The following is a 71,437-nucleotide window of genomic DNA, read 5'->3' on the forward strand; positions in this document are numbered from 1 at the left end:
TTTGAAAGCATCAGTCAAATGCTCTTTCAACAGTCTCTCAGGGTGTAACAACTGTTTTTCCACTTACTGCTCTTATGGATCATTATATTTACCTCCTCATTGCTGTCACTGTATTATCTGGTAGCCTGGGATCTGGTAATTGCACTTGGTTATTAAGCTTGGATCTGACAGGGTTTTTTTGCCACTGCAGTCTTCTGTCTGCTCTGTATTCTGTGAAATGTGGCATGCAGGCATTAAGTTCATAATTTTTGATTGTGTGGGTTTGTGAACAGACAGAGCAATTAGAAGCTGGTGCCTTCCTGCCTGCTCACAGCTCAGAGTGCAGCATGGTGCAGGATGCTGTCCTCAGCCCCTCAACCCTGTCCCAAGCAGGAGTTTCCTGGAGTGGGAGGTGTGTTCCAGAGCCCAGGATAACATGGTTATCCTCCTCTGGTCATCCCATCACTGTGTGCTGTCAGCTTCCACAAGAGTCCTGGAAACCCACTGGCAGCAAGGACAGAGGTGAAGCCAAGGCACAGCTTAGAGTAAGACAGAAATAAACAAGAGGGTTTCTTCTCCACGCAAAAGTCACACAAATTCCTGCAAAAAGTGAAAATATAAGTAGCTGTCTGTGAAAGGCCCCGGCAGCAGCATGGGAAGGAGCCAGTGCTGTTCTGTGGGCACCTTCAGAAGGGAAGTTTCTGGCCCTGGTAGTTTCTTGTAAAAGAAACTCAGAAGAAAGGCTTGGATGCCTTTGGATGCCTTTGGATGCCGTTACTCCCCACGCCACGTGACTCCCTGGCACTGAGTTTGTTACTCATCTGCTGAGGGCAGGGGCCACTGGTTTCTGTTGAGCTGCTGTAATTGAGGTGGGCACAGAATCGCTGGAGTCCGGAAGATTGCAGCGAATACCTCATTATGCCTCACGGTGTAATCGTGTGTGTCCTTGAGTCACAGCTCTGAAACTTGGACCAAGGTGGGGAAATTAAATCTCAGGAGGCATTCAAGGCAAACCTTGTCCTCCTTGAGCTCCTTGTCCCCAGGACAAGGGCTGACAGGGCTTCAGTGGCATAAATGCTCACTTCCCTGCATCTAAAACAGCACAACCCCTCCTCCCCAATAGTATGGCCGTGATTTAGGTCTGAGTCTTGGTGACACTGGAGTAAATCTGGAGTGGCTCTTCAGAAGGCCTCCCACACTTAGATGCTTCTGCAGAGACTGGCTCTATAACTCATGTCCAACAAGGTCACACAGTGGGTTCTCATATAGCCAAGAGTCAAAGGTTCCTGTGACACTGGAGTGCTCAGGGGGACCAAGAGCAGGTGCCAGGGGAGGTGTCGATGCCCCTGCGGGGCAGTTGTGGACAGTCCTGGCTGGGTGTGTTCCCTCCCACAGGGTGACCCTGGCACTGTTGTCTCAGCATCCTGTGGAGCCCTCAGCCTCCCTAAGGTTACCCTGCACACCTGGCGCTGCATTGGCATGGCCTCTGAATGGTTTGTGAGCTGCAGGAGGCTTGTCCAGCTCTAGACCCCAGTCCAGCTTTAGGGCCCCTCCTGGCCTCTGCGACAAGCTCAAGGTCTGTCAGGAGGGGGCCTTCTCTCTTTAGAGGCCAAATGAGGTTCTGCCTACATGATACTGTGATGTGCCATCATCCCAAAGGATGTAGCCTCACGTGGCCCCGTTAGCACTGCCTGCAGATCTGTTACCGAGTCGTTTCCCATTTTCCTCCACTCTCCTACTGCTCCTCTGCTCCCAGGGCAGCCTTGCTGGAAACCCCAGTGAGGGCTTGACACCACTTTTCCTCTTTCCTCCACAGGCTATGGACATGCTGCCCCGGGCACGGATGCCGGCAAGGTTTTCTGCATGTTCTACGCCATCCTGGGCATCCCCCTGACGCTGGTCATGTTCCAGAGCCTGGGGGAGCGCATGAACACCGTGGTGCGGCTGCTGCTCAAGAAGATCAAGAAGTGTCTGGGCATGAGGACAACCCATGTCTCCATGGAGAACATGGTCCTTGTGGGCTTCCTGTCCTGCATGGGCACCCTGTGCATCGGCGCCGCAGCCTTCTCCTACTTCGAGGGCTGGACTTTCTTTCATGCCTATTACTACTGCTTCATCACCCTGACCACTATTGGCTTTGGAGACTTTGTGGCTCTGCAGAAGAACGAGGCTCTGCAGAAGAAGCCCCCGTACGTGGCTTTCAGCTTCATGTACATCCTGGTGGGCCTGACCGTCATCGGCGCCTTCCTCAACCTGGTGGTGCTGCGGTTCCTGACGATGAACTCGGAGGACGAGCGGCGGGACGCCGAGGAGCGAGCCTCGCTGAGGAGAGCCCGGAACAACATCCACCTCAAGCCAAAAGAGGACAGCCGGAGCAGCAACGCCATTTTTCTCCCCGTGGAGGACAGGACGAGCCAGATGAACCTGATCCCGCTGGTCCAGGAGGACGCGGAGAGGCAGCGGCGCCAGTCGGCCAACTCTGCGGCCGCGGTGCCCTCCTTCTGCACGTGCCTGTGCTACAGACCCCAGGTGTGCGGCAGCCCCGTGCCCTCCCACCCCGAGACCCTGAGCTGCCACACCAACCCCGTGTACTACAACTCCATCTCCTACAAAATCGACGAGGTGTCCCTGAGCACGCGGGGTCAGACCGGCTCTTCCCCGGGGAGCACTTTATCATCCAGCAGCCCTCGCTGCCGGCAGCACCCCCGGCTGCGCAGGAAATCCATCTAGGAGCGTGTGCCGAGCTGCACTCAGTGCTCGAGTCTTACCATGATGATAAATTAAGAACAGAGATGCCAGGTTCTTCTTACTCTCTCATTTCTTCTGTTCCTCTCCCCCTTCAGCTGGCAGCCAGCCCCACGAGGGTCCAGCAGGAGCCTTTAAACCCTGTTGAGAAATAAGTACTCCTTTTTTGCAGGCACTGAATGACATTGTCGGTTTTTATTTGCTTTTTCCTCCCAAGTAGGTTCAGGCATTTGGGTCTGGCAAGAGCCCCCCTGGTGTGAAGCCCGGCAAGCTGTAGGTTTGCTTTCCCACCTCCCTGCTCCCCCAAGGGTGCATTGCTGCTTTCCCACCCTGCCAAACCTTGGCTGTGGCTGCTGCTCCATGGGGTGGGTTGCACTTGCTGAGAGTACCACATCCAGGGCCCATGTGAGTGAGCCCTGCAGGGCTGGGGACCTTTAAGTTGTCCCCTGACACTGGATGCAGGTAAGTCAGTGCCATGCAGTAGGTTTGCAGCTGGTGATGGGCAGGGGGGAAGGGGCTCAGCACATGGGGATGGCTTCATGGAGCTGCATCTCCCAGTCCTTTAGGCTGGCTCAGTGCTTCTGGAAGCTGGAGGCCCATGCACTCACCCACTTGCCCACCAGCACACCGTACCTCTTACACCTCACTGCCACTGGGAGGTCCTGAGCTGGCTGGTGGGATCTGTGTCCCACTCACAGGGGAAGCTGAACTCCTGCAGTCCAGTCCAGTCCAGTCTAGCCCAGCCCAGCCCTCCTCTGCTGAGCCCACACTGTGCCAAGGGCAGCCCCAGGGAGAGCCTTCCTCAGCCACACACAGTCACTTGAAAAGGGCTTGGCCTTGAGGAGACTTTTTTTTTAGCTAAAATCACCCCTCCCTTCTCCACCTTTCCTCCAGCTGGAAGCCCAGAAGGAGTGCCAGTTCCTCACCTACTCACAGTCCCTACGAGCCCCTGGGTCTTACCTGAGGGGGCTGATCCCATCCCCACGTGCCCCCTACACCTGGGAGGCTCTTTCCAGCTGGTGGCCTTTGTCCATCCTGTCTCATCCGCAGGAAAGCAGGACTAGGCTCTGACAGCCCTGTTTCACTTTTTTTTTCCCCAGTAAAGGGACATTTTCTCTAATGGCTCTACCTAAAATACCCTCTAAGGGGGTTTTCCTGAAGGAAAATCCACCTTTCTTGATGTGAAGGCATGGAGAGTGCCAGTGTTGGAAAGGTCTCAGGGCAGGCTTTGCTCTCTCCCTTTTGTTCTGAGTGGCAGCTTAATAAAAGATGAATCCAGCTGGTGGTGGTTGGTTATTTGTCAGGAGGAGGAGCAGAGGGATGTGTCCAAGCCCCAAACCCCAGAGACTGCAGTTCCCCCCAGGGGCTCAGCAGCTGCCTCACTTTGCACCAGTGGCCCCAGATCTGGACCAGCTGGGTGAGCCTTGGTTTTAAAGAGAAGGGGGGTGGGGAGGCAGAAAGCAAGCTCTGAGCGTGTAAAACAGGCTTAAAAATGAGAGTTTCATTGGCTTCTGAGCTCCTCAGTGGTGTCACTTCATGCTGATCCCACCAGCTCAGCCCCTTTGTTGCCATCTCCCATCTCCCCCACCCTCCCCAAGGCTGTCAGCCCAAGGATTGGCTGTAATGTGATGCCTTTGCCATCAGAGCTGGGCAGCAGATGGAAATCTCTCCCTCTTTTCCTGTTAAACCTGGGACACCTTCCCAGTGGCTAAGATGGAGATGGCACCTCTCACCCTCATCCACCCTCGTGGAAAGAGGCAGGTCTTGAGTTCCGGCCCAAAGCAGAGCCTGCACAGCATTGCCCTGGTGAAACCCACCTCTTACAGAGCTGGAAGCAGGAGAACATCTCCAATGCAGAGGCTGAGCCAGCTTGGAACTCTCCCTCTGGATTCAGGCTGGCATTGCCCATGCTCGGGTCACAGAGCCCACCATGCACAGGCAAAGCCCAGCAGAGGCAGCTGGGCTGTGCTGTGACATCTGCCCCGGGGAGGACAGTGCTGCTGAGGAGGTGATGGTGCAGAAAGTGGGGCACACACTCGGGTTATTGCTGCTTCCATGTGGCCTGAGCTTCCAGGCAGCACTGCTGGGGAGCTTGGCTGCTCAGGGACTGCCTGAGCCCTGCTTTGGAAGCTGGTGATGGTCTGAGGGTGGGAGATGCTGTTCACCCCCAGGTGCCCCCAGACACACTCACTGCTAAAGAAACTCTCCCCCTCCTCCCTCCACCACTGCTCCCCAGGGGCTGTAGCTGGGGCAGTGAGAAGCTGCCCCTTGGTCCTGCCCCAATGACCAGCAGAGGGATGTGGAGGCATGAGAAAAACCTTTAAGAAAATTCTCCATGAACTATGACTTGTGATCCCTCATTGCTCCCATATGGGAAAAGGACTTGTGGTGGCTCCCCAGGGAATGCTGCCTGTTCTCACCACCCCCTCCCACAGACCCCTACAGCAGAAGCCTCCTTACACTTCCCACCCCAGGGCTGACAAAGGTCACCCAGGAGCAGGCAGCAGCTGCACACCCAGTGACATCCGAGGGTCTCCTTCCCCAGGGATCCCCAGGCTCCCCTGCACCCACACTCACTCAGTATTCCCAACGGCCTGGGGCAGGGGTACTTTTTTCTGCCAGCAGTCTTCACCTCCAGGGTTTCAAAATCACCCTTGCATGGCCAGGGCTGGGCACGAAGGATCTTTGGGAAGAAAACAGCAGGAGCAAGGCTTTGGACTGGGGTGGTGAGCAGAGTACAGCTGGGAGCAAGCTGAGCTCTGTGCCTGGGGAGGCCCATGGCCCAGTTTCATCTGGAAGTGTCACAGGAGAATGCAGGTTTGAACCTGGGGCTGATTGAGGGAGCTGGAGTGAGAGCCCTTCCACAAAGAGCACTGGCAAGGAGCCTGGGACAGAACTGGGACACACCAGGATGAGTTGCTCTCATTCCCCACAGACACAAGAAGAAGGGAGGGCCCAGTTGAAATCAGGCTGAAGATCAGGGTGGTGGCAACAGAGAGGGCAGAGACACTCCGCAGAAAAACCTCCAACACACCATAGGAAAAAGAAAGGTTTTATTATCACCATTATCAACGTTTTCATTAGCTTAACACTGAATTGTAAATCACTCAATCATTACATATTGTCTGAATAAAACCTACAGACAGGAAAAAAGTATAGCAGAATCCTCTCCTGACTACAGACGAGTGGCCGGTGTCCCACCTTCCACCCAAGGCAGCCCACGCACCTCGCAAGCCACTCACCCCCGGGGCAAAGGCTGCCCAGCTCCATTGCCTGTGTTCCCTCCAGCTCCACGGAGATTACATCTCACCACATGATGTTAAAAACCTCCAAAAAGTTTTGGAGAGGGTTACCAGAGGCCAAAAAGAGGCAGATCAGCTGCCCCCACTCCTGCGGAAAGGCAAGAGGAGTGCAGTGCCCCTGCAAAGCTGTTGGGGTTTGTGAAGCGATTAATGAAGTAAAAAGGGTTAAACCATGAAAGCAGATTTCCCTACACTGGCCAGGCCCTGGCACGAGAGGAACAAGGCAGAGCACCTGCACGCTGGAGTGGGGAGGTGAGGGTGTGGATGGGCTGGGGGTGGCCCCATCCCCGAGCAGAGGCCAGCTCTGCTGCACCGCCCCAGGGCTCCCGGCAGGCAGCCTGGGAGGGACTTGTCAGTGAAAGAGATGCCCTGGGCAGCCTCAGCCCCCTCGGGCTGGAATAAGGCCTTGTATGGAGAGGGAAGGAGGAACTCCTGAAGGGAGCAGAGAACGCTGGGGAAAGCAAAGGGAACCTGGAGGAAAGCTAGCTGGGAGCTCCCCTTCTCCCCGGGCAGTACGGGGCAGATCCCGGTCTGTCCTCTCCTGGCTGTCAGTGTGGCACATCCCACCTGCCTGCTGTGCAGCCCCTGCAGAAGACCCCTTGCTCCTTCCAAGGATGGGAAAGGAAGGACCCCCTGTGGTTTGAATCTGGGACTGCCACAAAACGTGGGCAGGACACAGGCATCCCTGGTGGGTGGCAGGCCATGGCAGTGCTGCATGAGGGGGTCTTGGGGGAGGCACTGCATCCCCGGGATGCCCTTTGCTGTTTCCTGGTGCAGGGAACAGCCTGCAGGGAGCAGGAGAAAGGCAAGTCCAGCATGGTGAGGCTGTGGGATCATGCCTTGGACTCGCTCTCCAAACCTCACTTTCCTTTGCTCCAAAGCCAAAAGCAGCTCCAGGTCAAGGAGACGGAATCACCAAAGCAGAGACCAGTGTGCAGCACTGGGTAAGGAGCAGCAGCCACAAAGAAAACACTGCTGGAGGATTTCAAGCTCCAGGCTGGCTGTTAGTGGGACCTGGAGCACCTATCCCAATGTGTGGTGCCCAAACAACTACAAAAACCAACTCCTGGAAAGCCTGTGGGATGGCTTCAGCATCCTGGATCCTCCCCTCGGGTTGCTTCTGCCCCCATCCCGCTCAGGGAGCAGAGCTCACAGCTGTGCCCTCACGGCCTCTCTGCCAGACACAGCCCTTCCCTGCCCAGCACAGGGGTCTCGAGCCCACCTGAGGTGCCCAGCATAAATGCCAAGGCTGTCTGCTGACCTGGCTGAGCAGGGCTGAACAACACAGCTTTGGGTGCTGTTTTAGCTACTGGGAAGTCACAAAGGGAAAGTCGATGGGTTGTCGCCTCTGTTTGCTGGTGCTCTGGAAAGGGCTGGTGCAGGGCCCTTCTGTTACAGCCTCTTGAGTGCAAAGAACCAAATGCTACAAGAAAGTCTCCCTGGTTCCTCCCCTCTGCAAGAGTAAGAGCAGCTACCATGGGAGAGGGAGGGCAGAGGGTGTCTACACTTTGAGAAGAGCCTGAGGTTCCTCAAGAATGACTGTGATGCTGCTGTCGTGGGTGAGCAGCTGGGGCTGGACGTGTGGCTGCTTGGTCACAGGGATGGGGCCACTGAGCAGAGGAGCCTGGTAGTGTGAGTGAAAAACTCGTCAGCCACGTTTTGAGAACACCTAATCACTTGCAAACTCCCTGGGGAATCAATGTGTTCTCAGACACACACCTTGGCTGGTGTGCACTGGGGTAAACACGAAAAGGCTCTCACTGATCACCCCCTTTTCTAAATGTTTGGCTCAAATTTGGTAGCTGCAATTTCATTTTAGATGCTCCCTCCAGGTTTCAATATGCCCTGGGCTCCTCTACTGACGAGGCTTTGCATTTACACCTCTCTCTCTCCTCAAAGCGTTTCACAAAACCCAGGAATTCTTCCCTCACTCCTCCAGGCTCCCAGCACCACTGGGACTTGCTGCCTGCACAGCCAGCAGTCTGGCAGTCTTGAGAACAACATAGAGACCTGTCCTATGGGAAATGCTGCAAGGAATCCACAGGCAATGAACTGGGACACTGTTCTGAGGCTGTTTTATTCTGTGCACTGCACCAATGATGGAGCTGACTTAAAGTCCAATATCTCGATCCTGCTACTTTGGAAAAATCTTCAGGTGAGCCCAGCACTAGCAAACTTGTGGAGAATGGCACAGAACTGTGCCTGTTTTACCCCTCAGTCCCCCGTGATCCTCTGCGAAGGTGCAATCTCTCTCCCTTGGGTGGAATTTTCTAACAAAATGGACAAATACCACCTACGAAATGGACAAAATAACCCACAAAGCCTTTAAAGAAGAGCAGCCCAACCTGCTGCTCTGAAAAAAACCTCCCTTTAGCTTGCCCCTGGTATCTTGAGGAAAATAGGCAGCTGTCAGGCAGAACTGATGTGGCCCCAGAGTGCAAAGGCTTTTTTGCTTTATCAGGGCTACGGTGGCAGTGGGAACCATTCTCGTCGAGTTACAAATACTAGATAGCCTAAGAAAAAACAGGAGATTGAAACAGTCATGAAGTTTATACTGAAACTATTTTTTACCTCTGTAGTATGAAGTCACCTACAGCTCTTTCATTCCTCACCTAAGAGAGATCTCATGTCGATGGGCACAGACACTCACAGAGAAGTCTATAGGATGAATATATCTCACAAGGCAACAGCCCAGTCTTTGTTTTTTACAGTCAAAGTTAATATGGATCTTTTTCGAAAGTGATGTCGTTGAGATTGAAGACAATTATAAACTGTATCAACAATATGTACTACAGCCTGCAAGTCACAATCTGTGCACACCAAATGGAATATATTATTGCTTGGTAGCCTATTAGACTTTCTTTATAAAAAGATTTTTATACAGAGTACAGGATTATGACAAAACTAGCTAAGTAGTTCTCATCTTGAAAATACAACATCAATTCTTTCAACAAAGTAGCTGAGAGTTAATGAATGATAACAAATACTTACTAATAATTTTATGGCCAGTTTGAACAGAATTTCTTATAGGACTCTTTTCTGGTGTTTATTTACATATGCCTCTTTTCTTTTGGAAAAAAGTTGATAAAATATAACAAGGAACATAGAAATCAAAAGAATGAGTAAACTTCATACCAAGAACATCAAACATTTTTGAAAACACTAAATTATGTTACCTGTTAAAAAACATACATATCATTTTGTCTTTAAAGAAAAATATTCTTCCTGTTTTAAAATATTACCAACAGCATGTAATAAACTAACTTAAAATGAGTTTCATAAAAAAGTTGTCTTGCTGTCTAAACATTACTAAACATGCTTAGGTTGAGATTCTGTTAACTGCCTCAACATCTTAAAAACAGCTCCTTTACAGGAACTTGTGATATTCATACTCCAGAAGACCTGCAAATTTAGAACAGTACATTGATAAAGGATCTGGTAGCTAGGAACAATAAATATATATTTTCATTCAAAGCAAATAATGCTGCAATGTCCTTTGAAACAATCCATGCCCAAGGAGTGGGGATGCACTCGACTGAACAATAAAGTCACCTGGCCCTTACCCTGCCCAAGGACACAAGTGCCCTCATGGCTCTGACTGCAGGATGAGGACCCATGGACTGAACTGCAGACTGAGGACCTTGTGCTGGCTCTGTGCCACCCCAGCTGTGTTGGGGCAAAGGGAAAAAAACACCAAGAGACTGGGAAAATACCTTCTTTTTTTTTTTTTTGGCCTGAACAAACCAGGACCAGCCACAGTCACGGCTGCAAATTTTTGCTCAGAGCACAAAGAGGACAAAGCCAGATGTGAGGCTGCTCTCCCTGTGTGCTGGGGATTCCCACTGGGGAGAGATTATTCTGCTCTCAGCATCAAGATTTGTTTTCTATGGGAATAGTAATTCAGGTAACATTTAGGGATTGGTTCTCCATGGTTTTTTTGGCCAGCAATCCTCCCATTACCATTACAACATAGTAGTTCATGCACAACCCTGAGCTGGGCAGGCATTTATCTCTCCTCAGTCTCATCCCTCATCACGCTCACAGACCAAAAAATACTATAAAGCCTTTTTTTCTTTTATTTAAGTCTCCTGCTCTTCCTCTCTCCCCTGTCTCTGACTAGAACTAACAGCAAGACTCAGGCACAGGAAAAGGCTCAGTCAGCCAGGACTTGCAAAGGGAACCAAAGTTGAGTTTCCAGTTGCTCATCACTCTGGCAAATGTCTGCTTTGTACACAGCCACACTGGTAATCCCAACTGTCACAGCACATCACCTCAGACAGAACTGGCCAGGTAAATTTTTGGGAAAAAAAGGATTAGGCTTTATAAAAATAAGCTATTCCAAGTCTGAGACTTGTCTTGGATGCTATGGTGGGAGTATTTAAATTGATGAATAACTAGAAGAGTTCTTTTTTTGACTACAATACGCCATGGTCAGTGCAGGAATCACGGGTATGAGTGAAGCAAGAATTTAGACTTTGGGGTACTATGCAACTCTCCTGGTCTCACTCTGTATCCCGTGAGCACACTCAGGAGGGCTCCTGTGAGTCTGCTTTAAGAGGGAAGGTCACCTGCACTTGCCAGTTCCCGTGGCTGTGCTGTGTGTGGCAGCCAGGGATGGCAACACTCACTCACTGGGGAGAAACAGGACTGGGAAGTGAGTAAAACAAAAGCAAGAGCCACTGGACCACAGTCAACCACGTAAAAAATGCAGAAGAAAACAGGACAGAGCAGACTGTTAAACTGCCTCCAAATCACAGAACTGGAGACCTTAACAAAAATAACACAAGCAGAACTGTAACTTCTGTGTTTTCCCCTGACAGTGACCTTTTCCTGTGATTAAAACCAGACGGAAGATAGTCCTCAGTGCTATGGAGTCCTATGGTAATTAACTGATCATCACTGAGCCTGCAGAGCTTTTGGAGGGGTAGGATACAGAGACATGTGTCTGCCAGGGAAACAGGAACTGAGCTTTTTGACAGACAGTCATTAAACAAAGTTTTCTGGGGGAATGTTTTTGGCATGTATAGTCTCCTACTCCCTATTAAAGATTGCAAAAATGCTGCATTCATCTTCCTGGACACAGGAAACCCAGGATTAACTTAGCTCTTACTGGTAGATAATGTCCAAACTAAGTAGCCATACAAAGGTTTCAGCATAACTTAAGACAGAAGCCCTGTTACTCAGCTGCCAGGTCTGGCATGTACCTGGAGCTCCCCACAGTCCTTTTAAAGTCATAGTTATTAAAAGATCCGGTGCTACAAACCACTAAATCTACCTTATCTATTCTAGTTCATACACATATTGTACAATATTGCCTAGTACTCACTACATACCAAGAGGAAAAGATGCTGACTTGAATTACAAGTAAATGTGCTTTTTTTTAAAAAAATAAAAATAAGAGAGAGCGCCACAACATAGTTTGACCAGCATGCAACAAACTTTCTTCAGCTAATATATAGAAATTGTCTAATACAATTAGAAAAAATAATTAGTGAGAGGCCCAAGACATATTTGATCAAGGAAATAAGGAGATTTATCTGAAATGTTGAGGCTTTTACCACTGAAGACTCAAAAAACTAGACATTCTATGTCCCTTGTCCTCCTTCCCTCTCCTTTATATTATATAATTTTTTATAGATTATTGTAAGGCCTATAGTTTTTGCATCTATCATGTAATTTACCTCAAAATAATTTAAAATGCCATAGACAAGCTAGGACCAAAAGCAACTGCTTTTACCATCCACTCAACACTCATGCTTTTATTCTAACAAAGCTGAGGTCCACATGCAGAAATAAATGCTCAGTATTTCTCTATGACAGCTCAAGAATCTGCTCATTCCTACACGTGACATGGGACCTTCACTTTTAAATCACAAAGCAAAACATCTCCAAAAGCTTATTTATTCTGGGACAGCAGTCATCAAATCCTCATTAGGAACTAAGACAAAACCTAGCCAAAACAGAGCTATCAACAGAAAACCTTCGGAGATTCTCTGTGATTTTGGATAATTTCATTGTTGGGAGGATCTAGTGCACTTCCAGCACGTGGCTCTGCTGGCAACAGCTGCCACAGCTCAGCAGCTCTGAGAATGTGCTTGACTGGATCTACAAGACTTGTTTACAGTTAGTGTTGCACTTTAATGAACAGAATATACACGCTGTGACCACCGTGTGTCACATTCCTCACTCACTACCTCTCTGTACTTTGGGGGTCACATCTCCTCTTGCAGGACACTTGACAATGTCTGTGTACTACTGACACTGCCTAAAGCTCCCCTCTCTCCACAGGGAAGGTTATGTGCTCTCCAGCATCTTCTCGTCAGATGACAAACTGAGGTTTCCTTAGTCTGCACCCCCAGAAACCCCAATCTCCTCTCCCATGGCTGAACAAAACAGTCCTGTTTCAGGTCAGTCCACAGCACAACAGGAAGGGCAGCATCTCCAGCAGATATGTACCAGTACAAGGGAGATGGAGGCAAAGCAGGAGATAGAAGACATCATGACTGAAGGATGCACAGCAACAGGGTAAGGGGGTCAGTAAACTGCAGAACGTTGTATCTGACAATACAAAACATGTCAAGCTGCAACTCTGGTGTTCAGCTCCCACTTCCAGTGGGTTTTTTTCTGAGCAAAACTGCAGTTAATTATCCTGCTAAACTCGAACTCTGTTTAAACTGTCTGGTCTAAGTAGGTGCTACTTGTTCTCCCACCAAGTTTGCTTCATCAGCAGTGTTAGACACGTAATGCAGTAAAGACACTTGCTGGTAATTTGGCACAGTTTGAAACCACAGCTACGACAGTGTTACAGCTAACATGACTCAGTGACAGGGAACTGATTCTAAGGAAAGAGTTGCAGGTTTCTTTCTTTTTCTTCTTTTCGAAAAGAAAGACCTTATAAAAACCCTAATGGTTCCTCTCAAACTTTCAGCTCCTGCTCTTTTCAGGCCAGATGTTGACCTATGAATTTTTCGGGTACTTTCTCGTGAAAGAATCCGTATTAGAAACTTCTAATATGCACAGTTAAGAAAAATTCCTTCCTTACTCCCCCTCAAATTCTTTCAAACGCTGCAACTTTTCAGGGTTAATATTGATCTGAAACAAGGGTCCAAGAATGACAGTGAGAGAAGTGAAACAAGAGGTGTATGTCTAATTTGACAACTAGGACTCATGCCCCACGGCACCTCCTCCTCGGATGGAGAGGACACAGTGCCCTCCCCCTCGTCTTCTGTCTAAGGTCACTGGTTTATCCTCCTCTTCCAGCTCCACAAGAACTGATTGAACATGCATTGCGCTTGAGGTCAGAGTTCCAGCAAACAAAACCTTTGACAGCATGTTTAAAAAACAAAAGCAGTTCCCCCTTCCTTACTCACTAAGACCTGTCACAGCAGGGTCCCACTGTGCTCTCCAGGGAAAGCTGTGAGGACTGACGCAGGAGCGGGCCTGTAGTGGGATCTACCATGGAGGAAGTTGGGAAGAGCTTGTACCAGCCGATTGCTAAAGTTGACAAATCCAGTTCTTCCAGGAGGACCCTGGCGACTCCCATGAAGTGCTTGCGCTCCATGCGCCCATAGTTTCCCCAGACTATCACCTTAGGAACAAGAAGGGGGAGCACAGTTAATCCTTCAACTTGCACACTTGCTTGGGAAGCACAAGTCTGACCAATCCTTTCTACTCATCCAACTTCCTGGAGTTTTAGTACAGCCCAAGAAGACCAGAAAAATTTACTATACCAACAGGTAACGTGAACCTCTGGTTGATGATATTACTGATTTTTTTAAGCACGTGTTTACAAATTCTAATGTTATCAGATATGTATTCCCCCATGGAAAAGAGGTAAATGTGCACGTGGATAAGACACCATTCTGCCATTTGATCTGCTGGGCAGGGACAGCACCTGCACGAAGTATCCCTGGAGCTGCAGTTCAATACCCACAGGTAAAACCTGTTCCTGGCACATGACAGGCCTTGCACACACCAAAGGGTGGCCTGGGGGAAAGGCCAGGAGAGCTCCTTATGTGGGAAAATAAACCAACAAAAAAAGGTGGGCAACAGCTTTGGTCAAAAGAGGAAAAGAGTATGTTTTAACTTCTGCACTTGGAGCGTGTGGCACAGGGCAGATGGAGACGAGGCACAGCCACTCACCTGGAGGAAGGGCAGGAGCCCAGTGACACAGGGGACACGTGGGGTGGCACGAGGGGAAGCAGAACAGACGGCCGAGATCGGCTGGCAGACGCAGAGGAAGGGCTAATGACAGAGCTGCCAGGCGAGCAGGGAAGGCTGAATCACACGACATGATGGAGACCAGTGGGTGGAACAACAGATGCAGTGAGGGTCATGGAATTAGGCATGCTGGAGGTCTGCACGTGGGCAAGGGGCCCTACGTGGCTCCAGACAAAGGAGACGACTGACTCCAGAGCGAGTCCGTGTTCTGAAGAGGAGAGGATGAGTAGGGTGGGTTATGACAATGACTAGTGATCTCTGGCTAATCCTCACAATTCCTTCCCACCACACTACAAATGAGAGACAACAACTGTCAATTAAAAGACAAAAATTCACACTCTAGGTCAGCAGGAGATGGAGCAAGCCACTGCACAAAGTTGGTTTGGTGACACGGCAATCAGCAGAGAGCCAAGCTCCTCATTTTATTCTCTTGTGTTCTCATTTTACTGCCTTTCCTGGTAGCAGGTAAGGAAACCCACACAAGGCAAGAGCAGACCAAGCCAGGTTCCACCCCAGTTCAGTCAAAAATGTGCAGTCTCGCTGCATCAGGGGAAAATGCTTCTAATCAAGGTAGATGAGGAAGAGGTCACTAATGAGAAGGGTCCAGAAGGTTATGTGGCAATTCATATGCCAGTTGAGGTAAACAACAGAAACTCATGGATGAATTACATTAAGTATTACAAATGGATTTTAGTCAGGCTTTATTAGATGGAAATGATTTTTATATGAATCAACAATGCAAATCATTCTTTGCTCTGGAAACAGAGGTGAAAATATGAGTATGATAGAAAATGTATGCCAGTAACAGAAAAGAGGTAGAAAAGGGCAGGACATGTGACTGGGTGATGGCCAAAGCAGAGCATTCTGAATGTGTATAAACACAGAAGATAACCCATGCTGCAGATTGTTTAGCAGCTATAGGTACCGCCTATCTCCTAACTGGGTGGGGAAAAAAAAGAATTAAAAAAATAAAAATCAACCTCTTCTTGGTAGGTATTCATGGTAACTGGCAGAGGATGAAATAATCATCAGTTTGAGTGTGAAAAAAAAAAGGGTTTCCTTTCCATTTGCTACGTTCAGATGGAGTGCATTTGGTTCAACGAAAACATTGGCTTTTTCTCATCCCTGTTAATTATCCAGGTCCCTTGCCAGACTTATTATCTTCCCTAAGAGGTGGAAGAGAGAGATGGGCAGCCTTGAGATTTGCTCATCTTACCTGTAATACTTTGCCCTGGGGGCTCTCAGCAAACAGTAACACCTGATTGTACAAAGGGTCTAATGATTTGCGAGCCACTTTTGTCTTCTTTTTCGCGATGCACACGCCATTCTCCAGCAGGTAAGCTTTGATGTAAGCAGCTGGAAAAAACAAACATGGTCAAATGTGAAAACAAATCTTCATGCTCACTTTAGAAAAGACAGAGTGCCACGTCTCAGGTATTTCTGAAGAAGGCATTTACAGCAGGGAAAAGATTTGCCCAAGCAGCCTTTTTTTTCAATGCTGCACACAGATTGCTTAGTCCTGCTGAAGGCCAGTGAAATTAAAATTTCTCCTATTCACAAGCATCACAGGAGGTTGGGGCTCAGGGAATTACTTTAGGAGATCAAAGCATACTCTACCTGGCAGTGTTTTGGAGCCGGGTTTTGGTGTCAGTCCTCGAGCCTGAATGATATCCACTTCTAGCTGCCCATTTCGCTCTTGCAAGCCAATTTCCACATCCCCTAAACCAAAAAGTCAAAATAAACAGAAGGCTTTTAAAACAATGTATCCCTGGGCTATTAAAATGTTTAAAAACAACTCTCACGTCCTGCCTGCTACAAGCTGCAACAAACTGTATGTGCATGATCTCCTCCTGTGTTACTCTGGAGCAGCTCTACAGTGATTCCAGCCCACATTTCCAAAAGCAAACTCAACTGCCAGCCCTCTAATATGGCTTTGGGGGCTCAGTCTCCTACTCTTTGTGGCAACAAACTCTCACCTCTCCCAAACAAAAGCACCTAGGATTGCAGGCTGCTTTGGAAAATGCAATTATGGTGGACCATAACAAAATCCTTACAGAGCATGGTGGGCCTTAGAGAGAAAGAAAAACCCCAAGATGCACAGGATGCATTTTCAGGACTTTAGCTGTGTTTTACTCAGTCTATGCCTTTCAGAGCTGAGGGAGCAAAGCACAAAGCTGCTGCTCTCCTGCTAATGCCACATTTGCTCCAGTCAGCAAAACCTTTCAGCCAAGCACACTTGATTTAACAGAGAAATGGAGCAGGACAGTGGTAGATCAGCAGATGCTGGACACATTATTAGTGGCCTGTAGGAGCAGTTCAAAACTAAATTAAAGCCACCCAACACCTTTGAGTTCCTTACCCATCGAGGTGGTGGCCAAGGTCTGACGCCCAACAAACTGTGCAGGGCCCATGCTCCCCAGGAAGTCACTGAACTGCCCAGCAGATGCCAGATGGACTCCACTGAAGTTCAAGCTGCAAAAGAAAATTATTTTGGCAAGTGGTTAATTTGCTCAACACCAGAAGCATCCACCCCATCCTCTCTGTGGTGTTCATACCTGCTTCCACAACTAATCACAAAAAGGACCTGAACACTGTCCAGGGCTAAAGGGGCAATGTCCTCAAACCCCAGCAATGCCTCTGCCGCAGTCACTGCAGTGAAACAAAAGCTGTTGGGAGGACAGAGCCTCCAAATCAGGTACTGAGGCTGGTCCATGGCGTGGCTACAGGTGCTGGTCACTGCAATGGACACGTGTGAAGCAACACAAAAGCGTCAGACGCTGAGGCACCCTGATACCAACCAAGATTTACTCAGTTGCACTCTGATTTACGCAGCTGTTTTCGAGGTTGTAGAAAAACTTGCTGCAAATGGTAAGGAGGAGGCTCGAGGCCAGCATTTGACACCTACATTTGTCCTGCAGGCATCTGCCAGCCCATGACACAGCTGCTGAGACACCCGTCAGGAGCTCTGTGCCGGGGTACCCACGCTGCCGCGCCGGGTGTTGCACTCTGCCTCCGGGGAAGCTGCTGCGTGCCAAAGCCAGGCACAATTACAAACCTCCTCCACTTTTCCAAACGCCCTTGGAGGGGGGCAATTACCCACGTAATGATGCAGCTCCCTGCTTCCCCAAATTCGTTTCTCAGGATGCTGAGAGGAGGCTGCACACTGGGTACAAGTGATGGCAGATCGGAGCCCTGCCTGCGGGGCGGGCCGGGGACCACAGGCTCTCACACAGCTGACTCAGCCACAAAGACTCACTGATGCCCCCCCTGCAAGCCAGTTACATTTTAAAAGACATTAAAAAGAAAAAAAAGAAATTCTTTTTAAACCCCATTCAGCCAGCAGAACATTAATTTCAGGTTAGGATTTCAGCTCTCATTAGCTATTTTCAGACCCGGTCTCAGCCCCGCGGGAATATTTATTTATTCTGACAAGGAATTAGAAAGGCAGCACACACACCTCAGCATCTTGCCATGCATGGGCTGAAGAGAATGTGTCCCCAGCTCGTGTCCTCATGACAGGTTCACTGGGTGGCTCAGCCCCCCGTGACAGGGACACTGCATTAAATGGCCCAACTCTTCCACGGAGCACTGCACCTCCCTCTGTGCTGACCTGGCTCTTTGAGAAACCTGGTTCCTGCTGCTACACAGGGAGCTGCTGAGCCATCAGCATGGGAAACCCTGCCCTTGAGCTCTTTACAAATGTCACCTCTGTGAAAAGGGAGGAAGGTGTCTTGGCATCCTGGGAGACAGGCTTGGAAGGGAGGGGCTCTCCAAGGGTGGATTTTCCCCCGTTCAGTACTTTTTTACCCCACCTTCACTGTTTTTGTTGCATAAACACTCGGGGTGATATTTTGAGATACAACAGGAACAGCAGGATTTATTGTTGGCATTAATTGCAGAGAAGGCTTAACATTTTTCTTGTCTTTCAGTGTCACCGACTCCTCAGTGGCACGAGGTGCATCCCCAGTGCCAAGATCTGTCCCGGGAGCAGGGGTGGCACAGGGCCACACTCTGCTCCCTCTGGGTAGGGGACTCCTGCCCCACCACCCAGCTGGCATCTGCTGGCCCTGCTGAGGGAGCCCTCTCTGGGGAGCAGCACCCCAGGCACAGGAGCTGGATTTGTGGCCAGGCTCTGAGGATGAACTGTGCACAGAGAGAGAGACATCCCCAGGGCTGGTAAATCTGCGGGGACATGGGATGGGGGAGGCAGGGGAAGAGGGAGCCTGGAGCCAGACAGGCTTTAGCAGGCTCATGATTTGCCCATACAAGGAGGGAAGAAGAGAGTCCTGGTGCACATGAGGACCAGCAACACTCAGTAAGCCTGCTGGCTGAGGGCGTTTGGAGCTACACACAGAGAGTCAAAAAAGGATGAAAACTAGTGCTTAGAGAACTCAAAATAGTTCAAGAGAAAGGAGACCTGACAGAGAAAGACATAAGATTCAGCAGGAGACGAATGGACCATCAGCCAGAAGGTAAATGTTTTCTTTATTTTCCTCAGCTCATGGAAGATAAATGGGCCAGGGTCTCGCTCCTGCCCTGGGGAGTGTGTGACCTGAACAAGCACGTAAATAACAGGCTGGCAAGACAACTCCCAACTGTTCAGGGAAATGTTCACTGCTGTGCTCAGAACAGATGCTCGGGCTAATTAACAAGATGCTGAGGACCAGGAGAGAGGAGGGGAGGCCTAAGATTGAGTGAAGCTGAGGGCTATGAGAGTGCACAGCACACCCAGAACCAGATCTCAGAGACATTTTTCTCTGGGATGAACTCCAGCCACGCTACTGCAGTGGGGACACAAAGCTGGGAGAAGACCACCCACAGAGACTTGGCATGCTGCAGGACAACAAAGAAGAAAAACCCTTCTGGCCCCTGGATCCTCAAAATAATTCATTCAATCAGTCACAGAAAACCACTTCTTCTTACCTGCTGGAGGGGAGAATCATGTCAAAGGCCAATGCCAAGTATTTGTCTGCACTTTATACATGTGTGGAGAGAAGCCACCCGTGCTCTCCCACACCAGCTCACCCCTCCTCTGGTCTGGTGGAAGGTGTCCCTGCTAAAAAACACAGGAACAAGAGCTGTTGGGCTAAAGGTGAACCAACAGCAACTGGAAGTGTTTCCAGCAAAGCAAAGATTTGTTACCTCCACACAGATTCAGGAGTCAGAGGGCTGTGGATGACCTCAGAATGATGACCACTCCTCAGAGCACACTACAGCCAGGGCAGAACCCTGCTGCAGGGACAGCAGGGCTGGCCCACAAGCACAGACCCTCACAAGGAGCTGAGCCCTTGTGCTTGAATGAAGCTGCTGCTGGTTTGTAACTCTAAGGCTGATCCCAAGAGGAATGGCAAAGCCCATTTAGAAACACAGGCCAAGGTCAAGACTCCATCAGTCTGGATAACAGCCCTAGTTAATAGGTTTACTAGCACTATTTGAAACTCAGTATTAGGTTAGACAGTTAATGTTCCCTGCTGTTGTTATATTTGACTGGGAAAACGTATTGAATTAATTCTTTAATAGATTATGCCATTAGCTAGTGGGACTGGCTGCTTCATTGCACAGAGGCTGACCTTTTGGAGTGCTGCTTTATGAGACATTAGAAGCAGCAGCTCTAAATCAGGCTCCTTGGCTTTGACCAATTCCTGGACATATATTTGGGTATTGCCAGTAACCCTGGAGTGGAAACAATTTCTGTCTGGAAAACTCATAAGCTGCCTCCAAGAAAGCCATTGCTTCTCCCCTGAGAGGAGAGGGAAGAGGAAAATAAAATTGCAGAAATTTAGTACGAATGTGAATTAAAATCAGCAGGAACCATTTCGCTGCATCAACTAAATTTAGGATGCTCAAATCCAGCTCGGTGAGCTCTGTCTGTCAAGTGCTCAGAGAGAAGCTGGGATGCTGAGGTGAGGGGGATGTGTATGGTGAGATTGGTGGGAGAGACCTTCCCCATTCACTCGCTTGCTTTTCCTGAAGTTAGAGCAGGGAGAAAAAGAGCTCCAGGGACCACTGTGACTTCTTTCAGCTCTTTAAACACAGCCCTGGTGCTTCTAACAGCCCTCCCCTACCACGCTGCCACACACCCAGCAGACTTTTCTTGCCTGACCTCTGATGAAACTGAGCTGTTCTGACCTGCCCTTGATTCAGCAACCAGCTCTCCAGCTGCATCACCACACGCTGGATGTGCTGGCAAAGAGACATGCTCCTGAAGGGATCTGCCACAGGTGACAGTGCTGGCTCCACCGTGGGTGACAGCCAGCAGATGTGTTTCACACACACTGGAGCAATCCTGGAAAGCCCTTCCCCTCCCATTGCCAAACATGCCTCTCCCTTAAGGGCAGAAATCACTATGACCTGGTTATCACCAATACAAGATGTCTTTGCAATCTAAAGAGAAATGCTAAAAATAGCCAGAGGAATAAAGAGGGAGCATTTTTCAGCTGACTTGCAAATAGCAGCTGTCACAGCCAGCAGGGTCCTGGGGACAGGGGCTGCAGCAGGACCACCTCATGCTGCAAAGGGCTGCACACAGAGAAGATTAACAGGTGACACTCCTCAGCCTTTTGTCTAAAGGGCACAGATCTCCCCTGAGCCAGGGCAGCACAGCCTTTGAGCAGCAAAGAGAAATTAATTATCTCTTCTCTGGTCCTTTGCTCTCACTAATTGTGATTCACGGGCTCTGCTTCGCCACAGCAGAACGAGAATGGTTTTAACAAAGTTAAAGATCATGGGTTTGCTGTGGAATTGGTCGTAAGTTGAATGTGACTCGTTATTGACTGGAAGGCGGAGAGAGAGCACAGGGAGGTCAGTGATGCCTCCAGGGTGTCAAGGACAAATGAAGGACATTTGGCTGGAGGATGCTCAGGCCCTGTCCCTCAGCTGTAGGTAAGGAGGCAGAGCAGGGACAGCAGAAAGACAACACTCTGGACACTATCAACCCTGGGATCTCCGAGCCCACCAATGCAGCAGAAACCTGCATGAACATTAACAGTGTTTGCACAGGTGGCAGCTCCCCCTAAGGCTCAGCACAGGTTGCAAACCCCATTTCAGCCACTTGGATAGAACAGCCATTTCTAAGCCTGAGTTGTCCTTGGCACAGCAGGCAGTGAGCACAGCCCCCCGCACACCACGCTGCAGGCACGGCAGCAGGGACACACCTTGGGACAGCAGGGACAGCAGCTCCCGCTGCAGCCGTGCAGACACCCACGAGAGGGAGACAAGACCCCGCAGGCAGCGCAGGCAGCAGCGCCCGGGCTGGCAGCTCCTGCCCCATCCCAAGGCCCGCACATGGCCCCCAGACAGAGCAGGTACCAACCATCATCCCGGCTTATGGCACGGATGGCCCAACACATAAAACATTTTTGTCTTTTGTGACACGTTTATATGCAGAACAAAACCGCACCTTCACTCGATCTCAGGAGCCGTGTGCTCCGACTGGGGCTGAGATCGCCTAGACCTTCTTCTAAACACAACATTCCCAATCCTGATCATTTAGGAAATCTGTGCAGCAGTCTCTGAGGACTCTGCTCCTGCACTGCATGCTGTAGGTCAGGGCGTATGGAATCTGTCCTCTGTAGTGTAATTTAAGAGTGGTTTAAAGGCTCTTTGCCAGCTGCTTGCTTCTCTGCTCTTTCAAGGTAACAGCATTTCCTGACCTACTCCCTGCAAAAAGATCCATGTCCTTCCTCTCCTCATGCAAAGCATCATGTGGTCGCTTCCTTAACGGCACAGCAGCTGCTCTTTATCTATGACTGCATGGAGGACCAGCTTTTCAGAGTTTGCCTGTAAACTGATCAGGATTTGAATGCCTAGATGGACAACACTGATTTCAATGCAAAATGCTATAAAGCAAATGCAGAGCAGCTGTGCTGATCCCTCTCACAGGGTGGATGTGGCTCTGCACCATTAGCATGCGGAGTGTGTAACAGCAGACACATTTAGGGAAAATGTATCATGAATTTCTTTTCCTGTCCGTGCGGAGTTTCTCTGACCTCTTTTCTAAATCTATTTTTAAATTGCCCCTGGGACTCTATATGCCAGGTATCCACTATGCTGTTGCAAGCATCTGCAGAATCAACTTGTCAAAATCTCGTAAAACTCTCGGGAAACATGGTAAGAATGCATCTCCACAGGTCAGTCAGTCCACATCCAGGTCCCAAGGCCAGAGCAGCCTTATTTACACCATCCATGACAGCTGCTTGCCTAACCTGTTCTTAAAATCCTTCCCTGAGAGTTTATTCCTGTGCTTTGCTTTTTCTTTCTGAATCTTCCTCCAGCCCTTCCTCTTTACACATCAGTCCTGAACACCATCTGTGAGTTACCAGTTCACAAGATAGATCAACATATTCCATTTCTTTTCCTCCTGATACTATACTTCTTAATTCTATCTTACAAGACTTTGAGACTGATCTTGATTGTACCAACTTGTAATGGCCACACACTGGCTGATGTGTCTGTGCAGAAGAAATGCAGAATGGATTCACTACTCCCTTCACAGGCTGGCTGTAACACCTTTTTTTTCAGGAGCTCTGTCAAGAGGAGAAGATAATTTCATGCCCTCCCCCTTGGACAAAATCCCCATTCCTGCCTCTCTACTACACAAGTTGCACACCTTGACTCCTGCAGAGCTGCACTGCTCCACTGCTGTGGGTTCAGCCAGCTGGGGTGGTGGTGAAGCCAGACAGCTTCAACACAGCCACCCCCTGGCACACCTAAAGACAGCCATGCACCTGAGTGGTTTGACTTGCACAGCTGAACTAAGATTGACTACACATCTACATCTAGCACAGAGCTGAAGTTCTCCGGGTCTGTCTTTAAAAACCAGGGACAGCAACACACTCCTTCAGCCAGAAGCAATGGGGAGGGGGAAGTCTCCTCTGAGACTGATAACATACTTGACAGTTATTTTATTTGAGCATTAAAAAAAACCCATCAAAACTCCAATTTCAGGGAGCTGTAATGTTCCGTGTAACAATCACACTCATCCATATTGCATGTTAACGTCTTTTAAATCACATCTTACACCCAGAAGCCAAGTAGAGATCTATCAGCTAAGGAGGAAGGCAGAACTTGTTCATGTCTGTTGCCCCGATCTTTAAAATATTTATGATGCACATGAGGAATTATTAATGGAATATGCATCTGACTACAGCCCCTCACCCTGTCAAAGTCGATGGGAATGCTGCAGGAGCCTTCACTTTGGCTCGGGAGGTTTTCCATGAGCATCTATCCCTGCAGGACCCAACCCCACCCCAACTCCACTGACTGCACACCTCTCCTCTGCCAGGCAGTATCTCTGTCTCTGCCTCTCAACAAGCTCTGCTCCTCTCCTGGCCACTCCACTTTTCTGTAACATTTTTAGCACTGTGACGTGCTGTCTTATGTGCTATAACACATTGTACTCTGCTCCCGTATCCGATTCCTTCTGCTGTATGAATTCTGCCACCGAAACAGTGCTATAAAAACTATGCAGTGAATTCTGTACAAAGACCTCCCCCATTCCCTTCCCCACCTTGCCAGGCGAGCTCCATTTTTAGCAATCACTAGTCATCTCAGACTCACTGAATAAAAGATAGCTACCTGTCTTCAGAGAGCAATTCTGTCTGTTCCCAAAAGGTTGCTGAAGGTGGGATTCACAGCCATTTATTGCTGTAACTACAGCTCTCAAGGTCACACCCTTTCCAAGCTGTGCTACTCAAGCTTTACCAGCACAAAAGGTTATGTTGTTGCTCAACAGGCTGATGAATTTCTTGATGTATTACAGAAACAATCCCTACTCCTTTCCTGGTTACCATCTCGAAAGGCATTGATTTCTTATAGCCTGAACTGTATTAACACCACCTTTCATTACATTTTTTAAAAGGACTTGGATAAAAGAAGAGTGCCAAAGATAATCTGCTGTAAAAGAGTCTAGAAGTCCCCTGGCTTTGGATGTCAAGGAAGAAACATTCAGTGAATAGCTGCAGTGAGAATTTGTTGAATGATGTGTTTAGGAATCAGGTCTTTTGATCATTCTTGAATGGCAACGGATGACTTTTGGTGAAGGAAAGTGAAGTTAGAAGCCAGGTCACTATTTCCTCCAGCTTCCTTGTATTTATTGCTCCACAGTGAAGCAGAGGGCAGGCAGTTCTCCCAGCCCAAGTCCCAGCTTTGCTTCACACCAGCCCCATATGCCCAGTGAGAGAACTGGTACAAGCCTGCAGGAACAGCACAAGACAGAAGAAAGCTGAGGGGCTCAAGATTCCCATGCTGGCAGCACACATGCCAGGCTGTCCTCTCCCTCCTGTCTTTGTCACAACAGGGCCTTCAGACAGGGCTCGGGCTGGAGAGAGATGATATGGCTGACAAGATGCCTCCTTGCTGGACAGGCACATTCGTCTCAGATAGTACAAGAACAATCCTCTAAGGCCTTGCCAGTCACCCCCTGCTGTGCTTTTCTAAGGTAAAAATCACCTGAGCTCTCCATAACTTAATCATCTCAGCAGTAGCCAGCAAGAACAAAAACGCTATGAGTACAACTCACTAGGCACTATGGCAGCTAGCAGGCTTTTGTTCCAGGTCCATTTTTGTCTTTCTGCTCCATTTTCAGAAAGAAAAGTGGTTGGCAGGGATGAGTTACACGCAAGTCCAGAATCTATTGCTTTCTGAATGCTGTACATGGTGTCGTGCAGCTGCAGCAAAACCCAGCCAAAACAAGATGTAGATCGTGCAAGAGCCAGGATGGAGCTGAGATCTCTGCTGAATCTCAGGGGGTTGTTTGTGAGTTATTCCTATATTCGGAATTGTATCCTTGCAGTAATCTTGGTGTCCTGAAACCACCCGATAGGCACTTGCTACAGTGCATAACTGTTCTCTCAAGCAAATTTTTAGATATATAGTCACTGAAGAAAATACTCACTGCTGTAGAGATTTGTAACCAGTGCTAAGATTGGTCTGGATGAACTACGAATGGAAACAGCTGTGTGTGTGTGAAAGCACAACCAACCTGTCAGCAGCAGATCTGTCCTTCAATGACAGGAGAAGGACAACCAGGTTAGAGAGCACATCACTTCCACAGCCTGTCTGAGGGCAGACTGTAGCCATAAAGATCCCCCAAACAAGGGAACAAAAAGGTGTCAGTGCTGCTTGAGATCAAAGAGAGCAAGACCCCGAGGTGGAAGATCACTCCAAAATAGCAGGTAAGTCCTAGAAAGTGTAAGAAAAAAAAATAGTCCAAGAGCCAGTCTGTTGTGAAGAACAACTCAGCAGACACAGCAAGGGCTTGACAGATGGTGTTCCTGGTCCTCCCTGCAGCACACAATCCATCCTGGCTACAGCCCTGGATGCACGAGGCTTGGTGCCTGCATGGGGTGGTGAGAGCGTGAGTGAGTGAAACCCAGACAAGGTAATGACTGAAAACAGTTGTGTTTAGAATAAATACCTACTTTCCCTTCCACAAAAACCTGCCTTGAGTTTTATTATATTAATTTCCTATACTAGTGCAGAACCACTATGCAATGTAAAACCTGGGTAATAAGGTTGGCAAAAAATTACATGAAGCAGCGTGTTCACACTGTGAGCACTTACTGGCATGTTGTATGAGCTTAAATTCCAAGAGATGCATCTTCCATACCAGTTAATCTTCTATATACTTCATCTTCAGGTAAAGGGATTATTTTGTTGAAGGAGGGCCTAGCATACCTGAGAGGTATACCCCTGCATATTATGCTCTCCATAAAAAAAAGCAAACAAACAAAACCACCTGGATTTTGTGTGCTCTGGTGTTCACATGAAATCAGCATTGCTCAAAATTATGCATTTCAGAAAATTCTTAGGTGTGATACCTTGCACAGGTACAGAGCAGCTGGAGCAGCTGCAACAAACATGAAAGCAGTCAGTCAGCATCGCTTACTAAAAGCATTTTGTGTGGCTGAGGGCAGGTATTTGGGCCTCCTGCAGCACAGATACACCAGATCTTTGCTCATTTCAGTGTGCCACCTTTGGAAGTTGTTCTTTTAGTCTTTAAATTGAAAGGGATTATAAAAACATAGAGAAGTTGAGAAACAAGTCCTCTTGGAAGATGAGGTACTGAATTCATCTTCTTCCAGGTGCAAACACACGGAAGGGATGTTCAGGTGGGAAGAACTAGGGCAGGCTTGTCTTGCTGAAAACCAGGCTTTCGACACTCACTGGTGAAAACTGTCTCTGACCTGGGAGTATCTGCATCAGTCAGAAACCCAGCTTTTATTAGAAAGAAAGTAAACTTGCCACAGCTAACCAAGATATATGAACCTTCATTTTGCCTCCCCGGGAAGACAGCTACAGCAAATGAGAGAGGTCAAGAGAAATCTGATTTAGGAGAACACATTTCTGTTCCTCAAAGCTATTCCCCAAACAATCCCATTCTTTGCTGCAGGAAAAGAAAGCAGAGAAACTCCCCTCCCACCATGTTTCAAGAGAATTGAGCCCTCTTAGTTCTTTGTATTCTCAGCCCTGTTTGCTTATCACTCGTGGCTCAGACAGATAGCTGCAATTCCCACCGGCTTCCCAGAAGAGATTAATTATCCCACCTAGGAACAAAGCATCCAGGAACCACTTAATCACACTTTTCAGAGAAGTAAGAGAAGAAACTATCCCATCCCTGGCAGAGGCGCTGGCAAGGATGTTCTGGCAGCGCTGGAGGCTGGAATACCAAATGTTGGGCTTGTTCTAATAAAGACATTTGGACTGCAAGGCAGGGTTTCCCTTTCTCTGCCGAGCTGACAGCGACATGTCACCTGCCTTCAGGGTGAGGCAGCATTTGTACGGGTGCAATAGTTTGTTGGCAGAGATAATCTCCCCCCAGGAAAGCCTAATGAAAGCAGCCAGCATATGCAATGACAGGACACAGACCATGCAAGGAATTAAACCCTTTCCCAGGAGGGTAAGCTGTGTAAATAGAAAAAGGAAAGAATTCTGCTCTGCATGAAGGCAGATTCTTGCCCTGCATTGCCAAGGGACTGAACTTAATCACTAATCCCCTGCAACAAGTAGCAGAGGCAGAACTCCAAGCCACAGGACTGTGCTGGTGTAGCAGAATATTTCCCTGGAGACAGCAGCTCACAGAAGAGATAAGGTACATCACAGCTTTGGAGTGACAAGATTGCTATCGCAGCTTGTGCCTCATTACTATTTTGAACCTTCAGCACAGATCTATGATGCCTTTCCAGGATTAGCCTACTTCCAAAGCTAAAGAAAGTCTCTCTTAATTTACAGGCTGTTACTTATTTAACACCAGAATCACATTAATTGAGAGTGCCTTTGGACTATCCCAGCATTTTAGCTGTACAGTGTACTTGGAGTACCACACAGGACTAGAGTGAGTGTACAGAGCAATGTCAAGTGTGAAACTTGGCCTAAACAGAGCACATTTTAGGTATACAAACATTCTGGCCTCACATCTAGAAGCACAGACTCTGGTGGTATATTTCGCCTTCTTTTTTAAATACTGTGGGTTTTTTTGCTTCCAAACGTTCCCATGAATGGTCATCTTAATAAAATTAATAAAATCTCCATATATGGCTTCAAATAATGCAAATACAAAAACCAGAATTGGAGACAAGTCAGTTCCCAAAGTTCTGGTCTAAAGACTCCTGCTTTGCATTCTGGTATAAAGCCTAAATGCAACAAAGTGTGTCTTAACTTTTTACGGGGTCAAAAACATTTTCTGCAACACGTTCTTTTAGGACACGAACTCAAATGAAATAAAATAAAGCTTGTTACCAAAGTATACACAGGCTTCTAAATATGTATTTTGATATGATTTTGCTATGTGCCATAATGCATTGTTACTCTGACCCTTTTCAGCACCTTGACACCTCCCCCTGCCCCAAACCAAAGGGCTATTTTGAAACAGAGGAAATGCATAACTATTGTGTAATATTAGAAACTACTGGCTTATAATTTAATACCAGTAATGAGCCTCGGCTATTCACCCTGAATCATCCTTCTAAAGGCAAAGTGGTTAAAAGTAATGGGTATCTGCTTCAGCTCAGAATAATGAGGACACTAAAAAAAGTATATAAACAGCTAAAGGACATGCCAGCTCTGCAGAGAGATCTGCTCTAATTGAATGGGCAGTACACCTGCAGCATAAGCAAGTCAGAAGAACACACCATCCATCATGCTGCAGGGAAATTAATAGGTATAAGGACAGTGCATCCCACGAGTGATTACCCAGCTCTCTTTTGATGACTTACTTTCCCTCTGATCCATAGCTGTTCATGCTGTCCTCGATGGACTCGTGGCTGGCCTGACGGACGGTCCTGCTGGGCATTTCCACAGCCAGCCCGGTCTCTGTGCTCCTCTGGATGGCTCCCTTCAGCCTCCGACCATCGCCGTCTAGGAGCACAAGGGGAGAAAAGGCAGTCAGCCTCTGTTCCTAGAGCCTTTTGCGATGACAGAGCCAAGGAGAAGCAGAGAAGGTCTTTCAAAAGACCAGCCTGGTATCTGGCAGTACTTTGCTGTCAGACAGTGTTTCCTTACTCGGTCCTTCAGCAGCTCCCAGTCACATCTGGAACAGACTCGGTGCTCCACCAAGCCAGGGCCCAGAAGATACTCAAAGCATACACTCCACCTTACCTGCTCCAACCATTTGTACCAAACAACTATCCATGGAGCTGGCATGCACTCCAGTTGGCTACACCCAGAGCTGCCCGGGCAGGGAACGCAGCAGTGGTAACCACGGGCACAGCTGAGGTGCACAGCTGGACCCTGCCTCAAAGCCCTTCCCAAATCCCCTGTTGCTGCCACCAAAGAGTGGCAGGTCCTGGAGCAGAGGGGAGGAAAAGGCCAGGCAGCACCAGAGGGGCTGTGAAGGTAGCAGCCCTTCCAGACGGGCTACAGGGGAATAGTTGGGCACAGGCAAAATGTTCCCTGGTGGCACCAGAAAGCCACCAGCAGTGGAAAACCCTGGAGAGGACTATTCCCCTTGGTAGACGCCCTCGGCTACAGCATAAAGGGAATTAAGTAGGTTCTGGTTCCTCCTGGGTGCAGTCTTCAGAGGCTCAGCCCTCTGAAATTAACAGCTGCTATTTTCATCCTCCATCTCTAGCAGTCTGTTTCCCAGAACAAACCAAGTTATGTAATGAATATGTAATGAATACCATTACTATTAATTGCTGTAGCTGGTGTTAGGAAGCTCCAGATTTCATCCTACGTAGAGCACTCATCCTGAAACACATCTGCTACAAGTTTTCTGAACAAAGCAGAATTATCTAAATCCTCTAAAGATGCCTGGCCATTAATGTGGATTCAGGCAACAAACCTCTGATCCACACCGCTCTCCCAAACCCACCAGCTGTTTGAGGACCACCCCTGGAGAAGAAACTGAGTCTAGAGAACTCAGGGTCCCCAAATATTAAAGAAAACAATTCTTTCACAGAATCACAGGATGGATAAGGTTAGATGGGACCACAGTGGGTCATCTGGTCCAACCTCCCTGGTCAAGCAGGATTGTCTTAGACCACAGGATGGTGTCCAGATGGTTCTTCAATATCTCCAGTGACCAAGACTCCACAACTGCTCTAGGCAACCTGATCCAATGCTGAGTCACCCACACAGTAAAGTTCTTCCTCATATTCAGGTATAACTTCTTGTGTATCACTTTCCAAACTACTTTGGAAATACAAGGGTATCTGTAAGAACCTGTCTAAAATCTGCAGATCTCTGTTATTTGTGTAGCAGTCTGCTTGACCTAAAATACTTTTCTTTAGATCTTGGTGTGAACAGGCACTTTCAGTAAGACACCAGAAATCCTTCCTATCCTACTTCTCAAATTATATCTACACTGAAATGCAAAGACAAAAATTCTCCTATAAATACAGCTATAAAGTACCTTTTCTTCTAGTATCATTAAGTTTCCAACTGGGTAAATGTGTTGGCCCCAGGGCTCTGCACCAGCTGCTGTCCCCACATATGGTGCAGCACGTGTATGCATGTCCCTATAGGCTAAGGGGATGGAATGTGCATGTTCTGGGTTAACATTAACTACAGTTTGTATTGTTTGTGTGCCTTGAGCAATTACAAAGCACATTGTATAAATCAGGAAGTCACACAAACGTAAAACATATTTTTCATGTGCTTTCAAAACCCAAACCTTCAGGCAAGAGTAACAATGTGGGCATCAACAAAAGCAAAGCCCTGCGAAATGGTCGTGCCTATTCCCCCAACCACTGCAGAGCAGCTCCCTCTGATGCACCTTCTAAAGCCTTGTACAGCTCACTGGAGCCTCTGATGGGGTCTGCAGGTTCCTTTCTGGGAGCATCCCACAGCCTTGCGGGCACACGCGATGGTCCATTGAATTTGTCTCTCACATTCACCTCCACAAACAATCTTTTAGTCATCTGCACGCACCAATGCCCCCCCCTTCACGTGTGCACTCAGAACACTCATCCTCCTGCCCCTCCAGGTCAGTCCTGCTGGCAGCCAGCGTCAGACAGCAAATGACACAAATGCAGGAAACAAATTAAAGATGCCCCGTTGCCCAGCTATGCAACATCTGCTTAAAAAACCCTCTTATTTCCCCAATCTACCGAGACGTGCCTGGAGGCATTCCAGCTTAAAGGACTATTCATCCACAGCTGGCAACAAATGAGAGACCTGGGACAGAGCAAGGCTTTGGAACAACCCAAGGTGCTTGCTGCTTTCTACCAGACATCTCCAGATTCAAAGCCAGGGGCTTAAAGCAGAAGGGTCCAAACCCAAGGAAGGGCAGCACCAGGGAACTGTGCCAGAGATGATCCAGTTGGCATGGGGCAAGTTCAGCTTTCACTGCTGGCTGTCTATGAGTGGGTGGTTTTCTAGCACACCTGATTGCTTTTACAGCTATGGCACATGGATATTCTTATTAAAAAAAGTATAATGGAGAAACTCTGGAAAACTAAACAACAGGAACAGATGACAAGAATCCTTTGTTCCTCCCTCTTTTTCCAGAAATGCACAGCAACTCCTGCATCCCTTATTCTGGAGAAAGGTTTCTTCAACCTTTCATCCCCTTGTAGTCTCTTTTTGCCAGAAGTTTTCCTTTAGCAGAAGGGGAGAAATTTGTTTTGCCAAAAAGGCAAGACCCCAAACCATTGCAGCCAGAGGCAAGACTGAAACATGGTAAGGGATCAGCATAAGCCCCAGAGATGCCATAAGATGTAAATTCCCAAACTACCCACATAAACTCTTTTGTCAAACTTTATCTCAGTCAGCATTTTTTTTTGCACCCCTGAGCTGGGAGAGAAGGGCACATTGGGAGTAGCACACCTGGAAAGGGTCCATGCAGAAGGGAAAGAAATATGGACCAAGCAGCACCTGCAGGCCAAAAATATTCCACAAGCAACAGTCACCTACCAGTAACCTTCTCTGGTCAGTGTGGAGCATCACATCGGGGCTGTGCCCCCTCCCTTACCTGAAATCTTTGTGCTCTGACACCTTTGCAAATCAGGGGGTAAATGAGATGCATCTACGTGGGTGTTGCCTGGCAAAATCATTTGTCTTAATTAGCTGGCAGTATCTGAACAAGTAAGAGTGGTATCGACGTTTTCTGCAGCGTCACCAGATTTATTCCCTGCTCCTTTCCCAGTTCAGCAGTAAACAACAAAGGTTAAGCAGTCAATCAGGCCTGCAGTGCAACACATCACTGAAGAGCAGATTTTCCTTTAGGATGACCTTGGGAAGGAGAAATTTTTTGGTCAAAGATCCAGGATGAAGAGACACAGCACCTCTCTAATGCCAAGAGCCAGAAGGGCCCAGCAGTCACTTTGCCAAGTTCTCAGTGTTGACAGGAGCTTAGGTTTTGCTCCGTTCAGCCAAACAATTTATGTTTGGCTGGAGAATATCTTCTACAGCACTATCCACTCTGGATCTGAAGATATAGAGAGATGAAGAATCTGCCATTTGCCTGCACAGTTTATTTTACTACCTGACATTTAGAGATGTGACTTAAGTTTGCCTGATTTCAGCTTTCACCCATCAGTTTTTTTAGTGCCCTTCTCCTCTGTGCTTTGTGTTCTCACCATAGAGACTTTTCTGCAGTGCAGTTGAGTTATCTCTCAATCTTATTCTGACAAGTTAAACAGACTGAGATCTTTATGTCTCTTATGCTCTGTCTTTTTTTTTTTCTCCTGGTCTTGAGCCTTTTTTATGGCCTCCCCAGGTTTTAAACATCCTTTTGAGAACCCGCACAGCAGAACTGGAGTCTGCATTTCAGTGCAGAAACACGTACACAAGGTAAAAATCAGCTTGTACTCTCGTCTTCACTGCTTCTGCTGGCATGACCCAAGGCCACAGTAAGCTCTTGGTCACATCACACCTCACCTGGAGGCTGTGCAGTCTCTGCCTGTCCTGCTGGTACGACCTTGGAGAACATTATATTAAGAAATATGTAAGTAAATGAATTTTATTTGAAGAGAAAGCAAGCAAAACTCCACACAGCTCTATACAGCTCTCCCACCCCCAATACTATTCACCTCTAATGTGCATATTGCCTGTGAATTTAGTGAGGTTTAAGCTTATGCTTGCTCCAAATCAAATGAAAACACTGAACAGCACCAGGCCTTCAAAAGAGCCTCCTGCCTTTGAGGCTTTTCCTTGACAACTGCTTTTTGAAATGTGAAATATGTTTTTAATCTGTTTATCATGATCACATTTTTTAGGGTCACGTTGTTCTAGGACAAAACCCCTACATACTTATCACATTTACCCAGTTACCTGCTTCTTCAAGAACTTGGGAGAAAAAAGTTTTTCACAAGACCCATTTTCCCTAAATTCTTTTTGACTGATATTAATTATATTCTATCCTCTTGTTCATTATTAATTAGATCTCATTATCATCTTTCCCCTAATTCTGTCTGTGAGTGACATCAGACCAACTAAGCCAAAGTTCTCCTGGTTCACTACTGGGTTGTGTGGAAGGCAAGGTGACCGTGCAGGTGCCCTGTGCAGAGCAGAGCATCCTTTGGAGACTTCCCTTCCTTAACTGAACTTCCAGCTGCCCACACACTGAGGGCAGCTCTTCTCAAGGATGATGCCACCTAGAACTGTCTTTGCCTTAAATCATGGGGGAGGGAGACATAAGAGTGGCACTGCCCCCTTCTCTCCCCTCAAGGAAAGAGTCACCACTTCTGCCCACTCCAACACATGACTCTTGGAAGACCTTTCTCTCTGCTGCTGACAGGGCTCTCCATGCTCAGAGACTGTCAGGTCTTGAAAAATCTTCATGAGCTCTGCAATTGCTCATCACAAGGTCATGTTTATGTAATTATTACTCCTACACAGAATTTCTCTACAGCAGCTGTTTATTAATGACATTCTAAGGGCAGCATGTCCCTTCCACTGTTATCTTACACTATCTCCACTCGTCACTTCCTTTTCCCCACCCAATACTTGGTACCATCCTTCTCTTTTCCACTTTGTTTTCAATTTTCTCCTCCATGTTTGTGCAGTTCACTGGATCCTACCAGAACAAAATGAAACCAGCACGAGGCATGTGCTACAGACCCTCCCGTCCTTTAGAATTAATTGATATTGATTTAACCCTGAGATTAGGAATTGACTGGATTTTAACTCAATCAGCTTTGCTCCTAAATTACCCAGTTGCTTCCAAGCAGTGAACACAGTGGCATGCAAAGCACATGGGCATGTGGCACCAACAAAGGCCACCCAAAACGCACCAAGGGTCTGGCCAAACATCATGGTTACCTTTTATCTCTTCCCAAACTTCACAAGGAGACACAAGGGGAAAAAAATCAGGAAGGGAAATCAGTTGGATGTTTACTTCCATTTGTTCCTATTGCAAAGCTTTGGAAAATATAACGCTTCATATTTTCCAGGAAAGATTACTCCAAGCTTGAGCTTGGGAGACTGCATTCCTATTGCTTTTCTTGCCCAAGCCAAGCAGTGTGCAGTGATTCCCATCTGTACATGCTGCAGGGCATCAACCTGGGCAGACTCTGCTCTCTGCTTCACACCTGGGTTCCTCAGCACGTGGAAAGACAGACAAACCTCCAAAATACAGACCTGCGCTTATGAAACACAAAGAACTGACAACTCCAGCAAGGGAACACAGAAAAACCCATCTAGCAGAGTCAATGCAGCCTTCAGAGCATGTTGTACATCACATAGAAAGCAAAAGCAGAGACAGGACAGGACCTGACTGCCTGCAGAGATCTGCCCTGAGCTAACTCCCCCGGGCTCACACCAAACCTGCCTGCTCTATCCTTGGCTCAAACACGGACTCACAAACCCTTCCATTTTCCACAGCTATGAACTTCATTCTTAGGGTCAAAGAGTTGATTCTTTCTTCCTTCCCCATGAAGACCTGACCCTGAAAAAAGATGATCCAGGTCAGTTTGGGGCTGAAAAACGAAGAAGGGAAAACACCAAACACCCATCTTTATATTATCACCTGCTGAGATTAGGAAGAAGGTCCCCAGGTCAAACAGCTGGTCTTTGGCATGTCTGTGGGCAAAAAGCAGCAGTGGGAGCCTCAGCACAGCACCCCATGAGACTGCTGAAGCACTGACCATTTCACCTCCTACTTATTTTCAGACATTCTGAGAAAAGAGCCAACGCTTTCACTTCTCTGCTTCAAACTTTGTCACTGCACTGTTGTTCCTAAAGGATTTAGAACTAAAGAGTTGGGGCTTTTTTTCTGTTTAGTCAGATGCTGACTCTCTATGACACGCGCTAAGATTTGTGTGCCATGAATCAACTCCAAGATGAATAAAAGAATTCCATTGTTCAGCTTCACAGGGGGATAAAAAAAAAAAAAAAGGAAAAGTCTTCCCACAGCCTTGTGTGAACATCCAACACCTGTGCCAGCCTGGCACACGAGGCTGTGTGGGGGTGGGCAGCACAGGCCCTTGGACAGGGGGGCATCCCTTGGACATCTCTGTTCAGAGCAAGCCATGCTGCTCTCCTAAAGGGGCTGCTGCTGCTGTGGGAAAAAAAATAAAAATATAAATAGTGGATTGTCACTTCAGAATGCAGTTTAATGAGATGAACTCAATCTCATCATGCCCGGCAAGCTCTGACATCCTGCCAAGCATTCCCTACATCAACATCCTAATGGAGTGTGAATTATGAGCACCTAAAGAGAGGCAGTTTGTACTGTGCTCCAGAACATGCCAGGCTATCATCACAGCCTGAGTAATCCACCAGAATGACAGAAAATGGCTGGGGATAAGCAGGGGCACTAATCAGGCTGTTTGCTTCATTCCCCTTGTCCCAGTTTCAGACACCAATAAAATCACACCCTTTCTTTCCAAATTAAGCACAGAATCTTCTATGGGATAGAAAAAAAAAGTGTTTCAACATGTCAATTCTTAATCTGTGCAGCTTAAGTACATTCACAGGGTTAGGAAAGTTCAATCAATTCTTCTTGTGACAGCCAGAAAACAGTAAAATTCACAACTATTTGCATTGCTGTTATAGCTACCAACCCCAGCTGAATGCAGAGCAGGACCAGGACACCCAGTCTGCATGGGCAGCCTATGAAGATGCCAGTGGGACAGCACTGAATTCCCACTGTAGCACAGTCACCAACATGTCCCACTGCTCCTGGGCCACAAAAAAGCATTCTCTCATCCCAGAGTTCAACCCGGCCTGTCCTCATCCACACCAGCAGTGCTGACACTCGTGTGGACGTCAAACCAACTCCCCCCGAACCCAGAATTTTTTGTTCTTCCCCTTCACCACTAGAAGAGGACCAAAAATCATTCACAGGGTTATTTTTATTATGCTGGCACCTGACAGCAGCCTCCAAGGCTGCCTTCCCTTCCTTCTGTCACAACCCAGCCCAGATCCCAACTCCTCAACCCCTTTAAACCAGCACTGTCTCCTCCAAGCTGGTCTGAGCTGCAGTTTGGTTTTAAATCCAGCTGTATTTAAGCAAGTCTCCACCCCCAGTAGATGTTACCACCTCTTGGAGCTTGGCTGGGGTACTGGTAAAGCATCAGTTTTGCTTCCTTTCTCCAAAGGCTCCAATGTGGTATATTTTCTCTGCTCCTTTTGAGGTTAAAACCAAATAGTTCCCATGGTACTATTTTTAATTTTGACCTTTTTGATAATTCATCTACATAAAAAAAAAAAATCAATGGCCAAATTTTTTTGTTTAAAAATGTCTAAAGAAAAAGTTCTGCAACAAACATGTAGCCAGGAAAAATCACTTTGAGATTTTTTTTCCTCCATCAACAAAAGAGAGAAAGCAAACAGCCAAAAGGTAAACACATAATATTCCACTGTCAGGGACTTTCAAACAGTTTCTGACTACCATAAAAAATTGTTTAGCTTTTCACTATAAAAAAGTTACAGTACCATAACACTAACAAAAATGTTCGTTTCTTTCAAGTATTTCATGGGAACTACTTTGCAGCTAGATCCAGCTCTTCAGAATTCTTTCCATGTCTCTATTTTGTTTGCAGCAGCAGGATCCAAATAGCTTCATCTGATGGCTGCTCTGCATTTTTATTTTTATAAGGGAGTGGAACACACTGCCCCTTTCTCTTCCCCTAATCTGCCAGGCTTTGCAGGAGAGTCTGATTAAGTGAAGTGTCCACATCCATCCAGAAAATTCACTGCTGTAACATTTCTCCAGCAGCCCAGCAATGAAACCTGAGCACTGCCCTGTCTGCAGCCCAGGCCTCCAGGGACAGACAGGCACAGAACTGGTGATGCTGCACCAGTTTTCCCTGGAATGGCCACACGTCTGGGACAGGCACATCCCACATCCCAGGCTCTTCATCTTCTGCTGCTTTTGTGCCTGGGCAACTGGTGATGATTTAAACATATAATCTTACTATGATATTTATAAGGCAATTAACCACAGAGATATATATATACACCCACACATTCAGACTGTACAGCAAGGAGTGGATTCAATGTTTCTGCTTCTTGGATTTTGTGGTTTAAGCCTCACCAGAGCTTAACTCCACTCTGCCATCTGCCCACCTGCAAAGCCCGGGGGTCTGCAGCCTGAGTACATACATCAAATCAAGGAAAGTGTAGCTGATGTACTCAGAGAAGAGGTACCTTTGGCACAGCAATAGCAAATAATGTATTTAAACTACTACACTGTAATATTTATTCCCTAGAAAGCGGAGGGAAATGCCAGGCACAGCACCAACAACCAGTGGTGGTTTATGTGTTCTCAGCTCCAGACTCTTAGAACTTTGCCAGCTATGAAGGCATCAGGAAAATATGGAAGTAGAAAGGTGGGGGACTGGTTTGTCTGCTGGGGCCATCCCAGGGCTTTCTTCTTGTTAATTCACAAGGTCAACCAGAGGTTGAACCAACTTATGTCCCTGTGGCTGGAAGTCCTCCAGCTAACCAATAAAAGGGGTGAAGGCCAGGTGAGGATGTCTACTTAATTACAAGTGAGTTGAACCAGAGCACTCTGATGTTCTAATTCTACCATCCATCTCATGCTATTAATAACTCTGAGGGTGTTGCTTAAGTCCAGGTTGTGAAATATGAATGAGCCTGAGCTGCAGAAAACCTCTCAATTTAGAAAAGGATCACAAAAATGAGGTGAATTCACAAAAATAAATCAACTGGAAGGAGCTATTGTAGAGGAGGATGGCATGAGATGAAAGAGCTGCCCTGCCTACACTTGGCTGTGTCCTTCCTGAGCCTGTTGAACCCGCCTGCTCACAGACTGTACCTCCTGGCAAAGTACTCAATAACTCCTGGGAAGCAAGCAGTGGGCAAAATAACTTCAGCAGACTGTTTCCAAGCTGTGCTCTCCTACTGCAGAAGGAGATTCAGGTCATGAGCCTCCTGAAGCCACCAAAACTTCTCTGAGGAGCTGACACACCTTTCCACCCCCTGGATGCTCAGCTCCAGTGGTTTACTTTCACTCAGACTGTTAATTTTAAGCTGATATATAATATCAGACCTTTTCTTCCAAAGGCACTAGTCTGTGTCTTTCTCTCTACTCTCTGCCATCTTCTCCAGCATTTTTAGAGTCTGCACATCTCGCACTTCTCTCCCAAATTTAGCTCAAACTAGAAAGTACAGCTACATAGTAATGATGGGGAAAGGGTCAGGACAGAGGCTTAAGTATTGAAGAAATATTTGCCTTCTTGAAATTCACAGCTAAGGCAAGCAAAATTTAGTTTTGGTACTGACAAAATTCAGAGGGTAGGAACTGACAAGGCCATATTTATTAATGAGATTTTTCCATTTTCTTCTGTCCCACTGACGCTCTTTTAGGAGCGAGCGGCTTTGTCGGGACCACGTGTGTGTGAGCACAGAGAGCAACAGTTTTGGCACAGTGAATGAGTCATGCAACCTTTTGTTCACTCGTTATAAACACAATTAAAAATACAGCCACATTTCCCTAACAGGCACAAAGCCACAGAACCCTGGAGTCATTCATAAACCAGAATCATGGTGCAGAATCACGCTTAGAATAGCATTTGATTTGTGTTTAGCTTGGGTTGTAATTACTTCATCATATTTTCCTTAAGGAAATGAATGATCAAATTCACAAGGAGTTGACTTTAATTACACACACTGCCTAATAACTTGTGTCCATTTGGAAGCAATTATTTCAACCACTGTGGAAGCAGAGAGGGGGAGCCGATGGTCTGGTTTCCAGAGAAGTCAAACAATTTCAGGCACTCAGTTCCTAATTCCAGACAATTTCACCAGATGCTACAACTACACGTGTCAGGCTTCACCAAAGGTGCTTTCATGAAATACCTGTAGCAAATGTTAAAGGAAGCAAGCTAGCATGTCTTTCCCCTCTAATTCTACACATTGCTTTGCCTCACCCAGAAACATCCTTTGACAGGCTGTGAAGTGTCTGTTGTACCAGTCAACTACTGCATCCCAGTACAGCTGCACTAAAGGGACTATTTCCTTCCCAAGTGGTACAAAGAACAGTACAAACATCTCTGCTTGTAGCACACCTGTGATGCTAAAGGGGTGAGCCCAGAGGGTGGCTGCATTTCCAAAAAGCCTGGGGAAGAGCTTGGTTCAAAAGCTCTTTAGGCCCACGAACAAGAACTCTGCTTTTGCAAATGGCTCCATTGCACTCATACTGGTTCCCACATAGATCCCTTTCCAGGATCAAGGTCTGTTTGAGTGGAGTGAAAAGGGAGCACTCTGCCCTTCATGATCATGGTAATTTGGCTGCAAACATCTCTGGACAGCTGCTAGAGGGGGTCAGGCTTCAGTGCCCAGAAGCAGGACAGGAGCAACAGTTGCTTACAATGTAAAGTGATTCATGGTGACTAAGAAATCGAAGTGAGTTTGTCTCATTGCAAACAATTCTGTCAATCACACATCATAAATATCTTCAACTGGTGACAAGTCGAGCCACTACACATGGAAAACACCATCCAATACCAAAAAGAGAGGCACTGAAATTTAACTAGCAGACACCTAAGAAAAAAAAAAAAAAATAATCAAGCAAAATTTTCACAGCCCAAACCCCAAGGAGACACATGCAAACTCATCTGAGTGACACGCTCTCCCACAGACGAACATGGCAGACACATATCTGCCTCCTACATCTGCTTCCTGCATGCACAAAAGCAGCACTCAGATATAAAAGCATCCCAGGTTATTTGAAGCCCATTGGGAAATTCAGCTCACCATTTGTCTAAGCAGAGTATTGAGTTTCCAATAGAGGGGAATAAAAAAGCCCTTTGGCCAGAGCTGAAAAACAGACATAGTGTGTTCATCTCTGCTGAAATATACTGCAGAATGTGGGAAACCAACCAAAATATCATGCCTGGCTGCAGATTACTGAGGATTAGAGAAAAAAAAAAGCCATCAATGCAGCAGATTAATACATTTTCGGAACAATACCAAAATCCACTTTTCTCAATTACCAACCACTAGAAGCAGGAAGAATCAGTCCTTTGTGAGGAAGAGACACACCACAGTGTTCAATACAGTATTGAATGGAGTTTGTGTTAATCACTCAAGGGGTAACACAGCCACCAGCACAGCGCTGTGAGAAGCGATGGCTGTGTGCAGGTGACGTGGGCATGGCAAAAAGTTCACCAAAATCCCATGATTTGTGCCACATGTTTCTAAATACATTTTGGAGAGGGAGCAAGGATAGAGCACCCTGTTGATCTGTCTCTACTATGAGAGCAGAAAAGAGAACAGATGAAGAAATTGTGATACAGCCACCATCAGTCTTGCAGGCAACTCTGCCAGCTCAGGAGATCAAACACGCATTAAAGAGCAGTGTGTGTATTTAGGAATGAAAAAATAGTTTTAATGTAACCACAAAAAAAAACAAACCACAATGTTTAATGGGAATCTCTTTACAAAATGTGCAGGCAAAGACTGCCCAACAGTAAAGACACAAGGTCAGGAGAGGACAATGTGCTTACAAAGCACCTGTGTCTGCATCACTCGCTGCCTTCTTATTCCTGCAGGTCTTGCTTCTGTTCTCACATTTAACAATGGGGCTGAAAGAAGGAGGCCTTGGGATTTCTCGAGATGGTACTGGCAAGGTCAGAGAAGTACAAACCCCTTCCATCACTGAGTGTGTTCTGAGGGCTCCATTTCACTCTGGGTAACTGTGCCATCGATGGGTGTGTGAACAGCCACCCACACCACTTCTCCAGCCTGAGGGAGGGGCATTTCAACACACAAAAAACGTAGGGAGGTAGGACACACAATTTGGAAAGTGAACTTGCGAGTGAGACCCTCAGCCCCAACCCATTCACAGTCCCTGATCCCACGTCAAAATTACAAATTGAGCTCAGGAGTGAAATAACGTCCTTTCCTCCTCCTGCTGCTGCCTGCAGAGACAGGAGTTCAGGGCTCTGTTTCCTTGGCAACAAAAAAGAGCATCACAACAGCCTCCTCGCTAGCAAACGACACACCAAAATGTGTCATTTTTTTCTCTCTGGTGTCTTTTATCACTAGGGAAAAAGTCTGAACTGAGAAGTCTCCACTCAGCAAGAATGGAAATAGATATCCATTATTGCTATTTAAAATGTAAGTATCTTTTCTTTGGAGCCTTTAAGTTTGTCCAGGGGTAGGCAGCAAGTAAGGGATTTTCATTTATTAAGTTAAGCAAAAAAACCCTCCTTCCCTCCACCCCCCCCCAAAAAAAAAAAAAAAAAAATCAACCTTGCTGAAGTTCACCTTTGAAGACAAATTATACAACTTGACGAGTTTGGGTAAAAAAAAAATGCAGCTTATGAATTTAAAATCTGCATTTTAGATTCTGTTAATATTCACTTTCGAAAAGCATTAGAAATGAAGATTACAAATTTAATAATGTAGCACATGGGAGGAATTATCCTCCTCCCCATATAAAAAGGCAATTTGCTCTTGCCTATAAATTGACTTTCTATTACTGTCATTAAACCAGCATAATGTGCTAAAATTAGGGTCTGCCCCACCACAGCTCTGTGGTAACCCACAGCCAACAACTTAGCAGATATTCTCATGAGGTGAGAGGGGTAGCAGCACTGCCCCCTGCCCGGGGTGGGTATGTCCTCACTGCAGGACTTTGGGGTGCTGCTGGACACTAAAAAGGGCTCAAAAAGCAACTGGGTGAAATCACTGAGGAAAAAAAGTCAGGCAGCATCCCAAGAAATCTGGGCAGCAATCACTTGCTGGGTTATGAGGTGGGCACTCATAAAAGTCACCAAACTCGTGACTGGCTGAAGTGGGACTTCCATCTCCCATTCAGCTGTGCATTACTCAGGGGTGGGGTAAGCCCAGACTGCTGGTGATCAGGTCAGGTTGATGTCTTGTCCCAGCACTCACCTCCTTCATGAGTTTCCTCCACAGTCTCGGACTCTCACCATCTCCCTGTCTCCAAATACCATGGCAAACATGAAAACCTCTTACTCCTTCTATTTTGCCTACACATTAATTATATCATTTGCCTTTTTTTTTTTAACCTATTTCACCCATACTTTATGTAGCTGGGAGACTTGTTCACATCTCAGCTTCTTCTAGAAGAAATCTGAGCAATCAGCACTGAGGGACTGAGTTGATAGCATCTGTCCATGGTTCTTGCCCTTCCTTTGCTCATGAATTGCCCTGAATTTTGGAAGAAAAGCAGTTGGTATTTGTTCACAATTACCAAAGACTATCATTGGTCACTGCACCCCCCCAGCAGGTGCTCTGTAACCAAGGAAGCAGGCTGATGTGACAGGCCAGCATGGGGCCTTCAAGCCCTGCTGGCTGGCTCTGAGATGTGCTCCTTGCTCCACGACAGCTCAGTTTGTAAGACAGTTGGATGACTCTCAGACAGCTGAAAAACCTCCCATTTACCAAAACATTCACTCGAAGGAGCTTAATGGTTTGAAATGAACATGAAAGGGACTTGTGATAATCAAAGCAAATCCATTTGAAAGTCTGACACACGCACAGAAAGCACTTTGCAGCCTCCACCAAAGCCTGGTTTAGTCTCCCTGCTGAAGCAATTTCTAGGTCATAACATGTGCAGATGTTTGGAGGTCTGTGCTTTGTCCTTGGCCTAATTTGGAGAAAGACATTATGTTTTGCTTCTGCTCCAACTGCACATTTCAATCACAGAAACTGTAAGGCCACACTTGTTTTGAAGTCACTACTAAATTTTACTCCTCTGGATCAATGAATGACTAGTACATCCTCCTTGTATCCTGTAAGCCATATTCCTGATTGAATTGTCCTCCTGTTGTAGCCATTCTCCTTCGAAATTCCACTTTATGAAGCATGACTTGGCCCTTACACAATATTTGTCTTCTCCACGTATTTTCTGCTACAGATATGTGACTTTTCCCCCTGTGTTTTACTGTCATATAGAACAGCTTTCCCTTTCAGTAGTCACAGCTGCTTAATGAATTTAAAGTGTGACATTTTGTTTTCCACGGTGAGGTGTAAGAGAAGTGTAAACCATCACTGTGAGATGAACTAGAAAACACAGAGGGCAGCAAGCCCTTCCCACCAGCCAGCCACAGCCCTCTCAACAGCACCCACCACACCCTGCAAGACTCAGCTTTACTCAATTCATTGACAAACTTCACTAAACAAATCAAAATGTCAACTTTAGGAAGTATATACAGGCTTCTATACACAACAGAGTTTCACAAGCCCCAGAGAGTTTCTCTCATGTCTGATACTCGATGTGCTATCCCACCCAGCTACTTGGATGCTTTGCTCAAACAACAGTCCCAGGATCCAAGGGGAGTTAAAGCCTCAAAAGACTTTCCAGAGCACTGCACAAATTCCTCTGATGTCGCCCACACGGGAGGCTACAAATTGGCACCAGTAGTTGTCAACATTTTGTTTTGATCTTTCAGCAAACAAACCCACCCTCTGAAATGTTTGCAGGATGCTGAGATAAAAAGAAGTAATGAATAAACCCCAAAGAAGTTCGAAGGGTTTATTTTTTACCAAGTAATCAATACCTTCTGGCAGTCTTCCTCCAGCTCTAATAATACCAGCGAGGACAGTGACCCTTGGCAGGTTTTGTACACTGCTCTATAAACATTATCTAATTAACCATCACAATCCACTCCTGGGGAAAAGAAAGCATGATCTGAAGTTCTTCTACAGCAAGAAGACGAGAGAGAGGATGAGAGTTGGGAAGGTATACTGATGGACAGAAAAAGGTTAAAGTTTAGGAGCTCCAGCCCTTGCACATCCAATCTCACCGTGCTGTCCCTCCGGGACCAGCTCCAGGGAAATGGTGCGTTTTTCACACAATCTGTGTGAGCCTCAGTGCAACTCTTGGTTTCACTGTGCTGTGATAAAGTCCAAATCAACTCATTAATAAATCAAGTGACAATAAAGCAGTCAGAAGGAGATGAATTATTGAACTCAAACAATTTAGTGCTCAGAGACAAAACTAAATCTATAAGCTGGGAGCTACTGAACACACGGAGCCTGATTTTCCTCAGAACAGCTTTGCTGACACGCTGCAGACTGACAGTCCAGTCCACCTGGACCACAGGTCAGGTGGAAGTTCTCACAGTATTTCAGTGGGGTACCTGCTATTTTGATGCTGATCATTAATATTTAAGACTGGAGACAAATCTCAGGTCATCGAGGCAATCAGGAAAGCATCTCAGGGGATGCTCACCTTGACCTAAGCCAAGTCTAAGAATCAGGTCTAAACCCAGAGTCAGCATATGTGTAGATATAAATCCAGTTCCAGAGTCTTTCAAACAAACTATTTTCTACTACTTTGGGGCAGCCATTACAGAGTCACAATATTTAATCAACCTTTTCCTTCTACAGTCATTAATAATGTACCATTCAACTACCGGTTTGTCATTTACTCTCCTAATCCTTTTCAAACCTTTGTGCTTATTTTCACATCTTTTTTCAATCCCATTCTGTGTGTCTTGCTAATTACACTCCTTAACTGTCGTAGGCTGTTTCCACAGACACCTTGAGCCAAGGTTTGATCACTTGCTGGGTATATGGCCAATGAACCGTTTACTATTGCAACATTTAAAATATGAACAGGGGTGTATTTAATTATCTGGACAGCTGCTTGTAACTCTAGGAAGGAAGGGTGAATGACCATTTAATGAGGTACTCAAGAAACGAGGTTTCTAACCTTGTAAAAAAGAACAATGAAAAAGGTGGGAAAATGCCATCTTCTCAAAATAAGGAATTTTGCTTCCTTGGCAGACAGTACTGTTTTCAAAGGACTGTTATTTGCAGTTTTGTTGCATCCTGAGCCAATCATTCCTGCCAGTCTCAGGAGACTCTCCATCTCCCAAAGTCAGCACACCAGGCCAGCCCAAGAGTCACAGGTCAGCAAAAGCAAGGTCACATTCAAATAAAAGATGCCAAAAGCCAGTAACAGATGAATGAGACAGAGATTACCTGAAAACTTTAGGACAATGGAATTATTCATGGCCAAAAGGAAGAGGCACTGTGATGTATGTGGGAAGGAAGGAACTGCAGGAAGTAGATGGTTGACCAAGATGGACCAGGTCTCAGAGGCACCCAGAGCATTGGAAATCTCAGTCCAAAGGTACACATCCACAGAATCACTGCCAGCAACAAGCCTGACTACACAACTTGGCATGGGGCCAATGCCATCCTGGACACTTCCTCTCTTGACTCTCAGTTTCCACTTCACTTCCATAACCATGTCCTGACCAATCAAGCCAGGGATGCCAACCTTAAACCCGCACGAGCCTGGAAGAGCAACCAACTCATTCACCCCAGAGGACAGTTAACAGAGGTTGGAGAGGACCAGTTATGTCACCACTCAGTATCTTCAAAGATGGCAGGAGGCAATGAACACTTCCTTCTCTTCCGTGCCCATCTCCTTGGGCATGGCTACCAGCCCACCCCGAGGAAAGCACACAAGGCTCAGAGGGGAGCAGAACTCGATGTGCTTGGTACACCTGGGAGAGTTCTGTCCAGGCACGGTTTGTCACAGCCACTGAAGCCAAAATGTTCAACTAAAACAAGCGAAGGAACCAAATACCTCCCCCCAAAAAATCAGCACCATGCAGGAACGTTGTGCAGCTTCCACTTGCCAAGAAAAACGCCGTGGACACTGTAATCCCCAAATACACTCACGCTGTGTAACCCCACTAGAGCAGCAGCTCCTAATTAATTTTGTGTGTGGATAAGTCCTCAAACACCTTTTGCCATCAGTAAGACCTGCTGAAAGTGATGAAGAGGAATCATTATGCATAACACCCGCAAGAGCTTGCTGTAAACACATTTGGCAGCACAGGGAGGTTCCTTTATGGCATAATCCATTTTTATGTACACCTAATATTTTCAGGTTTTCAACTGATTGTCAAGAGTGTTTGTAGAGGCTGTTAATGAATCTCACTGCTAAAAGCAGTTACAATTCTGTAGCTATTAATACAACGTGACATCAGTTATATCAGCTTCCGAGTGAATCACAGTTGCAAACTTGTAGGTGTTCGATAGCTGTTGTCACATTGAAATGGAGCATTGTTAAATATACTCCAAGTCTGTCCTAGTTTTGCAGCTCTTTCCCCCTTTCTGCACTGCAGCCTTAGTGGACTGAACACCTGCAGGTCTGAAGAAATCAGCACAGGAATGTCAAGGGGAAAAAACATGTTGACTATTAGACCACTTGGATCAGCAAGTTTTAAAATGTTCACTTTTGACTGCAATTTCCTCTCAAATCTGATGAATGCAAGAGTTTACAAGAGCAGGTCACTAAACCTTTTACAGTGTCTAACCCTTGTAAGATGTACTCATACCAAGCTTTTCTTCCCCTCCTTGCAAACTGAAATAAAAGGTTGAGAATTTTTCCTGATACAGTAATTTAGCATTAAAGCCAAATGCAGTTTCCAAACCATTTACTGAGCATCAGAGGCCAAATTCTGCTTTAACCTGCATTATTGACCCTCACAGAACATGTTTGTTTTGGTCAACTTGTGTATAAAAGTGCATTTTGGACAAAACAGAGAAATCTGGAAAGTTATTAATGAACATTTTGGTCAGCAAAACATTTTCAGACCATCATGGTGTCACTGCTTCAGGATTCAATCCCCCCCACCAACATATTTCATATAGGTAGTACCCTGTGCAGGTGATCTTTGGAAACCCAGCCTTAAGGATCCAGGGAAAGGTGTTATAGGAAATAAACAGCTTTCTAGATTTCAGGAAATTAAAAAGAATTATGGCCTGAAATAAGACTTCCTGATTTTTACAGCCAATCTGTCCTACAAGCTTGCTGCCTCTCTGCAGCAGACGGCTGCAGTGAACAGGCTGTGAAAACAGTCACATTCACCAGCTAAAATGGACTGTGGATAATTTGCCTGGTATTATTCCTAGAGCAGCAAGCCAGATTTTGCCTCAACCAGCCATGGAATATTTCATAGAGTGCTTAAGTAGGTAAGCCAGGCAGTACTGAGACAGAAATAGAAAAACATTGAAATAGGACCGACACGATGCCAGGTTTAGGGGCACTTGGCTTGGACTGAGTCTTGGGAAAAACTGAGTTTAGGACATAGCAGAGTCTCCTGTGCAGGAGCAGTAAAAGTGTTTCTGCAGAGACAGAGCAGCCAGGCCACAGGAACAGACCTACTCCTGTTACTAGGCAGAAGCCAGGAATTCAGTGGAAACAGATGAAAAACAAGTTTATAGAAAGATAACTTGGGATTCTGGCATGACTCAAAGCAGAGCCCTGGGCAAAATAGGAGAGTTGAGAATTATTGTTTTGAAACAGTGCAGAAGTGGGTCCTGAGGAGCAGATATGACTGAAAAAACAAGTTCTGCTCCTTCCCCTTGCCTCAACACATACGTTCTCAAGTCTCACATTCACCCTCTCAGACCCTTCATGTGAAATACTTTAGACCAGATGTGAAGATCACAAGCTCTGAGTTTCATCATACATGGTCCCTTCATGCTACAGCAACACCGTGTGAGAAATAGCCCTGACATGCACCTACAAACCTCAACTGCACATCCACAGTTTATGCACACTGGGGAGGCAAATCCTCAGGTAAATGTTAAAGTCTCTTTGCCCATGCAATTTTCAGAACCTGCACATGCACAACAACTAAACCAAGATCTCTCTCCTGCTCTTACAAAGTACCAAGCAGAAGTGAAAGATGTGCACTGGTGGAAGGTCCATGGGCTGCCACACAGGAAACATCTCCACCTTTGTCATTTCTTGCCAAGGCTCTAGCTTGTACTGAGAACAGCTTTCTCTTTGTCAAGGGAAAAAAGCCAATCAACATGTGTTGCCAGCATAGTGCAAAAAAAAAAAAAAAAACAAACACCAAACCACCATTATGCTAATTTTGGAATGCAACACCTGGTGGAAATACAGAAATATAAGGAAAGGGGAAAAAACACAGGGATAAAACTGAAAATCCTATCAGGACACAGTTACTGCAGAGGTAGCAGCAGAAACTGAAATATTTTCAGGCACACCCAAACCATTGATGGAGACATGATGAAACCAGGATGAAACTCTACCCAAAAGCATCAGGCTGCTGTCCAAAACCAGCCCTGTGGTCAGCAGTGCCCAGAGCAGCTGATGGCTCCTACAAAGGAAGGGCAGGAGGGAGCAGATGGACATCAGCAACACGCTTTCTCTGGGCTGAAAGGAGACAGGACAAGACAGGAGTGCCTTCCCAAATTGAGCCATCTCAGAGCTGTCCAAAGATCTGCATGATAAGAGTGCAGGTACCTCTGAGGCCAGGTACAACCATCTGAGAGGGAAAAATGCTCTCCCAGTGCAGCAGAATGCAAAACCAGGTGCTTTGGAGCTGAATTATGTGAGAGTTGCTCTGCTAAAAGAAAGAACACTTGCCTTACTTAAGACACCCAAAAGCCTGGAAGGAGCATTTCTTCCACCTTCAGCCCCAAAACTATGAGCAGTCCCTGAAGAAACCCAGACAATCAGTAGCAGAGTGTTCCTGAAGGCCCCAGATGGAGCAGGGAAGCACAGGGACGGCAGCATGTGCTGACGCCGCAGTACGGGAACGGTGTCATGGGATGCTGACGTTGCCATGGAAATGTCCTCGTACCACGTAACATTTTGACACTGTCTGTTTTCTGAGCAGCAGCACCGGCGGGGCAGCCTGCAAAGCCTCTGTGAAACGGCTGCTCGAGTTTTGCCACGGTCGTCCCTGCACCCGGCAGCCAATTCAAACTGTCTGGGCATTGGAGTTTGACCAATCTGGCAGCTCCGCTTCCTAAAGTGCACGAGGAAGCTTTTAACAGAAACTGTTCCATAAATCACCCTGATTTAGCACGCACTGTCTGCCAGGCTGAGCGCTGCCCTGCACGCCCACTTTCGGCACTGCCTGCCCCGCTTTCCACACCAGAGTTTTCAGCGTTCCCTCCCCAGCTTCCCTGAATTCCCAGAATCCCAGGGGGAGCCTGCTCCTCTGCTCCAGATGGCTTTGCACGACCAGAGCAGCAGTGCCAGCCCCACACTTGCAGGGCTGTGGGGTGATTTTCTGAACAACTGCTGAAAGCAGGTACAGCCCCAAATCCCATTCACTTTCAACAAATGCCAGAGATCAAAACTCAGAGGCATTTTTGAAAAAGCTCTACTTTGCACATTTAATATTTAAAACAAGCAGTGACTCTTGTACAAACTATGCTCATGGCACAAAGCTTGGTTTTATCTCAAGGCACATCAGGTAATGCTATCTTTCCTGTTTACTCACATTGAAACAAAAATCTCAAATCTGGAGAGGGTGCAGCTGTAGACTATGTGATCCATAAAGGCAGATGCGTGGGGATAAACCCACACAAAAATGTCTGGGTTTTTGACAAACACACCAAATCCACCACTGGAATGTAACACTGGGCTGCAAGAGCAGTTCCTGTAATTCCTTACGGTTTGGGGGGAACTGGGGGAAAGCAGAATACTGACAGGCTTCAAAAGTCAGTCTGGAGCTGTCTAGCTTTATTGTAAATTTAATTCAAGCTACTATAAAGGTGGAGGGGCTCTGCAGAACTACTGCAGGGCAGATGCTCTAATCCCACCACCCACTGGTGAGGTCTCACAGCAGGGCTTCAGCCAGAGGGATGGCAGCACAACCCTAAGGAAGGGACAAGGAAAGCTACTGGGTCTGAGTTGTCATGATACTGCCATCCAGAAATGAATCGACTACAACAGCTGGAATTCCAACTGCCATCAGAAAGGAAAAGCCTTCTCTTTTTTTCCTGACAATCTGATTAAAACACAAATATGGATATAAAGCAGCCACCTTAAAAATCTTGAATCAAGTTTTCCTAAGTTTTCACTAGTGCTATGATGTCACACATTACGTACAAGAAAGGAAAGGTAAGTAGTAAAAATAAAACAAAAAAAAGCCACCCACCCACACAATCCTCCCAGGATGCTGAGAAGTGCTAAACGAGGAGCTGGATTTACAACAACAAAAAAAATATCTTAATCTTCTTAGACATCTTGGCTGCAACACAATTTACATGTTTTCCATCCGCATGGCAGGATACATTCCCTGCTAAGTGTAAATATGCATACTGCTGGTGGGCAGCTGGCAAAAGTCCCACACCACTGGGAAGCTGTCACCACTGGGAAATGTCAGCCTCATCCAGAGTGCCCAGGGAGCTGAGCGAGGGGCAGGCTGTGCCCACACTGCTGTCTCCTGGTGACGCTGCTGCTCCCTCACCAAGGCGGGTCATTCTGCAGGTCTGACCCCACCAACAGCTGAGCCGTTCCACCCAAGAGGCTGGTCAGCTCCAGACAGGGACACAACCATGTGTTCCCTGGGGAGGGAGACTATAACCTCTTAAATCTGATCTGCCACCAGTGTGAAGTACCATTAACCACAATTATCTTCACTGCAGCTACTAACGGTGAATGACACCTCGGCAGTGCCTCGACTGGAGCACTGCAGAATGAGGTGATGAGAAGGTGCCTGAGAAACAGGGCACTCCAGCTGCACTGAAAGCAAAGGTTTTCAAGGATGCTGCACTTTGCCCACAGATCCTCAGTTACAGAGGATCTCCAGTTGCCAAAATCATCCACAAACAGGGCACTATTCCTGAAGCCCAAAAGATAAAGCGCCTATTTATCCCACCTCTCAATCCCACAAACATCCCAGCATCACAGGCCTTGCTAAACAACAGATAGAGAATTCAGACCTATACCAATGGGATCAAATAGCTCAACCCTCCAAACCAACGCAAGAAAATTCACTAAAGGCACATGTAACTTCAGAGCATTGAAAAAAAAAAAAAAATCAAAGGCACAAATGCCAGAAAGGGACTGAGTAGCCAGGGAGCAGCTGTGCAGAGAACAATCCGGAAAAGAGGCAAGGATCATACCCCAGGTGTGAGTTTAGGAGTGCTGAAACTCTTGCAAAAGCACTGTATTTACAAGAATACTGCACACAAAGTGCAGGAGACAGTTCCTCCTCCCTGCTGGGGGCCAGAGAGCAGCCACACTGTCCACGCTGCTCCTCCCACACCATCCCGAGGACACCAATGAGGCCAACACAGTGCTTGGGAAACTGCTCCGTGCAAGAAGAAATATCAACCAGGTTTCTTTGGTCCAAAATGCAAAAGGAGGGAGAGGGGTGCCAGGCACTCATGATTGCTGTTACACTCACTTGGGATTATCAGCACAGGGAAGAACAGTTTTGTGATGTGAAGAGCTGCTCTGAAGACAGCAGTGACCAATTGCCTCCCATGTTGCTGGGAACAATACAATAGCAATCTGCCTAATTTCCATACAGAATTAAGTTGAATTTTAGGGTAAACTCTCCTTCTAATTAGAATAGATTAGTTACTTGGGGAACAGATACAAATGACTCCTCAGAACCCTTTCTACCTCTGCATTTGTAAGAGTAAGGACACAGACAATAGCATAAATTCCTCTTAGTCATAAAACAGTTTTGAGAAAAATGTGACATTTACCTGTGTACACACTGTACTCTGCAAGTTGTTGAGCACTCAAACACTTTAGATTGGTTTCTGCAAGGCTGTATGAGTTCTTTGTGTATTGGACGAAGGTGATATAACACCCTGATTGCATGAAGCTGGAACAGTATCCATCTCAGTGATTTAACTGTCTGGATTTGGCTAAAAGGCAGGGCTGCAGAGATTTGCTGTATTCCTGTGGGAAGTTAGGCTGTACCAGGGCTTCCCAGTCTTTACATGTGTGCTGTTTTGCAAAAAGCAAAGCCAAAAATATAACTTAAATGCAGATTTCAAGGCAAGAATGGTTTGACAGCAAAAGCAGAGAATGCCTAATTTGCGTGTGTCATCAGCAGATGATTTAAGCAGTGGCACCACTGATGGATCATTGTGTTGCAGAATCTCTATCGTGACACATGTTGCCATACAGTGTAGCATTCTCCCAGAAAATAAAACCAACCCTCAGGGGAACGTCATTTGGATAGATGGATATTCAAACTGTGTTGAACACTTCCTCAGAGGAGCAGAAATCCTTATTCAAATATGTTAATGGTGCTTCATAACAGATGTCTGTGGGGAAGAGGAGGAGACAACAGGGCTGAGAAGTCTTGTAGGAGCCAGGTCTCACTGCCCCAATAAAACACATCAGCAACTTGCAGACTGCATCCTAAACTAAATTGTTCACATTTCTAATCTAACTTAAGGCAATCATATATAAGCAGATAGTGTTTCAGAAAATAATTGCATAGATAAATTATTCCTCAAAACAACTACTCCAATCAAACTTAATTCTTCCCTACACAAAGCAGATACACTTTCTGTCAAACAGAAATGTTGAAGCAAAGTAGTTACAGCATTTCACAACTTGTCCTGATGTAGGAATCTGACAAAGATAATTTTTTTTAGTCTGGAGAACAGAGTGCTTTTGAATTAATAAATGTTACATTAGAATTAACTGCATATGAAATAGAAGCTGTAAGGAAACAGTGTCTCCTAGATAGAACACTTTCCAGGGACAGGCTCTTCTATTCAGAAATCAGTAGACAGCAAAACGAGAGAGATATCCTTTCCCTGGGGCTGGCAGTGGTCATGTACAACCTGCCCTCACCAACTCCTGCCCACGTGGCTGGAGCTCAGCACCATCCCCTGAACACCTCTAACATCCATCAGGCCGGGCGCAGTCACCTCCAAGGGAAGGAGACAGCACTGTGCTTTCTGTGACAGCAAGTGTGCTGCAGAAGCAGGCTGAGGGGACAGCACAGAGCCACCATCACGGCCCGTGACCTCATCCACGTCCCCTCTCCCCTGTAAATCCACACCCAGATGACCACCAAGGAAACGCTTACGCAGCACTTCGGGGCACAGTGCTTGAGATCCCAGGACTAGCTGTTCCCTCTCTTCTCCCAGCCTTACATCATTGTTTAAAACAATCCCTCAGCCAACACCCAGCACGAGGCACAGGTGGAGGCTCCAGGTTGGGGCATGCAGGACAACTCTGTGGGACAGCCCACGGGAGACAGGAGCGGGGAGCAGCTGGTGGCCTGGGAGGGCTGCCTGGCACGCTGAGCGCTGACCGATGCCACGTCACCCTCCCCTGCGCTCTCCCATCTGTCCAACCCTCCCCATCTGTTGGGTTCTGCCACAGACCGTCAGCGCCCTGGGACTCGCACTGACATTTTGCTTCGCTTTTCTACAGGCACAGCATGAACTTGGCCGGGGACCGCAGCTCTCACGTGCCACCACAACACCACAAACAAGGACAAGGTTTCGAACCCCTCGATCCTAGTGCTGACTCATGACAGGGTTCCTGCTCTGCCCCAGTCTCACAGGGCCACAGGAGAAGACAAAACCCGCCATCTGTAACTGCAGTGCCCTGGTCACACACAGAGCAGCAGGCCCAGAGAGCAGGGAGCTGCCTCCAGTGCACAGGACAGGGAAGGGACAGCACGGCTTGTTCAGCTCTGCCCCGACCAGGTGCATCCGTGGTGTAAGAATCTGTCACTGTATTTAAGATTTGGATTAACCTGTAACTGGGTCTGAGACCACCAACCTCTGCAGGTATTATCAGCAGCATCTTCTTCCAGGCCGCTGGTCCCTTTCATACACCCCCCTCTGATGAAAGACTGATTTGACAGCAGCTCTTCTAAAACTGTTCTCATTTTTCATTTCAACTTAATCCGTTCACGAAACAAACATGTTTACCTAGAGCCAGAAAGTGCCCAGCAGGGAGAGAGGCATTTCTTTCAATCACTAGGATAACCCACAGCCAAGGATGCACTCCTTACTGTGCAAGGAGGAGGAAAAGCCCTGGATTTTGCTGCCTCCTGCACCAGCCAAGAGAGCTGGCACCCCTGGGGTAATGCATCATCAGGTGAGCTCTGGGGTCTGTGTCTTTGCAGGGTTACAGGGTTGAACTGTCACTTCATTTGTAAAAGAAAAACAGCTAACATTGCAGGTGTACAGCTAATTTCCCTTGTTGCCTATATGTTTCCCACGTGAGCATGGTTACCCACCTAACAAACAACTAACAAAACCAGTTAGAGGCTGACCGACCTTCAGAGGTAACTTCAGATGAAGCAAAACCAGACTAAACACCAAAAGGACTTCACATGCTTGATCTGCATTTTAAAAAAACCATACAAATGGACTAGTAAAGACTTGAATCATCATTTTCTTTAAAAATATGTACCCCAATGCAGTGCTGCAACTGAGAAATATCCATGGCAACATGAAAACACATATAAGAGCTCTCTCTATTTAATAACTTTGTGACACCTTAATGTTTTAAATTATAGAGAAGGTCAGTATTTAAAATTATAGAGAATTTCTACAGATAAAACCCAAACAAAGAGTAATCTAAACTAATCTAAGTGTCCACAGCATGCTCTCCCACCCCGATGTTTTAAATGTTTTTATCAATCCATTAAATTAATATTTCACATACTTTCTCTTTAAAGAATTGATCGTAACACAGGGGCCCTGCTAGTACTTGATAGTGTGTGAAAGCAGCAGCCTGGGCTGAATTTTATCTCTAATTCAACTCTTTCCTGAATTAGCAGCTGACACAAGGAAGGCTTACTGTCAGTATCTAGGAGACATTTTGACTTTGGAAACCATTTTCTCTCTGCCAGACACTTGGTTCCAGCTGGCTGAGACATGATTTGATTCTGCTGTGTTGCTGCCAGGGCAAGAGGTCTGCCCAGCTGGACAGTCCTTGTGCTGGGGTCATGATCCAGGGGACCCTTACACGTCCCTTGCAGCTGTTCTGTACCTTCTCCTGCTTCCTGATGGCAGCAGCCCTGCTCTTCACACCTGGGTGTGTAAGGAACAGGAGTTTCCCCTTGTGCAGATGCTCAAATTGGATCTGGATTCCAGGCAGCTGCATTTGCAACGTGACCCATGGCTACAGTCCCAAACATCCAAATCTGCATCCCTACCAAGGCATGCATTGGATGCCTTTTGCCAGTGCAAACAGGTGTCCTTCCTGGGAAAACCAAGATGCAGGATCAAAGGTGCTGATCCATTACTGTGTCTTACCCACTTAAGCCACAGCACAGCTGGAGCACACATCCAGACCTGAGAAGTGCTCCTGGATCCTGCAGTTTAGGCACAGAGGCTTAAGGAAAACCCCATTCCCTCTAGTGATTTTTGGCATTTCCCTACCTCCACTTCTTTAAGTGTAGTCCTTGTCCTCTGTAGTACACAGGGTCCTTGGCTGGATGCTCTCACCTCCTCAGAGCTGAGGACTGCTTCTGGCTTCCCAACTTTCAGCAGGTCCACCACCACTACACCAACTGTCCTGCTACTCAAACCACCTCCTTTCCCCTGCCCAAGGCTTGCTCCTTTTTCATGTGCAGCTCCAAGTCAGTTGGCATTGCTCTCTACAAATCCTCACTTTTTGTTCTGCTTTAGCCAGCTTTCCAAACTCCATGTTCTGCACAAGGAGCAAGCTGGTTCTCCTCCACACCAGCAAACACGTTCCCATTAACCTTAAGGATGTCCTTCACCTCGGACTGGGCTGGGCTCTGCTAAGGCCACTGTCCGCAAAGGGGGATTTCATACACCCCAGTCCCTCAGTTTTAGTGGTGAGCTGCACCCAGGACTCACCAGTTGCCTACAAGGCAGGTGCCCACAGTCATCACGGATCCTCAACAGCCTGTTATTAACCCACGTGCACTTGGCAGTTCAGTCCTCAGCAGTTTGGTCCCTTCCAACATGCTCCCATGGGAATACCAGCATCCTGAATGGCTGACTCCAGCCAAGACCAGGAGTATGGCAGGTCCACAGGACAGCTAAGATTTTGTTCACACTGTTAGAAGAGGCATTCTAAAAATGTGCCCACAAAGAGTGCATGATTGATTTTTACCTCCTTAGTCCACCACTCCACAACTGAAATGGAAGACAGACATTTACATAAGTAAAACCAACAATTATTCTGATAATAACTGCAGCTTAAAAATCCTTAACTTCACTGACATTGCTGGGGACCTCAGTGGAGCAAGGACAGTGGCACTCAGCCAGCAGGAAGGGCAGCAACATTACCATGCCGAGATCAAGAGAGTTATTAACCCAGAGTCCTTCCACTGCTGAGTGCAGATGGTCATTTCAGCTATTTCAAAGCCCCACTGCAACTTCCTGGTGAACAGAGCTCAGTGTCTGCATGGCTGAGGAACAAAAAGGGTATCAGAACATTAGAGTGCAAGTCCACATCCATCTCTGGAGAGACAGGCACACGGCCCCATGTGCCACAGGACACATCTGAATCTCCATGACCCTCACGTTCTGGAAATATTCAAATGGGATCCTGTTTCTTGCTCCAAGTCCCATTGCTTTCCTGCCTACGCTGTCTGCCTGCTTCTGCACACTAAGACATCATCTGCACCCGGTTCACTGCCCAGAACTCAGCCCAGATTCACTGGAGGAAGAGTTGAGGAAGATGAGAAGAGTCTTCTTGCCTGATGTCCAGAAGGTAAAGAAAAACAAAAGGACTTTGGCAGAAAATGAAATATTCCATAAGTACAAGTAACAATAGATTGTACATTTTTCAAAAGCAGAGCTATTTTTCCAGAATTAAAGGGGGGAAATACTGGAACTCAGAGGTATCATTAGCACTGCTCAGATATGGCCAGACGTGTTTCCACATTGCCAGGGCTCTCAGCACTTCTGTAAATTTCCTTTTACACTCCTTTGATACGACCCTCCCATAGTAACTTCAATGAAACACCTCAAGAATTTTTATTGTTTGTAGATTTAAGCTCTCATTAGGCTGTTCTCCTATTTCAGAGGAAAATGTCAAGTTTTCTCTAAGCTTGCCATTTATCAGCTCCTCTCCTTTTTCTGTAGGATGACTATTCCATTAAAGACGTGGTCCTCAGCCTGAGACAAAATGGATGATGTGTCTGTTTGAAATAGGATTGTTTACTTTGTCAATGCTCCTGGGATCAATTTCATTTTTCCCCCACCATCTCTCCTACGGAGAACATCTTGCCAAGTGCAGTATTCATCTCCCTGAATGAGCTATCGAGATCCATTTTTTTTGAGAGAAATCATGCTGCAACCCAAACTGGCCAGAATCTCCCACAATTTCAGGACCATGCACGGGTACAAATAATACAGAACTTTATCTGGAACAATTTCAGTATTTCTTTCACAATTTCTCAAGAAAATAGACGCCGTGAAAGAGAAAATTATACGCTTGTAGTTTTAACACCAGAAATAGAAAGCGGCGCACGTTCTCCCTCGCTGGGTGCTCAGACGTGTCTGAACACACTCTCACAGGCACAAAATACAGGAGCAACACTGCAACGTCCCCGTTGCACTGAATCCACCCCGAGCAGCTTCACCAGCGAGACAACTCACAGGCGAGATCCGCTAATAAGCTGCTGGCAAATGAGATCTTAATTGTAGATTTATTTAATTCAGAGACAAGCGCTCGTGTTGTATTAAGAGCAGCCTATTAACATTCATGCGTGAGCATTCACTAAGTGTGAATAGATACAATTCAGCGCAAAACCGCATTTCTAAGCGCTGGAAGAGGGAGTAATCACCTAAACCATCACCCTGCTCTGAGCGGGAGGGGTCGGCCACCAGGGAATGAAACGCCGTTCCAGGCATTGTGTCGGGTTCTCGTACTCAAGCATGTCTCACTATCAATCATTTCTGAAGCAACAGCGCCGAGACTTCCCAAAGCTCCCGTTATTGTCTTGTACACTCCCCAGCACTCAAACCAAATAGGAAGTGCAAATAAATCGTCAGCAGAATTTTGAGATAAAAAATTTAAAAGCTACATCTGTTGGAGGATACTATGTTCTGCCTGACACCCCTGCACGATGCTGATGACAAGTCTAGGTTAATCACACAGATGATGAATTGATTCTTACGTCAACTCCTTTAAAAACAACAACGTTACAGGTGTAGCAGCCAGGGGGCTGATGTATTCCTGCTGGCACCTGCGCTTCTTGGGATGAGCCACTAGACAAAGGAGCACGCCGGCATTTTGAAGGATGCGACCATGACAGCATCAAAATATACCTTAGTTACCAACTTTCATTATTTGCCCCTCACAAGATTCACTTACAGGTTCAGTCTCTGGGACAGCGTGTATTGGGAAAAACACCCCTCAATGACCAGTGAGCCACCGGGAGTGGACAAAGTGCTCACCGACCGCTCTCCATCCACTCCCGTGTACGCCCTCCCTACCCACACCACGGCTGTGCTGCCCTCTACTCCTGGCACCTTCTCCAGCACCCACTGCCCTTCCTCTCCCATTCAACCCAATTCCTTTTTACTATGCCCTACCAGTGCCCCTCTTTTGGAAGCCTGGTCTCATTTTATGACTACTGCCCACTCTTAGAGGCCAGAAAGGTCTTTCTGACACGGGGGAAAAAAAAATAATAAAAAAATCACTGCATCTGTTCTGAAAGGCTTTTGTTTTGGGATTTACTTCGCCCCCATTTAAATTGAATCCTTTTATTCCTCTCTCCAAAGGCAGCATGGTGTACAGCGCTAACAACCCCTCGGAACAATCGGCCCCAGAGCTCACGGTGTATAAATCAGGGTGGACACACCATCCAGCAGAATAGACGCCTCCTCCCCGAGCGCTGCCCTTCATTCACACAGAGGATGGAGCATGAGCCGCTCCATTTGCAAACACCCTGGGCTCCTTATCGATTAGAAGCAGGAGCGCGTTTCACCGCCGGAGCGCATCCCCAGTTTTAATCTCCGCAGGAACACACTGCCCTGCACCAAGCCCGGACCCTGCGCACACACCTGGCCAGGCTGAGCCCCCTCCGGGCGGCCGAGGGACCCCCGACACCCGGAGCCCCGGCGGGGCCGGGGACAGCGCCCGACACGGAGCGCACCCGGGGATGGGCACAGGGACACCGGAACCACCGGGAACCACCGACCCCGCGTCCCCCCAGCGCCCCCATACCCGCATCCTCCTCGTCGAAGCTGTTCATGCAGGGGAAGTAGATGGCGAGGGCCTCGAAGGATGCGGAGAGGCTGAGGCGGCTCTGCGAGCGCTCCATGAAGAGCCCCTGTCCGGGGGCGCCGCCGGGGGTCTCGCCCGCGGCCGCGGGCGGCTTGGCGAGCTTGGCCGCCCCATTCTTCACTCGGAGCACGGCCCGCGGCGTCTTGGCGGCGGCGGGGCCGCGCTGAGGCGGCGGGCGAGGCGAGGCGGGAGCGCGGAGCGAGCGAGCACAGCCACCTGCTGCCCGCCGGCTCTGGGCGCCGCCGCCGCCCCCGCCCGCCCCGGCAGCGCCGCCGCCAATGCTGAGGGAGGGCGGGCCGGCCCGCGCCCCCCGCCCGCCCCGGGAACGGAGCGAGCCTCCCCCGCCCGGAGCGCGGCCTGGGCCGGCCGAGGGCTCCGATCGCCCGAGGGGCTCCGATCGCCGTGCCCCGACCGCGGAAGGTCCGGGCAGGTCCGTCACGTCCCCTGCCAGAGGCAGTGCCGGGGTAGGTTTGTTTATCGGCTGATCTGAAACTGACTATGAAGTAACCAGACGGAGCGTGGCCCTGGGGTGGATCTCACTCCATTCATTCTTGCTGTTTGTGTTGGGGGAATGTTGCAGGCTGAAGCCCCGAAGAACCAGGCACAGTATAAACACAGACTGAAAGCCTTTCTCTTCCCCAAGTCCTCGCTGTCTAAGTAGCCAAGACAAAGAACAGAAGGCAGTACGATTTTCCTTACACAAGTTCAGGGTATGAAGCATGGGAGTTTAGCTTGGCTTGTCCAACACTGCATAAGAAAAGTCTCCCTTAGAGCTAGGAGCTGAATGCAGATTTCCTGCCTTAATCTCAAGACTACCTTCTCAAACAGCAATGAACAACCTTGAGGCTTTAATGAGGTTTCTTGCCTCCTTAAAAGGGGGAAGATAAGCAATACCAATAGGATTGAAGGCGCAGCCCCACAGACACCGATGCCGGGACAAGGATGGCCCCAGAGAGCAGAGCCTGCAACAACAGGGAGAGGGATCCATCTCTCCCATTTGTAAAGGGATATTTCAGTCACTGCCCGTGTCAGAGGTCCCTCTGTCTCCCCAAGTAAGCTGTTTCCAACCAAATCACAACAGCATTTAACTCCATGCATTAAACTCTCTCTCCTTTCCTCCACCCACATCCCCAAAGTCATTATCATCACCCACCAAGAGAACAGTCATTTCCAAGGTACCTCTCTCAGACACCAAAAAAAACCAAACCTCCCCAAAATATAAAAGCCAGTGTTTGGATGTATACAAGCTCCCAGGGGGAAAGCATACAAACCAGGATGTTTTCCTTGGTGGGTTACATTAAATGGGAAGGCAGCTGCCTGTTGTGGCTCAGCATTAAGCCCATTCTGCAACACAGTGCAACAAAACCTGGGATGGGGTGACACGGGACGGGTTTTCCAACAGCAGGTTGGTCTTCTCAGCAAGGTTACTGTCCCCTCAAGGCACAAAAGGAAGATGTTCCTCATGTGCTTGGTCTGTCCACCCATCATGATAACCAACTGCCATCCCACTGAACACAGGAAGCCACAGACTTATTTGTGCTATCCCAAAAATGCAGATTACAGCCCAGCATCTCTGTAAGAAAAACTGTGGCTAAAACTACTATACATTGAGTGCTGCAGAACAAGAGCCTGAAGTGAAAGAGTATTTTCCCTCTCTAGTGCTTGGGCCCAGCTACAGACAACCAGAAGACAAGCAGACTGGGCCTCCTGGGTCAGTCACTCCCAGTGCTCTGCTCAACCCCACTTGAGCTTTAAGGCTGTAATTGGCCCAGAGATCTCCAACTTTCAAATACTGCTTTTTTTTATTTCTATGCACAGTAAGCAATTATAGCCCATAATATTACCTGTAGTCTTCTCTCAAACAGTTAATAAATCAATATATTAAAACTCTTCTAATCTACTAAAAAACCTACCAGAGCTGTATAATTTTTGTGGCTGCCAGTATCAGGAAGCAAGAGCAGGGAAAGGGTGCCAGGAACAACCTGGAACGACCCCATGCCATGGAAGGTAGAGCAAGGTATGGGGGGAATGGGGTTCAGTAAACACACCAACTGCAAGGCCATCCGTGAAAAGCCAAACACCAGTCAAAGAGCAGATGAAAGACAGACTCACCTACAGCACAGCCCAGGCACAAACTGAAGGCCCTTGGGGTTGGAGGTTTAATAAATAGAGCTCCTGGCTGAAGGTGTGAATGCGAGCCCCAGATGAGGCTTGTTGGGGCAATTAAGGCCAATTAGTGCACTCCAGGCCCTGGCATCCAGAGTCTTCATTACCAGTGATGCATCCAGAATGGCAGAGGTCATATGAATATCATATACCAAGCTGAGTTTGCAGGGCTTCCCAATAGAAAATATGGTATTTAATTCAAAATCTAATCAAAATTTACTCTGGAGTTAGTGAGTTATATGAATTACTTCATCAAAGCTAGGCCAGGCAGGCAGTAAAGCAGAAGGAACAGAATGAACTTATTACAGACAATGATGACTCCAGGTCTGAGTTTTGAAAGGCAGGGGAATCAGTGAGGAATGTATTACCATATGTTTAAGATGAGATTTCAATAGCACCAATCAAGGCATTAGCAACAGCTATAGGGACAAATCTAAGTGCATTAAAGCTGTTAAGTCAGCTCCTGTCTACCAGTCCTGCGAGCACATTTGATCAGAGGAGCAAGAGGCATCTGTGAATCAAAATCTGCTTCCAGGTTGCCAGGCACAGGATCTACCTAAAATTGCTGAGAGCTGCTTTCTTTTCATTTAAAGAATGCAAGGAAAAACTTAAATGGGGAATAGAAATTTAATCTCAACTTTGTGCTGTGGTCATCTAAATGTCTCTTGTTTTCCTACATCTTGAAAGCACAGTGATGGCAGACACTGTGGGTTGGAGAGCAGATCTGTTCCCACAACACTCTTCTCTGTCCTTTGTTTTCTTCACCAGCACACCAGGACTGGAGACCCTTCTGCTTTTAGTGCTTTGAGATCTACCTTTGAGGTACTGAGGAAGACCATCATCACCCCCACATCACCTTTGTGCACCTTTCTCCATGCTCATCCATATCCCAGCTTCCTCTCAGACACAGTGTGAACCTCTTGTACCTGCACAGCTCTGCACCACTTGGAGGTCACACCCCTCAAGGCTCCTTTTGTGCAGTTTTTTCCAGGCTGTTTCCCACCTCCCTCTTTACCATACCTGTGGGATCAACCACGCTCAAGTCCTTCCTGCTCCTGTCTGCCACAGAGGGTCTTGGGCTGAGTGCTCTCAGCATCATCCCTTGCCTTTGGTGTCATCTGCCTCTCATTTGCCTGCTACATTTTGCTCCTCAGGGCAGGGACAGATCTGTTTCCTGCAGGGCTCTTTGATTATTGGTTGGGCCAAAACATCCTAAACTAAAAGCATCTGCCTTAAAGTGAGACAAAATGCATTGACAGCTGGAAATCAAAGAGACAGTTAAAGGCATAATGCCCTCCAGATGCCTGGAGGAAACTGTTTATTTTGGCTGCCTGTTTAAGGGAAATACGGATTTGCAGTGAAGCTGGAAATTGTTAGTCTGTAAGTGTTCTTCTTCACTGATCAACATGGACAGAAAGATCCTTGGGAGGGACTCAGAGAAGTGAAGATAAGCAAGGAGGAAGGTTCCTGTGATGTTGTAAATAAGCTGGGAGTGCAACTGGGAACAAATAAACTCAAAGATTTAGTACCTCCAGAACAGCACGTCTGCGGCTGCTCTAGTGGAAGTGGTTAATTGATTGTTTCCCCAGTGAAGCAGGCTCTGACTGATTGAACCATGGAAAGCTCTCATAGATTTTTCCTGCTGGCTCTTTCTCTTCCCACTAGTCACGTAGTTTATATTTTTGCCTTCACTCTTAGGTGTCTGGTTCAGCCTAGGAAGTTAGGTTTTATATACTGGAGCAAGGATATGCTGCCCTCTCCCTCTCGTACTCCCTACAGTTCTGTGTGTTCCTGTTTGGAAATAAAACCAAACTACCTGATTTGTGTATCTTTCTCTTTCTGCTCTGTCTGCCCACTGCTTGCTCAAAACAGAGTCCACGTGCTGGGAGCTCAAATGCAGCAGGGAAACAAACCCTGCTAGTGAGAACACATCTCGTGCATAAATCTGCTCAGGGTAAATCCAGCAAGGGTGAGGAGAGCTGAGCTCCTCCCTGTCTCATACGACCCCTTCCCTGAGTGAAGCCAGGCAGTTCATAGCTGGCAGTACATGATGTTCTCCAGTTCCCAAAAGCAAATACAGACTTTATCATCCCTGTTCTCTGGGGCTCTAATTGATTCCCTTACAAGTTCCTCTTGGTCGTTCTGGGCAGGCTGGAGGGCAGGATGTGAGATGTGCTGAGCATGGCTACACAGAACCAGGGAATAAACACCACAGGAGGGCCGTGGTCTTGTGGCATTGCATCAACATGGGGTGATGCTCAGAGATACTGGCTCACGTGCCCAACCACACCAAGCACCACAGCTTCACTGGGCTTGGTTGTTGTACACTTACATAGCAATACACATTTTAACTTATTTAATATTTCTTGCTGTTTGTGTTGAGGGAATATTGCAGGCTGAAGCCCCGAAGAACCAGGCACAGTATAAACACAGAGTGAAAGCCTTTCTCTTCCCCAAGTCCTCGCTGTCTAAGTAGCCAAGACAAAGAACAGAAGGCAGGACAATTTTTCTCATACAAATTCAGGGTATGAAGCATGGGAGTTTAGCTTGGCTTGTCCAACACTGCATAAGGAAAGTCTCCCTTCAAGCTAGGAGCTGAATGCAGATTTCCTGCCTTAATCTCAAGACTACCTTCTGCTTTTCACTAATAATAGAAGTAATATTCTAACCTTAGAAAAATTGAATTTTAAGCCAGACAGACTTTTACAACATCCTGTGTTGGTTGGGATCCAGGAAAGCCAGGAGTGCTCTGGTGTGTGCATAGCCCAACCACATCCATGCCCTGGAGCCACGCTGTGTGCAGTGTCAGGTCACAATGCTCTGCCTTTACTCAAACCTGAAACCCCATCTAGAAGCTGATATCCTGTTGTTTTAAGTCACATCTCTCCTACATCCTCTTTAGCTATCAAAACCAAGCCCACTAAGGTGCTAAAGGACTAGTGAGACAGAGCTGAGAGGATGAGTAATGAGATGCTGAGCTGTCAGCCCCAGGTCCCTTGCTAGCCTTGCTTTTTCTCACATTTGTGTAGCCAGCATTTTCCCGAGTCCAGAGAACTCAAGGCTTCACAGCACATGCTGCACTCTGGCTTTACTGTTGGCATCTACTAAAACTGGACAGGTTCAGCCCATATTCAGTGGCCTCCAGCCTCTGGGAGCAGGAGTGTGGGAATGGGCTGGGCACTGCCATGGGGTGTAACTCAGCAGACCATCTTCTGCTCCACTGTGTCCTCACAAATGTTGGGTTTGGGGCCAGGCTCTTTTTGTTTCAGCCAGCCAGGATGGGTAAATTGATGTTAAATCAGGCTGATTCTTTTCTGATGACTGAAATGTGAGCCCAGATTGATGAAGTGCAGGGTAGTGGTGATTTGCAGACCTGTTGTCTGTTGCAATATTCAGTCATGAGAGAAAGGAAAGAGGAAGCACCTGCACGTAGAAAGTGCTGTTAAGAGCAAGTACTTGCTTACCCACTTCCCTGATTTATCATAAAACACACCAGATCCCCGGGGGCTGTGCTATTCCCCAGCTCTCCAGGCTGGGAAATGCTAGGCACAGTGAGGAAAAGCTTGAGAGATCTGGGGAAAAGAGAATGGAAGATCAAAAGCAAGAAGGCAGCCAAAAATGCTGAAGTGTGGGAGGCACAAAAGGAGCAGGAAAGGACTGGGGAGTTTAACCAGTCAAAAGAAGTTTTGCAGCCAGAGGCAAGTTTAAGAGAGCTGCAGAAATGGACTTGGGCACATCCTATGGCCTGGAGAAAAAAGAGGCACAAAGTAGGAGCTCACGTACATGAACAGCCCATCTAGCTCCTCTGGAAGGATTCATAAGAGAAAAGCCCACCTGGAAACTCCATCAAGAGTCATGAGCATCAGTGTATGAAAGCACCAGGTTGACAGGCCACCCATGACAGAGGGGTGCAGCTCAGGCAGGTGGGTGTGTGTCCTGCATGGGTGTGCAAACACAGAGGCTGCTTTGGAAACCTGCACCACGGCTTCTTCATTCTACAAAACACCCAGTGCAGAAGGCATTTTGTGGCAAATATCCCAAGGGTTTGGGAGTGGGGTCCAGCAGATTGTGGCAGAATGAAAGGATGGAACTGTGCAGACAAACCACTCCCTTCGGTCTTTTCATTCATGCCCACTCATGGCGTTGGCATCGTCACAACAGAGGCAATGCTGGGGATGACAGGTGGAATTTAGTGCATTTGAATTTTAATCAGCAATTATTGTTAAACACAATAATTCATCAAGTGGTGGGTAATTTAGCTCCAATTCCAAAAATACAGACTCATCCACTCCAGCTCTAAATGTCCAATCTCTTTGCTCCAAACAGACTAGCATATAGAAATGTATGAATGATAACCAAGCAAAGTAATGATGGCTGGAGAATTAAGATGGCTCAGAACTATCCAGCCAAACTACATATTAATAGTATGGCAGCCATCCCAGACCATGCTTAGAGAGACTCAAGCTTACTTCTCTCACTGACACTCAAAGGGCTGTGTCTTCATCTGATTCCCCTGTGCACTCACACAGACATATGTTTGTGTCTGTGAAAGAAGAGGAAATGTTTAAATTCTGTTGTAATGTCAATATTCAGTGCCAAGACCGGGAAGTTCTGCTACCTGTGTGACTGGAGCAGTTCCTGGAAGGAATACAGAAAATAGAATCAGAGACATCTCTTTCTGATATTCTGAGTTTGATAATGTAAAGTTAGTTTTCTAGCTCATCTAGTTCCACCTCCCTGCCATGGGCAGGGACACCTTCCTCTAGACTCATCTCAGCATTCCTGCTCCCCTGCAGGAGTGGCCCATCAGGGCCAAAGTCAGTGGCTCTCAGACTAATGGCCCCTTTGCACACACACTCTGAGCCTGGGAGGCAACAGGTTTGTGAAATATCTCTTTTAAATGAGTCTGCTGAGTCTGTAATAAGAAGAGGACAGAAATAATCCTGTCTGTGGCTTCCCACAGATGGGCTTTAGCACTTGTAAAAGTTGTAGCAAATGGATTTGCTCTGGCCTCGGATAGACACTGACAGATTGATAGGGGGAGGTGATGTGGCTGCAGCACAACTGCAGCTTGGGGGGAGAAATCCCTGCAGGCCCTTGCAGGCACCTCAGATGTGTTGCCATCCTGTGCCTGTGCTGAGGCTGGGCTCAGCCAAAAGGGCTTTTGTGTCCTGCAGTGCTGGGCAAGGCACTAGAAACCAACAGAGAAGGGGAAAAATGCTTTTTCTTCATCTCGAAAGCCAACAACAGTTTGGCAAAACGTGTTTGTATGTTTATGGTGCTGCCACAAAAGCCACTTTCACCCTTTTTCTTGGTTTGCCTTGCCTTTTCCCTCCCTCCTTCCTGCAGGCTGCGATAACCATGTCCCAAAATGAAGGGAAGATTCACTTGTCTGCAGTTAGCAGAGGGGCTAAATTTGTTGTACATTATGCACATTCTTCACGATGCAGCATTTTTTGCTGAACTTGAGAGGAATAATGTTACATAAGAAGCCCCGAACAGATTGTCTAAGAACACTACACAAGACAAATAATTGGAAGCTGTGACTCAAACTGTGTAACTACAAACTGAAGGCAAGACCAGTTTTTTATCAACCAAGTGATAACACAAGTTTTATCATAATACCCTAAACGTTGCATCAACTTGAAAATAAACAGAGATCTCAATAACCTGCTGTAGTTATCACCAGCAAACTCACATTTAGCTTCACAACTCCATTCTGTCTGCTGACACAACCAGTCTCCAAACCAAAAATAATGTGCTCTACCTTTCAAAATGCCCTATCTATATATGCTATCAACAGACTGCTCCTTCAAGTGTTGTAACTCCTCTCTTAAATCTCTAAGTATAGAAAACTATAGGAGGAAATGAAGGGAATTCTGTACTGGGAAGAATGTGTATCTTCTGGAAGTTTAAAATTAAAGCAGCATATGATAAAATTCACTACAAGCATGTCTTGGAAATATATTTTTATATTGATTGTTTTGGTACTCTCAGAGTTATTATATTTCTTATCATCTGTCTATAAAGATATACTGGAAGTACCAGTGAAAATCCAGATAATGTTTTCATGTTTTTACAGACACTATATTTCACACCAAGTACTGGAATATATCACTGCATTTCTTATCTCACTAGTCTTGTTTTTATTCCCCTCTTCACATTTAATTTCAACTCTTTTTTTTTACATTTGCAACCTCATGAAATCATTCACCTTAGCCAGTCTGTTTGAGGCCATGGTTGCCAGCATTCCCACTGCAATTCAGGCTGGGTTTCATGCTTTTTGCCAAGGAGAATTCTTCAAGTTCATCCAGGTTGCTTTCAATCTTCAAAATATTAGGCCCACTCATTCAAATACTTAGTAAAAGTGCTGTAAAACAGTTTACCATATTTTACTTTTGCTGCCAAAAAGCCTCCCTCACTTCAGAGTTCAGCTATTAAAGTGTTTATCATTGCCCCAAAACCTGCCCTTTTTCACTTTAGTTCTTGTCATTAAAGGCTTGATCTCACAAAGGTTCTGTGCTCAGTTGCCTTGACTCCAGTGCAAAACATCTTCTGTTTGCCTCTGACAAAATGGAGTTGCAGCAGTGATTCAGGACTGCTGAGAAACTGCTTCAATAAAGCAGGACACTTGTCATATGAAAGGAAATATGGTTTGAATGCATCTCAGGGGTCAATAAATCTGCTGCTGGCTGGCTGGAGAGATAACTACCTTGTCTTACAAGGTCCAAGATTGCTTTCAGTTTGTTTCAATAAAATTGTGGGGGATGTAGAAATATGGTCAGGAGGCATTCACAGCTGATGATGGATCAGCACAGACTGTACCAGCTCCTCGTGGGATCCCTGAGGGACTGGGGGGACAGTGCAATCCCCAGCCTGGAGGTTTGGGTTTAGGGGTTTTTTTTAATTTTGTAAACACCATGTTAGTTTCTTTCACTCTTGTCTCTCTAAAATTCCCATCACTAAAGCAAACAGGGATTTTGTTTATCCAGCAGCACCCGCCCAAGGTCTTAGTGCACTGATGACACACTCCTCAGCATTTGCACCAGCTCACTGGGGGAGTCCAGTGGGTCGAATCCACTTCCATTTTTTCATGAACAAAGGGCTGAATTTAATTCATATGTGTCATGATCACAAGTTTCAGCTCTGGCAGAGATGTACCCTGGTCACACAGCCCCAGGAAATCTCCTGTTTCCCAGGGCAGTTGGGACTGTGCTCTGTTTCCAGCACCACTGACTGCTCCACTTTTACCTGGAGCACAGATGTGCTCTGTCTCCAGCAGAAGCATTGCTGCCCTGGGGCAGATCACTTATTGGAGCAGATGCTGATTCTTGCTTTTCACGGCAAACTACACGTGATGCTGCAGCCCTGGACAGACTCTGGAGGAGGTGCTCCCCCTGCACACACTTCCCCCAGTCCCCAGCTGATGGCTCTGCAGGCATCTGCCCAGCTGCCCTGTGCCAGGGGCTCTACTTCCTAACACTTTCCATAATGCCAGAGAGTGTTAGAGTGGCCTACACATGCAAGTATTTGAAGGAAATGTGAAATACTGACATATAAAGAGGTGTTTGGGTAACTGAAGACCAGGCTTAAGGCCAGAACCTTGAATTCCCTGCAACCTCTCCTACGGTGGGTTTTGCAGCAGAAACCTGTGCACCCTGTGAGCTGTACCCCAGCTCTGGGGGGTTTGCTCCCATCACAGGGTGCTGCAGCACTCAGCCCTGCTGTCCCCACCTCGCTGGGATGGGATCCTGGCACGGGCAGTGTGGGAGCTCTCCTGTCACCAGGTGCCTGCCCTGGGTGTTATGTGCATTGATCCAGTGGAAGAACCTGCCCAGTTCTTCCTCAAGCAGGAGACACAAGCAGGGGTTGTCTGAACACCTCTAAGGCATCTGCTCTTGTCACATCTTGGGTTCTCTTTGTCCCTCTCCAGTGCACAACTTTATCCTGGAGGGTGGTCCTTGATGGGAGGAGGAGCAGCTCCTCACTGATGGCAGGGTTTCCCTGATTTTGCCTGGTTTGCCCATGTTTTAGTTATCCCTGGGTCACCTCCCTGCTCTTCCCTGTCCACTCACAAGGAGCCAGAGGAGAGCACTGCTGTACCAGCACTGCCCCGGTGGGATGCCTGAGGGGCACTGCTCCTCTTGGCTGCCAGTCAGAGAAAAATCTGGAAACGGGATCCATCTCCAAGAGACTCTGATTTTTTTAATTTGCTTTCTGCTTGATTTAGCTATTTTCTGAAACAATCTCAGCAGTGAAAAGCCTTTTCAGAATAGAACAGGAAGATTTTCTTTCTTCTGAAAACGCTGAAACAAGATGTTTTGATTCTGCCAGATTTTTTTGTTTGTTTGTTTCATTTCAAAACAAAATTCCAGTGAAACGCAGTCAGTTTTGTGAAGCACTTTGATTTTGATGGGCCCGTGTCTCTGCTGGCTTAAATATTTTTCCGGCTATCTGCATTTGGGAGAAGCGGGAGGGAAGGCAGAGCAGATGTCACACCACGCTTTGCAGAGCTGGAGATCTGGCACCCATCCGACAAACAGCCTCAGGAAGAGTGGGAACATGGTGTGGGTGCAGCTGGGGCTCGGCAAGGGACAAGCTGAGGAAGAGGGAGAGTCATGGAAACCTTTCTGATGACAGGGCCATGTAAACCACTGATGGCCTGGCCCTGGTGCCAACCTCTGCTCCTGATTTCCGAGGGACCTCAAGCAAATGTCTGTGGCTCTGGGACCTGTAAAGGAGGCAATAACGGAGTAACCCCTTGGACCACTGTGTCTACTGAGGATTTAGGCGTTTTAGGGCTGCAACACCCTTTTTAGGGCTGCAAACCCCCTCTAAGATCACTGAGCCCAACCTTTAACCCAGCACTACCAACCCCACCCCTGAACCACATCCCCAAGTGCCACATCTGAATGTTTTTTGCATCCCTCCAGGGATGGCGACTCAACATAACTTTTGTGTTGTTATTTTGAACACCACAGCCCTCATCTAGGCTGTGGGCTCTTTACTGTGTGCAAAGCAAGTAAGAGCAGTAATTCCCTGGACCTGTGAATTTTCGTTAAGACAGGCAGTGGCAGAAGAATTTAAATGCACATCCCAGCATTCTGTCGACACAAAAAGAAATCCAGGCTTTGCAAAGTCAAAGAGAAGCAATTTTGCCCTCCTGGGAGCTACAAAATAGGTTGAGATGCCAAAAATAACCTGTTACTAGTTATAGATGCTCCAGCTCTTTTACCGAGACATGAAAACTTGAGCTGGGTTTAATACAAGACACTTGTTTAGTGTCACTGTGACCTTCTGCAGATTTCCCACCCCAGCTTTAACCAAGTTACAAACAAATCCACCCTGTCACTTCATTGCTTTATTCTTGCACGAAGCTCCCTCGGTGAGATTCAACTTGTTTTTGTAATGCCTTCATTTTCTTCATGAATGCATTTGCATGAAAACCTAGTCCCCAAATGGTTGGTCCAGGCTGTCAGGAAACAAAGAGGAGGTCAGGCACCAGTTCTCAGAAGCACCCAAATGAAGTGGGAGCTCTCACGGGTGGTTTTGGGGCTTGGGGTTGCTGCCCCCATCGATTTAGGGTCAGAGACCCAGCTGGGTTGGGATGTTTAACAGTTTCACACCTGCATCGAGAGAGCAGCAAGTCACGCCAGATTCTGAGAGAAAATACTTGGCCCTTCTAAGAGAGTTATGGTCCAAGGATTTTTCTATGGGAAATTATCTAAACTACAAATCAAGCTGGCAAGTTCCTGCTCTAGAGATCATTCTGTTGGACACCAGGAAATCATTTGAGCAGGGCCACAGAGGTGGCCTCACCCTGGGGGCACTCGGGTGCCCATAGTGCTGGGTCTCAGGTGCTGGAGTGACTCAGGGAGCACCCACACAGAGTCTTGCAGCCAGTTCCAAGCTCAGCTCTTCTCACTCTGTGCCCAGCCCCCCCAGCAGCAAACAAGTGTGTTAAAAGCCTGATTCGGTCCCACCAGAGTCTGCCTGAGCCAAGCCAGGCTGGAGCATCCGTGTGTCCCTCTATCCCAGGTCATCCCTGACACTGAGTGTGGTGCCTCCACAGCCCCATCCCCAAGCACACACAGACCCTCCTGTGCAAGCACAGAGAATAATACCCCAAGCTCTTCCCAGGGAAGGGGAGATTGGAGGCAGGAGATGAAGAGAGAGTGGGGTGAGATGTGGAGGTTGGTCCTTCTCC

At 47.1% G+C, this 71,437-nt stretch overlaps 2 protein-coding genes across 2 annotated transcripts; one reads left to right on the top strand and one right to left on the bottom strand.

The window, feature by feature from the left end:
* The first annotated feature begins 1,319 nt into the window (after positions 1–1,319).
* LOC103754316 (potassium channel subfamily K member 9) lies at positions 1,320–3,075 on the top strand. The gene is made up of 2 exons (XM_029960429.1): positions 1,320–1,356; positions 1,763–3,075. The coding sequence occupies exons 1-2, from the start codon at positions 1,320–1,322 to the stop codon at positions 2,707–2,709; spliced, it is 984 nt and encodes a 327-aa protein (XP_029816289.1). The 3' UTR covers positions 2,710–3,075.
* A 3,801-nt stretch (positions 3,076–6,876) lies between these two features.
* On the bottom strand, positions 6,877–59,167 carry RIMS4 (regulating synaptic membrane exocytosis 4). The gene is made up of 6 exons (XM_029960370.1): positions 59,005–59,167; positions 28,460–28,601; positions 16,606–16,718; positions 15,864–15,965; positions 15,463–15,602; positions 6,877–13,614 (listed from the first exon to the last, which is right to left on the bottom strand). Exons 1-6 carry the CDS (start codon positions 59,099–59,101, stop codon positions 13,396–13,398), a joined length of 813 nt encoding a protein of 270 aa, XP_029816230.1. The 5' UTR covers positions 59,102–59,167; the 3' UTR covers positions 6,877–13,395.
* Positions 59,168–71,437: the final 12,270 nt, after the last annotated feature.

This window comes from Manacus vitellinus, unplaced genomic scaffold (assembly GCF_001715985.3).
Source record: "Manacus vitellinus isolate BGI_N305 unplaced genomic scaffold, ASM171598v3 scaffold_26_pilon, whole genome shotgun sequence".
Classification (NCBI taxonomy): Eukaryota; Metazoa; Chordata; class Aves; order Passeriformes; family Pipridae; genus Manacus; species Manacus vitellinus.

What these genes read in the sequence shown, in the direction of transcription:
- RIMS4 (XM_029960370.1), bottom strand. Translation starts at nt 59,101, where the DNA reads ATGGAGCGCTCGCAGAGCCGCCTCAGCCTCTCCGCATCCTTCGAGGCC. An exon ending in AGCTATGGATCAGAGGGAAA is followed by an intron (nt 16,719 to 28,459) that starts GTAAGTCATCAA and finishes TTTCTTTTGCAG; the next exon opens with CTTGAACTTCAGTGGAGTCC. An exon ending in CGGCTCCAAAACACTGCCAG is followed by an intron (nt 15,603 to 15,863) that starts GTAGAGTATGCT and finishes TGTTTTTTCCAG; the next exon opens with CTGCTTACATCAAAGCTTAC.
- LOC103754316 (XM_029960429.1), top strand. Translation starts at nt 1,320, where the DNA reads ATGCCCCTGCGGGGCAGTTGTGGACAGTCCTGGCTGG. An exon ending in TTGTGGACAGTCCTGGCTGG is followed by an intron (nt 1,357 to 1,762) that starts GTGTGTTCCCTC and finishes AACCCCAGTGAG; the next exon opens with GGCTTGACACCACTTTTCCT.